Source organism: Chlamydotis macqueenii, chromosome 1 (assembly GCF_036417535.1).
Source record: "Chlamydotis macqueenii isolate bChlMac1 chromosome 1, bChlMac1.mat, whole genome shotgun sequence".
In the NCBI taxonomy this organism is placed as follows: domain Eukaryota; kingdom Metazoa; phylum Chordata; class Aves; order Otidiformes; family Otididae; genus Chlamydotis; species Chlamydotis macqueenii.
This window is the reverse complement of record NC_141556.1, coordinates 141,165,432-141,237,520: the sequence shown is the minus strand read 5'-3', so window position 1 is coordinate 141,237,520 and position 72,089 is coordinate 141,165,432. Positions and strand designations below refer to the sequence as shown.

General features: G+C 37.1%; 1 protein-coding gene across 1 annotated transcript; it reads right to left on the bottom strand.

Moving 5' to 3' along the window:
• Positions 1-13,001: 13,001 nt before the first annotated feature.
• On the bottom strand, positions 13,002-69,879 carry PRKX (protein kinase cAMP-dependent X-linked catalytic subunit). The gene is made up of 8 exons (XM_086740515.1): positions 69,693-69,879; positions 41,235-41,403; positions 36,782-37,045; positions 29,015-29,134; positions 23,132-23,227; positions 18,821-18,878; positions 17,704-17,781; positions 13,002-13,127 (listed from the first exon to the last, which is right to left on the bottom strand). Exons 1-8 carry the CDS (start codon positions 69,877-69,879, stop codon positions 13,002-13,004), a joined length of 1,098 nt encoding a protein of 365 aa, XP_086596641.1.
• Positions 69,880-72,089: the final 2,210 nt, after the last annotated feature.

Genomic DNA, 72,089 nt, shown 5'->3' with positions numbered 1-72,089 from the left:
TACAAGACTTCATTGTTTGCAAGCTTGTCGCATCACCATAGAAAGAACTGGGTGGAAATAAGTTGCTGGTGAAACTTCTCTATCCGATAGAGGCATAATTTGAGCAGCATCCAGTACTCTTTGGATTCAGTGCACATCCAGCAACATGTGAGCACACCAGACTTCGGTCCTTCCCTCAGTTTGCAAGGAGCTGGATCCTACACTGATTCCAACCCTCCTCCACAAGCCAGAGAAAGGCAACACTAGCAGCTTTCTAGACTTGAGAGAAATGAGGTCGAATGGCATAGCTGTTTTAAACACCTCTGAGGTAAATTTTATGAGGTAAAGTTTATGAACTGCTGGAAACTTGGTTCTACACATAGAAGTCTACGAGGTAACATTCTTTCTAACACAAGTTGGTTAACGTACTATATCAGTTATTTTTTTTCCAAATGAAAACCCAAAGTTGTCTATTGAGAGAGCAAATCAGCACCACCATCATAAGGAGAACTTGCTTGTCATGAGCAACAAGCATGCAGCAGTAGACATCAACACATAGTTCATCTTACTACTTTCAGATGTTCATTAAGTCCAGAGAGATTAAACAATCCTTCCACAGCATTTGAGAAGACAAGGAGCTGTATAAATTCCTTAGCTCATTATTTTGAACCCTGCTGAAGTTAAAAGTTGTGAGAATAATTAATTTATTAGTTTGGTGGCTGTTTGGAAAACTTTAAAATGGAAAGAAAAAAAACTATAAATCCTTTATTTTTAAGTGAAATAGAAAAAAAATAGCATAGCATATCTTATTTTCTTAACTTTTGGGGACAGTTCCAACAATGTCATTTGTGATGAATGCAAAACATGGTTTTATTGTTTTGGCTCTAGATGGCCCTGCATGAGCAGGGGGTTGCACCAGATGACCTCTGGAGGTCCCTTCCAACCTCAGCTGTCCTGTGACTCTGTGAAATCATCAAGTGAAAGTCAAAACTTTTCCTCAGTATTTCTTTCCCCCTCTCAAATTTATTTACCTAACTTGATATTTGAATCCCTCTAGTGTAAAATAAGGCACTGAGTATGAGATTCAGAAAGAAAATGTTCAAAACGAGGAAATAACACTTCCTCTTCCATTCTTGAGATGTTACTCTTCTTTAGTTTCAAGTACTCTCACCACCTTAAATCAACTACTTCACAGGTGGTAGGTTTTTTCGTTGGTTTTGATTTTATTCTTACAGAAGCAGAGAAGATACAATATCAGAGGAACAAGGTGTTGAAGATTTTTATTTTGTATAGTCTCTTTTCCAATTTGAAAAAATTATAGCCTCAACCATAGAAAGGAACACTGTCTAAATGTGCTGTAGTGATAGCATGATACAAATGCAACGCAGATATTTTTTCCCCTGTTCTTGCCACAGGTAAACATTTGTTGTGTTAAGATAAATTTGTACAAAATAATTTCTTTCACTTATTCCCTTACCGAGAGACTCTCTTTTTCCAGCCAATTACATAAACCTCTACTTATTGACTTCCCCCTATTCAAAATTTCCAAAATGAGATAGATTAGATCGGGCAGAGGAAACAAGTGACATTAATAGGAGAAATTGTATTTGAGCCATAAGCTTTGTGTCCTAAGATCTTGTTTTAAAGAGTTTTAACTTAATCACATTACTGGAAATGCTTTTAAAGACATTAGCATGACAGGGCTTTTTCTCTTTCTTTTGTTTGGAATGCTTTGGCCTATTTCTCATTCATAGTCTTTGATATGACTCACAATAATTCACTGTTTTAATCTGTAATTTATTACTTCTACCTCCCATAACACCTTGAGAAGAAACAGGATCAGAGATTTTTTCAATAGGATAAACAGAAGTGAACTACACTGAATGTCACCCTCAGGGCAACAGGGACGCAAGCTTGAACATGAAGCAAGCACTTCCAAAACATACAGGAAAATACAGCTGTGGTTGTCCTTACAGGGAACTAGCTAAAAGAAGCCAGTGAACACAACAACTTTTTGGCAATATATGAAACTATACTGTAACTCAAACCTGATTCTTAGGGTGGTTTGTATTTTTCTTTCCAATACATCATATGCTATGGCCCTATGCAGAGAAAAAAAACAAAAAACAAAAAACAAACCACCACCACAGACTTTTGGACAACATATGTTCTAAAAGTCATTGACTGTTTCTATAATCTTTTTGTAGCTTTCCTCTTTTTAGCTGCTTGAAGCTGCTTGAAGCTGCCAATCTAAGATCAACCATAGAGATTTAGGGAGAAAAGAGTTATAGACTGAATTATTTCAAGTAGGATAAAATCTCCACTCAGTGTACAGAATAAACAAGAAGCTTAAAGATATTACAAGGTAAACATCTCCTCATTTGCATTTTTATTGTATTATTATTATTATTGTTGACAGTTTGAAATCAGGAAGAAAAGCTAGAACACAGAGACTCATAACAAAGTTAAGAAAGGAGGATAAATTTCTATACTGTTTAAGATTCTCGCATGATAAGAAAGTAATTTTATTTTTTAATTACAATGACAAATCATCACTCCACTGTTTGATCATTTAATCTTATTTTTTTATACCTGGAAATTTGAAAACTCTTTTGCCACTGTTGTCTATGACCACAAGCCTAACAGAAGTTTGTTTTCCAGGCTGACAGGTTATCATTACTGTGAGGCTATTCTACTCCATGAATCTCATCTTCTGGTAAACTTATTACCTACTAAAAGATATTTACTCTGCAGAAAACCCAGGAGCTGAAAACTTGCTTATATTGGCAAATTAACTCTTCCTTTGACATCTTCCTTGCTTAACACACATACAGGAACAAACACAGTGAAAGAGTTCCGTATTTTAAAGCTGTAATGCCTCCTTTGCTTAAAAAATGTGACATGTCACATGTCAAACTTTAAGTCATTTAATGTTTCAGGTACATAGTTAGTAGTTTTAAATGTAAACTGTAAAAAACAAAACAAAACAAAACACAGTTAACACTATCAGTTGCTCTTTTCCATCCAAATAAACACTGGTTTGGGGGGGTTAATAAGTCAGATTCTACACTGCTATAAAAGACTTACACTTTAAAGTCATACAACGGGCATTTAATGTATGAATAAATGACAACAATGAACAATTTGTTTTCAGCAGGTAAGTGACCCCCACCATATCTCACCTCATCAATTTTTTAATGAAACTACCCTAGTAAAATCTGTCTAATACAAAATAGAGGACAAGCGCTGTGGAGCATTCACCACGACCTGGATTGCAGTTTTGAAAAATGTTTCGGTTTTTGTACAGTCACGTAGAGCTTCAGCATCAAAAAAGTTCTGGTTACACAGTTAGAAAGGGTTTAATGATTTATTCAGAAATGTCCTAGGGCGAGGTTGGAATGGAAAAAGGAAGAGGTAGTTACCTCCCTCCCAAAGTATCCTCTCCACCCTGTAGATATCTCAGCTTCACTCTTAGACATTAGCTAGTGCCATAGCTACATTTTTTTCTACTACATATATTTTGACATGTGGGTGGAAGAGAGGAATGGGTGCCCACCTCCTCTTTTCATTCCTCATTCAATAACTCCCAGTTTTAATCCCCAGCTGAAGAATTGAAATCAGTCCACCTTCCTGACACCTGTTTATTCATACACTATTACTCTATTTCCAATCTTAAAACATTTTACATAAAAAGCTTTGATATTTTTAATAACTTGTTCTTAAATTGAATTCACAGATTTTCTTTATTTGACTGCCAAGTCAGTGTATTAAAGTACTAAAATTTTAGACAAATTAACATATTAATTACAAACCTGTCGTATTTTCCATGTAAATAATCACCAGCTGTATCAATAAAATTTAAAAATAGTTAATTATTGTCAGGATCTAAAGAGTCTCCACACAGACTTCACAGACATTTTCACAATCCAAAAATTCATTATCTCAAAACCAAGGGTCAACGAGAAAACCTGGCTGAAGAGTAATGGCCACTCACATACTGATGGCCTGCCTAGAAAAAATAATTAAAGATCTCCCTTTTCTCAATGTCCAGACAGTGAAATTAAAGAACAGACTCAGTCTCTAACAACGCTTACTTAACTGATCCACCATCACACTTCTTGCATCACCGAGTTTTTGCCGGAGATTACACGAGTCACAGGAGCTTTATGTAAAGATTTTATAAAGTGTTCAGAACGTGCCATTTGGATTTTGTGTAACTTTATGGCATACTGCAATAGTCTTGTTCCCCAGTGGCAAATACCTGCAGGGAGAATAGAGGGACTTCAGCTACACTCAGTTATTGGAAATTCCTTTTCAGACCAACTAAGCAGAAGTAGCGCTTTTGATCCAAAGTTCAGTTCACAGCAGGGGAACATTTCTCATAGATCAGTTGAGTTAATGAGCTCACTTATTGCTGCTACATGGATGACGACAGACTGGCAGGAGGAAGCAAATGTCATGGCACAGGACTGCAGCGCTGCTTTGAGAGAGAGGCCACTAAGAAAAATTCCGAATCTGAATACACTGAAACCATGAACCTATTAATCTAGAATAAACTTTGCTGTTCCTTGATAAAACATTTATATATGTACTCCCAGCTAATCTTTATTAACACAAAGATTAAATAATTTACCTACTTCTACTTACTTACCTGTGCTAATTTTTTTGCAAAACGTGTTACTAGAGTGGGTAAAATAAGAACAGAATGTTGAGTAACTCAGTCAGCATGCCTCAAAGGAAGCGGTTAAGAAGCAGAAATGAAAGAAATGCCACTTGTGAAGGCTTTACTATATTAACAGTCTAGTAGCCCTGCTTCAGTTAAACATTTTCAGAAGCACCTGGATTAGAAAGGAGTCCTAAATTAATTTAGAATTTCTTTTTAATTGAGAAATTAAAATCACGTTAGAGAAAGTACCAGGTATTACATACACAACTTGAAACACTCCATATTTATGGTATTTGTTCAGTAAACTTCAGAAGCACTGAACAGCTGAGAATCTTTTATTTTTGTACCCTAAATAAAAAATTCAGCTAATGCTTAACTTCTGAAGAAAGCTGGACTTAAAAGAAAGCTGCCATGGAAAAGCTCAGACTTTTTCTAAGGCTCAGTATTTGCTAAGCTGCTCAGTTACACTCTCACAAAGCTGCTTAAACAGTTAGCCTTCAAGCTGAGAAGACTTACATTTTGGCTCTGAAGGAAGTCAGACACACCACACACTGGAGCAAGCTGCTGTTTTCTTCATGTGATTCACAACAGTAGCAGTATTCAAAGAACAGCCACCTCCTCTGCACAAACTGCACTTGCGCAGAACAGAAAATCAAGTGGACGATGACTGTAAAGCACTTTTCTCATTCTCCAACCAACGGGTTTGAGTCTCAAGAATTCTCTAAACTAGACTAATTACTGACTGAAGATGAAATAAACTATAGCTCCTACAACTATGTCTTTTTATACAATATTGGGAAGAAGAGCAGTTTATAGCTTAGCAGCCAGCATAAAGCTAGAAGAGGCACAATTTTCTCCACAGCCTTTAGTGACAGAGCAACTACATGTAAAAGCATGTATTGGTCAGGCATACCAAGTTATTTCTTGGACTGAAGTCCAATTCAAGCTTATTTGGCTTCCAAGATAATTTTCCCTCTTCCATTTGTCTTATTAACATAGTCTAGCATATGGATAATATGCTGGAGACAAGGAGGAATGAAAAAAAAAAAAAAGCCAAGTTGGTTAGTTGCTTAAGCTGAAACAGACTACACTTTTCAAGGTATCTGTGATATACTCTGATAAACTAAGTAAAAATCAGTGCAGTAGAGAGGGCACCTGCACAGCACCTTAGAGTTTCACATACTAGAAGATAGGTCTGCATTTTTGTGCTACATATTAGTTTTGGGATTTCCCTCAGAGATTCCAGTGGCCTGTGTCCTAAATTACAGATGCAGTAAGAGATGCTTCACTCTCAACTGCCCCAACAACACATTCTTATTGGCACTGAAACAAATGCAGCAAATCAGATAAAACCATACTATAAGTCAAAGTTGGTATAATAGCCCCACTTACTGCTGAAATTTTCTGTTGTCACGTTGAAAGAAATTCTTACATTTCAGCTTGGTAAAATTTTATAATATTCCTCATTCAAAGGACAAATACAAAGCTTAACATACATTCATGGGTGGCCTTTTTTTTTTTGCAGGGTAGAAAGGAGGAGTGGAAGAGAGAAAGGAAAGCTAGACTCTTCCCCTGTAAAAAGCTGTCTAAATTCTGATGCTGAGAATGTGGCGGCTAGCAGGAGTTCATACAAGGAAGAGCTCGATAAGTGAATTCCACGTCAATTTACAAATTACTGGGCAAGAGTCAGAGCTGCAACACTGCCCACTGCTTTCAACCACTTCTTATAATATCATACTGTTAGCTCTTAACAGTAGATCACAGAGCAGTGTATTCTCACCAAATGCTGTTTAACAGTGTTTTGCAGTATAAAGGGCTAAGGGACTGTGGAAGTGAGACAGATTCAGGAGTAGTGAGTAATGCTATGCGAGTATGGTCCAGACAGATTTACACACCAGCAAAACTTACCTGCCCTGTATGAGTGAAAAAGCATATTTAAAATGGCCTTTGTTAGCTAAGATCCAGAGCTGTATGTGCAGTCAAAAAAGATATAGTTAGGTTAAGGTTAGTACAAACGAACAAAAACTCCACCACATAGCAAAAGGCTGGGATAAGAAGAAGACGCCAAATCACATTCTTTACCAACACCCTGGACACTCACTAACACTCTGTCGTAGTTTAGCCCTGCTCGGGACCAAGCTAGGCAGTCTCTTACTCACTCCTCCCACCATCCGAGAGAATAGGGAGAGATAATATAACAAAAAGGCTCGAGGCTTGAGATAAGGACAGGGAGAGATCCTTAAATTTACCATTATGGGCAAACCAGACTCAACTTGGAGAAAACTATTTATTTCCTATTATTAGTAAAATCAAAGCAGGATAATGAGAAGGAGAACTTCCTCCTCCTGAATCCCTCTTCCTGGGATTCAATTATCTCTACCTCCTTCCCCTCGCCGAGCAGCACAGGGGGAAAGGGGGAATGGTGGTTATGGTCAGTTCATCACTTGTTGCTTTACACTGCTCCTTCCTCCTCGGGGGAAGAACTCCTCATATTCCTCCCCTGCTCCATCGCAGGCTCCCACCCATAGGCTATAGTCCTTCATGAAACTGCTCCAGTGCGGGTCATTTTTCCATGGGGTGCAGTCCCTCCAGAACAGACTGTCCCAGTGTGGGCCCTCCACGGGCCACAGCCTCCTACAGGCATCCACCTGCCCTGGCGTGGGGTCCTCCACAGGCTGCAGGTGGATCTCTGCTCCTCCGTGAGCCCTCCATGGGCTGCAGGGGGACAGCCTGCCTCACCATGGTCATCACCACAGGCTGCAGGGGAATGGCTGCCAGGAGCCGCATTACTCCTCCCCCTCCTTCTTCACCGACCTCGGCGTCTGCAGCAGTTCCTCTCACAAGAAATTCTTCACAATCAGGCTCAGGCAGACGCCTGTCAGGTTCTCTTCACATCTCCTCTCCACTTCTTGCAGCCGGGCTGGGCTGAGTTGGGCCCAGACGGCTGCCCGGCAGGAGGTCAGAGGGTGAGGGCTGCAAGGTCTACAAGGCCTGTCTCCCCCTCTCAGCCTCTCTGCTTCAGCTTCTTCACATTGTCTTCTTGGCTTTTTTTTTTTATTTACTTTTCCCCTTCTTAAATATATTATTCACAGAGGCATTCTGGGAATCAGGGAACATTCCATCACCCATGGGCTCAGCCCTGGCCAGCAGCGGGTCCGCCCTAGACCCAGTAGAGTTCACCAGACAATGGGGAAACTTCTAACAGCTTCTTGCAGAAGCTGCAACTGTAGCCCCCACCCCAAAACAAAACCAGCACACAAAAATTTGGTATGCTTTAACTGAGTAGTTCTTTTGATTCATCTCAAAGACACTGACTAAAAGCTTGCCAGTGCTCATTGCAAAATTCCTTCACTTTCCATTAACAGTTTCTTGAAGCACATGACATAGTGGTTTACAAGAGAAAAACGTCAATGCACAAATTCAGAATTAAGCCAGGCAGAAAGAAAGCAGAGAGTTCTGTGTTCTAAAACCAACCCTTAAGTAGTCCAAACTGTATCCAGTTGGTTCTATGCCTACATAATTATCTCTGCAAGATTAAGCTATCTAGTGGTTACAAATAAAATTCAGTTACTCAGAGAAGTAATTTAACACCAACAGCTAAACAAATTTTGTTTAAAATGGGCTTTTGAAGTTCTTGATGGAAGATGAAATAAAGGTTTAGTTAGGTTTGCCTGACATCATAAGAATATTTTTTGATGCTTAAAGAAACAGCTGAAATGAGTGTTGCAGACAGTGTTCAGGTCATTAAGCCGTGAAAATGCTGAAGCAATTAGGGTCATTTAATCAAAGTTTAACGAGAAGTCTGAGTTAACGCTTTTCATTATCGGTGCGCTACCTGAAATGAATTTGAAAATATTCTTTTTGGTGCTTCTTCACATCAACTGAAGTATGTTCCACCACTTGTGTCTTGCTCTTAAAAGACTTAAAATCCTGAAAAGAAGAAGAGCTGTTTTTCTATTCCTCTTCTGTGCCCTTCATATATTTTTGGATGAAGAACCTTCACCTCCTCCCAACATAAATGAAAGCAGACTAGGTTTAAACATTTAAAAAGATATAAAGGTTTATTAAATGAATCCAGATTTGACAGATATTACATAAATTAAATGGCAATAAAATTTTACTAGCGTTTATGTACAGATCACAGTGATTTTCATTGTGCAATGAGGGCTGACCTTGTAACTTTGAACAGTACTTATACATGTGAGCTACAACAAGCAACCAGCAACATACAACATTAGTTCAAGTTAACCTCGCAAGTCTAGCAGTTCAAACTGGTTATGCAGTACACAAATGCCTGCTACCACTAACACTACTTTACTACACAACAGAGTATTTATAAAGCAGTCAAGGTTTGCCATAGAAAAGTGCAAAACATGGGAAGTCTGTACACAGTACAGTACAAAAAGGAATCATGCTACAGTCATTGAAAGCTGAAAAATAATTCTATAGCATAGGAAGCACTGCGTCACAACTCTTCTGAATGGCAAGCAGATGGGCTGAGGAACAGCCATATCTTAATTGCTTTCAAAACTGCAAAATCCCTGTTCATTCATTTAAACATAGTTTAGTACCTAGATTTTGATCAATCAACAATGACTTTCTACAGTGGAAGATCACAGTAATTAAAGCTCAGTAGCACACATATTCATTGATCAAGCTAATTTACAGAAAAATCTACAGCATGTTCTCCACTGAAATAATGAAGCATTTATATCATTTGGTTACAAAGCAATTGAGTTTACAATGCATGTTTATCACTTAAAACCTCAAATTGGGCAATTAGAAATATATTATATAAAACTCAAAAATAAAGGTTGTTTTTTAATGTCTAACATTCTTGTTCACTGAAGCAGAATACCAAAGTCTTATGGACTTTTGCAAGAAAACAGTCCATATGCAACAGTCTATATGCAAAAACACGTTAACAGAAGCAACCATAATAAAATGAACTTCAGAGAACACCAGACTGGAATAGAAAATAAGTGTTCTAGACTGCTTAAAAAAAACCCATAAATCCAGAGTCCTTAGTGCAGTATATATCTGGAGACATCTACATGAGCACTCAGACAGAACTATGATAGTGGGCCATGAAGTCCCAGCAGAGACTTAAAATAAAACAGACTCACTTGTGCAAATAAATAAAATGGGCAGGTAATAACAGCTCATTAAGTTCAAGACTGTAGAGAAAATAACTGATCATTTAAAATAATGTTTCAAAAATATTTTTTTTTTTTGTTAAGGATTTTAATTAAGAAGAACTGAAAGTATAGTTTTGTACTAGAAAGCATGTTGATGAGGTCAATAGTTAGGTATAGGTACACATGACTCTGGAAACAATGTAAAGTCAATGGATTAGCATTATTAATAAGATCATATTCATTTCTTTAGTCTCTATCATAATGAGTGTCAGTGTATCCACTGCCCGCAATGGATAAGATTAATAAAAAGAAAACTCACTATCTCCTGTTGTTCCAGCATTCAAAATTTCTAACCACCAATGTGGCACATTAGTCAAATGCAACTTCATGTCCTCAGCTTTGAAGACTTTAACACAGTGCAGTTTTTAAATTTAAAAAAAAAAAATTATATATTTAGCACACTTGCTTTTTGCAGTATGAATAATTTTAAATAAGAAACTAGTTTTGTAGTACTCCGATTCCATAAAATACTGTAAGCTTACACCAAAAAAAAAAAACCTGAACTGCGCTTGCTCCCCTTAGAAAAAGTAAGTTGCGTTTTATGTGCTTCAGTTTTTATGATTATTTGGAAGAACTAATTCCACAGATACAAATAAGGTGGATCAGATTCATTTTTAAGAGAATAAGGTATATTTACCAGGTTAAAATGATAATTTTCTGTGAATTTTCCTCTATTTCATTATACATTCCTACACAGTATTTACTGAGTGGCAGTTGAGGCCATCAACTTGTGGCACTTGCATAACATCAAGACGACTTTGTGATATTCCAGAATTATTACTTTGAAGTATCCTGATTTTTTTTTTTTTTTTTTTTTACACATTAAGCATTTTTGCAAAAAGTTGTGCTCTCTCTTAAAGTTAGACTCACTTTATGAAGAAACAGATCTAATACCCTAGAAACTGCAAGTTCTCAACAGTACTTCTGTACTGTTTAGAACTAAACAAAAGAAAATGGATCTCATTTTTCCCCAAAGAGACTCCAGCTGTAGATCTGTCATGAAATTATAAACATGGTAATTTCATTAGCAACTATTAGAGTATCATTCAGGATTTAGTTCAGAGAAAATGAATCTTTAGCCTACATTTCTTATGGCATTTTAGATCAAAAATGCAGAGAGCAGTTTGTGGGAGAAACTGTCTATTATCTACTTAAACAGTTTTATGTAGGGCCATCAGTCATAGCAGTGGAACTCCAGTGAGCTAATGTGCTTTCGAAAAAATATTTTTGGCCTAAATATCATAATTTCCATAAATGCTATCTAAACCCACAACATCTAAAAGAATGTATTTCCTTCTGAAATCGAAGCACTTCAAAATCAATTCCCCACTATTAACACAAGTAATGTGAAAAAAACCTAAAAAAAAATCCTGACTTATATAAAATCTACCTTCATGTTTATGTGTATTCATATACATAGATACATACATATGCGCATACTGATATTTGGCGCTATTTAAAATGAAGCAGTATTGCAAATACTTCCTAAATACGGTGTACTGAAGTTGCTAGAAAGATGCTAGTACAGGATGAAAAACAAAGAGACTCCTTACATCTAAGGTTTGAACTCTGTACATATGGAATTCCTGGCAGCGGAGACTTTAGGACATTTCCAAAATCAGAAGCAGAAAAATCAGGCTCTAATATATTTTCAGTCTTCCCTCTGATACTCTGAAATGTCAAGCATTCAACAACAACTATTTCAATAACGAAAAACGTCTGTTATGGCTCATGCTTTACATTTGGAGAAGACAGCAAGCTTGAGAGAGAACAACTCCTGCAAGAGCCAGCTAGAGCCCTTTTATCAGTTATGCACTGAACTGCATGTTTTCAGAGAACCTTCATGTGAGGAATCTCATTTCAGACAGTGCATAATCACCCAGTGTCCTGGCCTGTAAAGAGACATCACTGTAACAGAACTTCATAAATAAGCCATTAATATGCATCTTAACAGTAAAACATGCCCTTGTCTTTCTGCTTTCAAGTATTATGGTTGCAAGTGTGATGCATTGGAAATTTTAGGTACAAATCTTTCTTAAAACTTAATTATTTTTATTTTTTACAAAGAATTATAAAATGTATATAAGATGATGAAAAACTCATTTATCCTTTTAAGATTTTTATTCCTAGAGAACTTCTTGAAAAACATTATTTGAAAAATAAAAATCATAGACTCTGCAAAGTACAAAAATTTACATCTTTGCACAGTTCCTGTGCTTTAGTTGAACTGTATTCATTATATACATATACACTAATTTGTGCTTTTAATTACACAAGTTTAGTATAAACTTATAAAATTAAGTCTATGAGTTAACTATGCAAAAAGGATCTGGGAATAGCAGGAAACTTAACCATAATTTAAAAAAACAAAAATCCTAAAATATACCACTTTAGTCAGTCTACTTCAGAGCAGACTGTCAATATTACAATTTACTAAACTAATGTCAAATGTTTACAGCAAAAAAATTATTCTTGCCTGCCTCCATCTCTTTATTTACTATACGCTAACACGCATATCTGGATGCAGTATCATTTTTATCCACAAAGAAAGTCTTCATTTACACAGGAACGCCATCTTTCTTCAGACTTGCTCTTAGCACTTCAATTTCCTTCCAGTTTCTAAGACAAAAAAGAAACACAAAGTAAGTACAATGTGAAACATGTGAACTGAATAAAGTATCAATCTATCACAGCTGTAAGACAGAACCCAGAGTACAGAATTAATCTGACAATCTTATTCCTCTAAATGAAGTCTTCATTACTATACAAAAATCTTGCAATCAAGAACAACCACATTCCCTTGTCTGTCAAATCAGTCTAGATATTTTCTTTTAACATATTACTTTAAGAGTTTTAAGAACAGACGGACTTAAATATCTGTATGCGAATAACTCTTCATCACTTTAGAACACCAAAGTCTGTGAGATAAATTACCTTTGTCATGCTGAAAGCCTGCTTTACAATATTTTATTTCAACAGTTTCATTATACTATCTATCACTGTGATTCCTGTTGGTTTTATGAGCTGTAAGGAAGTATTAATCACTGTTATGAATCAGAAGATGTAAATTCTGCATACGGCTCTCAGTCACAGAGCTGCAATGTTTTGAAGAGGACTCCTGATATTTGGACATACCTCATCCAGTGCAGATATTGCATTCAGAAGTTTTTGAAAATTTCTAGATCTTTAGGGGGTACTGGAGGCGTCTTGTTCCAGTCATCTTCAGGATAAGCTTCAAAATTGGAAGTATCCCCATCATTGGATACTTTTGGTACTATGGGAGGCTAGTCAGAACAAGCACAACAAAAATGTTAGTACGGTTTCCCCAATGACCTCTCCTCCATCATAGTCAAGCAGAAGTTCTGTAAAAGACTGATTAAACAAAAGGGGCACATTTATATATAAATGTTCTCTTTTATCACCAGAGAGAGAGAAGCTTGCAGCGACACAGATATGTTCCAATGCTTTGTTTATAGCGCAGTAAATATTGTGGTTAAAAGACACTTTCAATACAGATATTTATTTTACCTAGCACTCACGTTCTAGCTGCTGTGCCGACTGAAGGTAACTATTGCAAAAGATTACCACAACTAATCTTCCAGGTACGTGCCATTACAGCATAATCTGCCACTCTCCTTCCTCACTGCTCCCCTCTTCTGCAGCCTATGAGCAAAAAGATGTCTGTAAAAGCATCTGAATTCAAATGGATCTTTTTAAGGAAACTTGGAGATGCCAAGAAGTATGTTTTCCATTTCTTTCCTCAGAGGACCCTTTCGATTTCCAGTACTGCCCACCAGCTTCACAGTCCCTGCAAGTTTTTTTCTTGTCTTGTATCTAGCATTGAGATTAAACTGCCCTTCTGGTCATAGGTCATGAGATAAAGCTCATTTCCAGAACATTTCATTAATTGCAGGGGTTAACGTAGAGCAAAACTTGTTTCTTCTCTCAAAGCGCATTCATGTCTCTATTCCCTTCTCAGTAACAGGGAGCTTAACTATCATCATGAGTCCAACAAAACACTTCAGGATGAGAAAATCTTAGAGGTGATCACCAAACTGGCTAAGAAAAGTCATACCATGGTCAGCACTATAAAGTACAGCAAAATGTTATGCTGCATCTTGTCAAAATGATAAAAGTCTGGCTTCCGCTAGCTCTGGGCTTCTCTGTTTGAAACAATGTCATCAGCAGGTTTTCAATAGGAAAGAAAGGATCCTAAGGGATCGTACTTCTAGGCTTCAGCCAAAAGCAAAGTCCTGCTTTTGCAATGTGGCAATCACAGCACAATGCCCAGATGCTGAAGAAAACTTGCACAATCTGCTCTGCTCCAGAGGACTATCCACTCCACTGTGCGCAATGCCTGGTACCCCCACTTCCCTTGTAAGCATTTTGGCAGAAAACCAGTTTTGTGCAGTGATACACAAGAGAAAAAACAAACAAACAACAAAACCAACCTCAGCAAACCCCAAAACAAAACAAGACAGAAAAGAGAATCTTCTATTGTAAATTTTCTCTCTTCCAGCCATTACTTTTATTTATATAATACTGATATTTAAGATCTTAACAGGACCATCAATCAATGCTTCATTTGTACAACAGGCAAACCTACAAGTTTCACAGGGAAAACGGAGCACTGTATCCACTATTTTGTATTTTCAGTCTCTTAATCAGTATGAAAGAGTGAGACTGCGAAAATATTCTGAAGAATGTAGCTGTCTCTAGAAATAATGAGCTAAATTTCTGACTCAATTCACATACTTGCTCGAAGTATAATTAAGCAGCATGTCATCTTCCAAGAGCTTACTATAACCATCACAAAGATTAACAAACATGGGACTAAAAAAAAAAAAAAAAAAAAAACCAAACAAATAAAGTGTCACCTACAGTTTTGTATTAGGATGATATATACAGGAATGCATCATGAACATTTTCACATCTTATCTATTTTGCAAGAACTCAATTTAAGATATCTCACTAGAAATTCATTGTAAGAAAATAATGCAAAGAGAAGGCAAACCCAACATTTAATTGGTACTTGATTGACTGCATAAGGCAACCTATGTTACTAAAAATCACTGCTGTAAGAAATGTTATGAGTTAGAACTTTGAGGAAGGAAAGAAAGAAGGCAGTTTTACTTCCAAAGGACTTTAAAAACATTTTGCAGTGTTGATCGCTTTTACACACATCTGCCCTCGTATAATACTAGAATTCAGCGCTGTTAAAAAGTGTGTTAGAATTACATTCATAAATCCTCCTCTCTCACCTTCCCTATTCCTCCTACTCCCATATGCTTTACATTTTATTAAAGCATTTACCTGAATTGAACTTGGCACAGAAATTTAAAGCCCAGAGTAAAATTCCTCCACTGTTATAGTGTCTTGGGGAGGGGGAGGATGAGCGAGAAACTGTGTGGTGATTTGGGCTAAACCATCACATATAGGCAAGGGGGCGGCGGGGGCGAAGAGGGGATAGAGGGAAAAAAACCAACCAAACAAACAAACAAAAAAAACCCACCACAAACCAACAAATCACCAATCCCCCCAGTCCCCCAAACAAAAAAAAAACCTACAACAAGTAATTGCTTACAAAACCCTAAAACTGAAAATTAAATGTTGTATTAACTAATCAACTTCAGGGAAAACAAAGCAGAGATTTTTTTTTTTTTTTTAAGACATTTCATATATAGCCAGCAAGTCAGCTTTGTTGGCGGCCCAGCTGAAGTGTCTCTGTACCAATGCACGCAGCATGGGAAATAAACAGGAAGAGCTGGAGATGCGTGCACACGAGCAGGGCTACAACCTCGTTGGCATCACGGAGACGTGGTGGGACAACTCGTTCGATTGGAGCACCAACATGGAAGGGTATAGGCTTTTTAGAAAGGACAGGAAGGGGAGACGAGGAGGGGGTGTCGCTATCTATGTCAGCAACTGGCTGGAGTGCATGGAACTCCGTCTGGGGATGGAGAAGGAGCTGACAGAGAGCTTATGGGTCAAGATTAGAGGACGGGGAGGGACAGGGGACATTATGGTGGGGGTCTGTTACAGGCCGCCTGGCCAGGAGGACAAAGCAGACAAGGTGCTCTATAGGCAGATAGGAGCAGCCTCACAGTCACAAGCCCTGGTCCTTGTGGGGGACTTCAACCACTCCGACATCTGTTGGAGAGATAACACGGCAGGACACAGGCAGTCCAGGAGGTTCCTGGAACCTCCTGGAAACTCCTACAGGTGATAGAGGAGCCGACAAGCAGGGGTGCCATGCTTGACCTTGTGCTCTCCAACAGGGAGGGGATGATGGGGGATTTGAAACTGAAGGACAGCCTTGGCTGCAGCAACCATGACATGGTGGAGTTCAAGATCCACAGAGCAGCGAGGAAACTACACGGCAAGCTCTCAGCCCTAGACTTCAGGAAGGCGGACTTCGGCCTCTTCAGGGACCTGATGGGCCAAGTGCCACGTGAGGCGGCCCTGGAGGGAAAAGGGGCCCAGGAAAGCTGGTCCACATTCAAGGAGCACCCCTGCAAGCTCAGCAGAGGTGCATCCTGATGAAGAACAAGTTGGGCAAAAAGGCCAGGAGGCCTGTGTGGATGAGCAAGGAGCTCCTGGACCAACTGAAAGTGAAGAAGAAAGCCTGTACAGGGCGGAAGCAGAGACAGGTAGCCTGGGAGGACTACAAAGAGGCTGTGTGAGTGGCCAGGGATCAGGCGAGGAAGGCTAAAGCCCTGGCAGAACTGAATCTGGCCAGGGATATAAAAAGCAACAAGAAAAATTTCTATAGGTATGTAGGGGACAAAAGAAAGTCCAAGGAGAATGTAGGCCCCCTCCGGAAGGGAAGTGGTGTCCTGGTTACTCAGGAAATAGAGAAGGCTGAAGTACTCAATGACTTTTTTGCCTCAGTCTTCACCGAAAAGGGCTCTTGTCTCACCACCCAAGCTGTGGAAGGCACAAGCAGGGACTGCGAGGATGAAGAACTGCCCACTGTACTCGAAGAGCAGGTTTGGGAACATCTGAGGAACTTAAAGGTGCCCTTGCAGCCCAGAAGGCCAACCGCATCCTGGGCTGCGTCAAGAGGAGCGTGGCCAGCAGGTCGAGGGAGGTGATTCTCCCCCTCTACTCTGCCCTGGTGAGACCCCACCTGGAGTACTGTGTCCAGTTCTGGAGCCCACAACATAAGAAGGACATGGATCAGTTAGAAAAGGTCCAGAGGAGGGCCACAAAGGTGATAAGAAGGCTGGCAGCACCTTTCCTATGAGGTCAGGCTGAGAGAGTTGGGGCTGTTCAGCCTGGAGAAGAGGAGGCTCCGGGGAGACCTGATAGCGGTCTTCCAGTACCTCAAGGGAGCCTACAAGAAAGACGGGGAAAGGCTGTTCAGTAGGGCCTGTTGTGATAGGATGAGGGGTAATGGTTTTAAAATAGAGGGGGGTAGATTTATATTGGATATTAGGAAAAAATTTTTTACAGTGTGAGTTGTAGAACATTGGAACAGGTTGCCCAGAGAGGTGGTGGATGTCCCATCCCTGGAAACATTCAAGGCCAGGCTGGATGAGGCTCTGAGCAACCTGATCTAGTCCAGGATGTCCCTGCTACTTGCGGGGGGGTTAGGCTAGATGACCTTTGAAGGTCCCTTCCAACTCTAACCATTCTATGATTCTATGACAGACAAAAATGCAAGTAGACATTCTTACAATTAATTCTGCAGTGTAAAAGGGCAAAAATGCATCATCTTATTGATGTGTGCATACACACACATGCTCATACACACATATGAACAGACAGTCAAAACAGTTAATAAAACCTCAACAGATTAGCTTAAATGAACAATGAGTTCTTCTTGCAATGTCCTGTATAGTATTTTACAGAATATACCTTCAGTCTCCTTTGAGGTACAGTGTCCCAATCTATAGACCTGAACCATCGATGTCTCTTCACATCATCTGCTCCATTCTTTAAAGAAAAAAATCAAAATAAATATTTAGTAAGATATATGTATGCCAAACCATGTATTTCATCATAAGAACTGTGGTATAAAGGCAGACTAATGGTCTGTCTAACCTTTTTTCTCAGGTGATAATCATTAAAGGATTCTACAGAGTAAATTAATAGTGTGTTATTTCCTGAGAAGATCCTGAGTTCCAGCAGTAAGATCCAAATTTTTATTTTTTTTTTTGTTTAGCAGCATTCTGACAAAAGTGACATCAAGAATAGGCTTTAAAGTACGCACAAAATCATTCACTGCAGTTCTGTTCGCTACTGTTTTCTCCAGCATTTTAGAGGATCTCTCTTACTCAGATGTACTTTCTAATTTTTACACTAATTAATTAAAAAAAAAAAAATTGATGGTTGATGATGCCTTAAATGAAAATCATGCCTGTGAAGCACATAGTTTTATCAAATATTACAGACATTTAGTGCCAACAAGAGGGTTCTCAGTACAGTTACAAAAGTATTTATATAAAAATCATTTGCTTTTATTTCAGATACATGGCTAGAGGCATACTTGTCTTGTAATGATAACTGTCTCTTAGTTGATTGCTTTGATCACGTACATAAAGAACGAAAATGTCTTTTTTTTTTCCTTTTCCCCATGATAAAGCTTGGTTCAAGTACAGACTCATTCTCAAGGCACTGAGAACCAGTTAGTTCTCTGTCTCAGGCCTGAGACAAAGTTTTAATGCACAGCACTCAAGGTCATACCACATGCAGCTTCATGGAATGAAACATACCACATAGTTGTTTTTTTTTTTTTCAGATTTATATGGACTGGGACTATCCATGCTCATATCCAAATAGGCAGCAAGGAGAGTAATTTTTCATGTAGTTTCTTCAAAAGCAGATCTGATTGAATGCTTCACCAGAAAATGCCCAATGGGATTTAAATCTTTTTAAACCAACTATGACTACAGAAAATGATCAGACCTACTGCGCCCAACCCAAAATCCCACTTCCAATTAGAACTAACTAGCACTTAACATTTTATACTGACCTTCATGTTTCCTAATCGTCTTGTCCTGTCAACCACAAGCAGCTTCTTAATAAGGTCTCTGCAGTAAAGAAAATGTGTTCTCTGTTAAACAACAGTTAAGTTATATTTGACTGTCATACAAATATTACAGAATACTTCCCCCTTTGACTAGCTAATACTGTACCCATTCCTTCATATCTTAGGACACTTAAGAATGAATGATAAAAAGGAATAACCTGTTCTAAAAGGAACTTGAATTATTGCAAGCTCCTTTTAGACTCTTTCAAAACTGCCTCAAACTTTCTCTCTGTCCTCCTCTGGCATCTCCAGTAGTACCACATCTTTCTTTGTATTTTTGTATTTGGCTAGATATTCCAAATCTCAAAATGCATCTCAAACTTATTTGACAGGACACAACTCTAATATATATTAAAAAAATACAGATAAAGCCACACCCTCAACTTTATAGATTGACATTTAAATTCTGCAGCAGCTAAATATTCAGAAAAACTACTGTGGAAGAGCTAGTCATCTGTCTAAAACTAGTAACCATCTATAAACTTTAATTTCATTGAAAATTGAAAGCCTCCCCTGAGATTCTAGTTCATTGAACAGTTCTGCATAAAGCTAAATCAACATTTTAAAAGATGAATGTAAGTTTAGAGACATAAAGGACTTCCATTTTAATAGCAAAGTACTTTTAATATTAAACACCAAAAAAGTCTAACATAAATCAAAATGAGTATTGTAATTTATTGAGTTAGCTTCATGACTTATGAGTTGACAGAAAAATCTGGCTTCACATTTCTATAAGCTGTTACTTTTTATCTCAAAGATTATTTTGCTATTTATTTTTAGAATAACAGCATTCTGGTCTCATTGTATAAAGTACCAATGACAGGAAAGAAGTTTAGCCATCCTTCTTGTTTCTAGAGCATCAAATGCATCTGAGAGACGCAATACTGCATGAAATGCTGGGGATCTACAGAGTATGGCTAATTCAAATTTTTAACTTTGCAGATGGTCCAAAAGAACATCTGCAAAGTTAAAAATTTGCGTTCCTTTACAGAAAGGAGTGCAAATATATCCATCACACACCTGTCTCTCTCCATCCTTAACTGTAACACTTAGTAATCCCAAACAAAAGCAGTATTCTGTCACCTATCCTTGAAATCACAAAAGTGTATGCACGAATAATACATGAACTGAGAGTGAACGCGCTAGACTGTTTGAAAAGCTAGTGTATTTAGAAGGAATATAGTTCTAAAATTCAACTGGAAAAATATTCAATTGCCAGATAAAAGGAGAATAAAAAAGTCAAAGCAGAAAGCCATTTTTAAAACTCTCATGACCATTCCAGTCAATGTCTGGATTAAATTAAATCATGTGACTGACGAGTCCTAGTTCTTCACAGAGAAGACTACTCCATATGGAGACAGGTACAAGAATGGCTGTAACCACACTTTAAAACAGAAGTAGGACTGAAAAGAAATCCAGAAACCCAGAATTAGATTCACAGGCTATATGTCTAAAGACAAATCATGGAGTTTCCTACTCCTGTATAACCAGAAAACATTCAATCCTTCATTCTTGGCTTGCTTCAAAAATTTATCTGAGAAAGCACAGTTAAGAGATGAGCTTGCTCAGTGATACTGTGTTGTCACTAAAGATGAAGACACTTGCCACATTCAGTAGAACAAATATCCATTACATTGAAATGAGTAGTAGACAGTTTATTGCTTCTTTATTACATAGTTTCTAAAGAATAATTTAGAAATGATCATGTTAAAGTCAATCCAATAGATATGTTGCTGTATGTATTTGGGGAATGAAATTCTACATCAAGGTCTTTCCAGACCAAAAATCATTAAACTGCTGTAGCACTGTTGCTTCTTTTGGTGTTTTCCATAACTGTTTTTGCAAAGAAAAGTTTACAAAAGAAAAAAAAATGTAGTAACTTGTAAAATCATTAATGATCAAAGAAATAGGTTGAGTATAATTAATACTTAGATTTTATCAGAAATGAAGTAACAAAACTCTGGTGACAATCTTATTTTGGAATTTATAGCTGGTTAATTTGTTATCAGAGTCAAAGCAGAAGCTGCTTTTCAGAAGATATCTGAACTAATGTTCAAATGTGCCAAGGATTTAATGTATACAGGACAAAGGACTTGGAGAAAACACCTGATGAAATCGCAAGGCAGCTAACAAAAGAGACACAGTAGAGAGCAATGTGAAGAGATAACTTATACAAGACACGCAGTAGTTATACTGCACAGTAAGAGACAGTGTACATCATGCAGCAGAAGGGAAAGCAAAAGTGGTACAAATTCAAAGGTAAAAAGTACAGGAGGGTGATGAGGGTACGCAGGTAGAAAAATGGCAACCAGTAAGCTTATGTAGTACATTTAGGTAGAAAAGTTTTCTCAGAGTACAAAAAGGAAAATAGTTTTGCTGCCTAAGAGCAGAGAGTTGAAGTTCAATTGTTATAAACACCATAATAACACTAATACTTCAGACATAGCCTGGATATGACATAATCCAAGATAGTCTTCATCCTTGCTGAGATACCAACTGATAGGAAGAAGAGACAGAAAGCAAATGGGACACAAGTAAGGCAAAAAGCAGACTGTCTTCTTTGGACAAAATAATCTTGCACTCGCTTTAAGCTAATGGAGCAGAGATGTCAAAGACTATCCAGTTCTGCATATTGCGGTTTAAAAAAAGGAAGAGGGGTTGACGGAACAGAAGAAATACATTATGCTAACAACTCACTGGATAAAGCAGGTGAAGCCACAGAAATGAGTGAGATCACCCAAAACTACAGTATGAAAGGAAGAAAGCCCAAGGTAGAAGCCCATGAGACCCCTTGAAGTCAGGAATGTAACGGGAATGAGCTGCCAAGCACACACTGAAAGATCATCTGGATAAGAAAAGCCAGGAAACGGGTGTATCAACAACTATGTTGATTAATGTATCGTACAATTCACGGGCAGCCACATCTAGACTGAAGAGCAAAGCCTGCATATGGATGCTTACTACATAAGTAGGAAACTTCTTAGCATCAGGTGTTTTCTGGATAGCAGAAATCGGTGTTGGTCTGTGAATGTTGATCATAAACAGAAGCTAAGAGCATCTCTACTTTTAAATGCTTTCACCATAGTAAGATGGAACAGGTTGCTGGTGCCTAGTAACCTAATTTGAGCTGTTCATCTGCTCACACTCTTAATGCTTTGGTGCACACAATACCATGTGAGATACTCAGTTTTCTTCCTAGAGACAGACTGGGTTAGGAAGATTAGACAATGAGACTACACTAAATTGAAAACAGCATTGAGATAGTAAGGAAAAACTCTGTTAAGAACAGACTCAAATATGAGACACTACTCAGCCTAAGCTAATGTAGACGTGTAATTCAGTGCACCTGATGATCCAACACTGATGATCCAACAGAGGCTTAAAAAAATTCTCCCCAAATTCTTATTTTTGCAAGACAATTCATGAAAGTTCAGAGAAAGTTTGACAGATTTAATTAGATTTGACATACACTGTTTTATCTGTTTACCTAGTGGTGATAGTAAGCAAGTGCCATCTCTAAAGTAACTTCTTCAAAACACCTTGCATTATTAACCTGGAAATGTAAGAATAACTTCCTGTCCTCATTCATTCAATCACCTCTGCTTCTGAGGAGGAACTTCATGTTTAAAATGACACTTACTCTGTTCTAATGTTTACTAACAATTATTTCAATTAAGGATTTTTTTAAATATGGAAAAAAAAAATTAATTTGCAATACACCTGCAATGATTACAAAATACTATAAATATGTATACATAAGACTACATATTGAACCAAGGCCCTGCTATCAGAAGTGGAAGTTGATTTCACATTGGAACTTCTGAAGTATCAGAAAGTTCATTCAAGCAGTTACGTTGACAGCAATTTAACTGGTACGTATGCATACAAAGGAATAGTTTAGTGTTTGGTTCCCGCTCTCCTGATTTTTACTCATATTAAATTATCACCTCATATTTCTTCTCTTTTCTTCCATCCATGCACCAATCTGGTACCAACGAGCTTTACACAAGGTGGAAATGCATTTAATATTCCAAAGTATGCAGAAAAGTAAGAGAGTCAGATACTATCTTTCAACTGTATCTCCAGCTTGAGGTCTACCAAACACATAATTTTACTTGGACTACAAAAGTAAATATAATCTAAAATATTTTCCAACATAGTGTTTTAGAAAAATCAGAATTTGGTATCTGGTCTTCTTCAGTGCTCAGAAGGTGTTTAGAATATAAAAGACAGTGTTGGGAGTCACGGACTTACTTTACATATAAATCCAAATGCCTCGGGAAATCTATTTTGCCAGCAAGAATCTTCTGATATATACCAAACGGATTGTCATCAAAAAATGGAGGAAACCTATTTTAATACAGCAAATTTTTACAGGTTAGAAAAAGAATTTCTAAAAATCTTATAAACAATATTATGTTATAGTAATTCCCCTTAGAAATCATTGATTATATAGTTCTTTTTGGTAGGGTATCATCAACCAAATATTAACTTGAAGAATAACTTAACTTAAGGTTGCTACTGTAAAAAAGAAAACATTTTTGTATGCAACACATTGAATATAGAATTAAACTTGAAGTATTAAGAGAGAGATTTTTTGTTACATTAATACAGTAAAAATATCAATGATTAGACATTTTCAGTGTTAATAAAACCCAAGGGTATACTTTCCAAAACAGTGTTACCATTTTTGACCCTGTCTTGTAACTGCATGCATACGCTTATTCACTAGTTTCTACCTAAAATGTCAAAGGACCCACATATGAATAGATTGTTCAGTTCAGTTATTTATTGCACTTCTTGAATTCAAGTATATATTTTGTTAGAGAAGGTTTGAAAGAGACAGGCTGTTCAGAACCTGAAATTCTCCCGAAGTGCAGCTACCTTTCTATGCTGGACAAATAAAGTGCTTATTTCATAATCTTTCCAAGATGATCAGTAAATGCAATCAAAATTCTACACTCACCATTTTCTAAAAAGTTCCTCCTGAAGTTATGAGCTAACAAAGAGACTAGTTCTTGTCTTACAGCTATAGTAAGAACTGAGACAGTTTTTTGTTATGCTTCCCTTATAGTATAATTCATACTCTGATTACTGCAAGAGGCTCAGAGTATGGGTTCATCAGTACAGTCGGTATAAACAGCTTAGCCCAAGTGCCAACAGGGTTTCAGAGTGACAGACATCTTTTTAGAAGTTACCACAGGAAACCTTTTAGGGGAATGGAATAACTAACCAATCACTAATCTCAGTCCCGCCTTGACTTCCGTAACATGACCAAAGCATCCCTCTTACTATGCTTCTATATCAAAATCCCTACAGAATAGAAAAAGGGATTTTGAACATCAACCATGTTAAGAGGATCCACTCACTATTACAGTCCAACATTTGAAGTATTTTCACATCTCCCTAATGTTGTATAATTACTTTCCAAGAGAACTGCGTGCGTACACACACAAATATAGTGCTGGTAGCTTTGAAAATCATTGGTAGCACAAACAAGGGTGAAAACAATGTTTCTTCATTTCACATTCTTTCCTTAATTTTATGCTACTCAAACTAGCTTTCTCCTCAACAAATACTACAAATTATTCGCACTACATAAGTGTTTTCAGAAGTACTAATGTCTTCGTTGTTCAGCTGATGGTCAAGTGGATTAGCATTTCCTTTTATATACTGTAAAACTCAGCCAGAGACAAAACCAAATTCCATCAGAATAGTTAGATAAAGCTGTCTGTATGCACAAGATAAAAAAGTAATATTTCAAAGCACAGAAAAGTATGACAAAACTATCTGGTTAAGGAAAGACTGAAAAACATTTGTTGGTGTTGTTTAGAAAGCCAGAAAAGTTTTATTATGAAAAAGTGAACAGTCTCAGCTAGAAAGAAACTGGAAAATTTAAGAGTATAATGAAAAAAAGATTTGTGTTTTTTTAAATTCCTGCTTTGACACTAAAGAATAAGAAAAACTTGAGAAATATTTAGCATGCATAAGATTTTCCCACACCAGACAGACTACCATATAAAGTTTGTATTTTAGTCAAGCAACATTACATCCTTCACATTCTCCAAAGCAAGTTGACTGACAGTATGTTCAATTTCCAGTGTTGTATGTTATTAAATATTAGAATCTATGAATTCATAAAGCAATTAGAATGAGACTTTGTAACTATGTATTACAAAGGTGCCAGTTGCAGTAAGCAGACTGATACGAAATGCTGGGTTTTTTCCTCCACCTCCAAACATTTTGTACACTATTGAGGTGTGAAATCAAGAGTAAGAACTATGTAAATGTTTTTACACATTGTTTTACACAATGTTTAATTTGCTCTTTGCTTTCCCACTTTGAAAATCCAAAACTATGTCTAGAAATCTTTAGAGAAATTTAAATGACACTTGGCTAGATAATAATTTAATAGCAATACTGCTTAAAGTGCATTTGAACTGCACATGAAATAACAATAGCTTTGAAAGAACACATAGTTTTCTTATGGACAAACCAAGTAACTTGAGTTTGATACTACTTACAAATGTCAATCTGCAACACAGCACAGAGTTTAGACAAAACAACGCACGTACTGTGCTGGAAGCTACCTAAACCCCCTTGAGTTTCAGACTGTCTTCACAGCATAACACAAACAGCTGCCTTTTTTCCACTAAGTGAAAAGAAGCTGGAAAAAAAAAAAAAAAAATCTCTGTATGAGATAGCAGCTGCAAGCCATTCCTTTTGCTAACTGATGCATAACAATGGCACTGATGTTGGTCTCAAAGAGAACAGATAGCTTTAGCAGTGAAGAACAGAAGTTGTAAAATCTCAAGGGAAAACACACAGGTCTGAAAATATGAAACCATAGACAGGAACCATTAGCTACGTAAAATGACAGACCAGCACATCACATATGACCACCAAACAAAAATGAAAAACACAAAGACCTCATTAAATGAGAAAATACAGTTAGCTACATGTCTGATGACTGCACAATTATGAACCAACGTAATTAACATTAAAAAACAAATATATTCACCCTTACAGTAGATTGTAATAGAACACATTCACTCAAAATAAATAGATCTTCCAACTCTTTCTATTGACTGTTTAGCTTGTTTAGATTAACTTGATGGAGTTGACACTACTTATCTGTTCTGTAAAGATTTTGTTTCACTCCCTGTTCTTTCCTCGTCCTATATTTTACTATCTTAAACCTAAATGGGACCTTGCCTGAAATGTAGCATGTGCAGAAGTAGAATTCCATAGGACTCTAGAGATTAAGTTAGAGAAATAAGACACTGCAGAACAGGAAAGTGTGGTTTTGTTTGTTTATTTTTAGAGCGACCATTTCCTTACACACACATCTACCAATTCTTCTCAATTGCTTTTGGGGTTCAGAGACAGTAACTTCAGGAAATATCTACCAAATGTCTTAAGTAATTTACTTGCAGACAATAACAGCCTTGAAGTCAGGTTTTGTTCACCTCCAGATTTTTTTTTTTTCATATTTCTTAAATCTTCTTTGACTTTCAAGAGATAAAGTTACCTAGTACTGTTTTTTCATTAATAGTTTTGATAGCAAGTATCAAGCCACATCTTGAGTTAGTAAGGAAAAGCATTTAAAAACACTAGTGTCAAGAGCAGTGAAAAGCTAATAAAATGCTAAAAGCATATGCCCTATGTGACAGCCTCCCCCAACCCTCTAAACCCCAGAATCTTAAAAATCCTAAGCAAGTGCTATCAATCTACCTCCCTCCTCTTCCCCCCCAAAAAAACCAAAACCCACATCAAAATCAAACCTCCAAACAAAAAAAAAAAAACCCCAAGCAAACAAATTTGGAAAGAGTCCTCACGCCAGCTTTGAAGAGAGACTCCACCCAAACACTAAAAAATAAAAAGAAGCCTCCAATCATTATGAAGAGCATGTCTACACAAATACTGCAGTAAGAACAGTTAGAAAATCACTTGCAGCAGACAACTAGTCTGTCAGTTAGCCTATATAAGATCTCCAAAATGTGTGCTTTATCTCTATTGGTTAAGAGTATCTATAGCCAAGTGTTTATATTAAGGCTTGGGGGAATCCAGGTCTCACCACTTGAGCGAGATAATGTCAGAACACAGAAGATTCTACCTAGAAATGACTGCAGCTGCTCCCTCTTTTTTTAAAAAAAAAAAAAAAAAACCAAACAAGAAACCATATACTGGTTATAGTTCAGTAGAATATACAGTAGTCATACTTCAGTGCCCTGGAGTCTTGAGGTCTCACTAATTCTAGAGATGAGATCTTGCTTAACTATCACAACTACCAGTGTGTTAACTTTGGAAATCAAGTTTCTAATATTGCTCCAGTAAAGAGAGTTCTATCAACATTTCTGTAAGGGACAGGAAGGAAAAATGCCCAATATCTACTTACACTGAGACCACGCAGACCAAACAGAGAGTGGTCCCACCGAAACCTGTGGCAGGAAGATAAATCACTCAGACTACAGCACCAGACACTTATCTACACTCTTCATGCTATCTAACACTACGATGAGGGGCAACAAGGCTGCAGTGAATCTCTTGCTCCTTTCATCACTCCAAGAAGGATTCCCTTGACCAGCTTGGCCTGCTCACCCTTACAGGGAGTGGTGGAAGAAAGGTGAAGCCTGACCCCTGCACAGATTAGCCTGGACAAATAATGACTTTTTATTAGACCAGTCAGCCAAGGCTGTCTTGGTCAGCAGGAAACTATTAGTACATTTTATTTTTTTTTTCTCTCCAGAAATTGCCTTGAGAGTCAAAGCAAGTGCATATGCAAGCCTTCAGGACATTAAGGAAGCAAGCAGTGGGCAGCAATGCTGTCCTGGAATAAAATTTTGATGCTATTGGGTGAACTTTTTACACAGAAAACACACAAAAAGGAGTGGAGCTCTGAAGTCATCACCAAGGTAACCATCTGCTCAGGCAATCGGATGAGCTTGTCCAAACACCAGAAGAGTTACCAAAGTTACCCTGAGCGGATAGTACTGCATACAGAAAACGAGGAATAAATCCATGCAAGGATGTTTTTGTTCCAACTTCACTCTATGAGGCTGCAGATCCAGAACAAAAGGATGTAGAGGCAACCCAACACACACTCAGGGAGCAAGGAGGCACTCAGCGCACTGAGCCTGGTACTGAAAATAAGTTCTAAGGACTATGAAACCAAAACTGATGAAATACACGGTTTCTTCTGAAGCAATCAAAGTCTTGCTTTCACCTGCATCTGTTTTCCTGGACTGACTACAGGAAAACTGGTTTCTTTCAAAATTCCCACTCTTCTTTTTTTTTTTCTTTTTATTAAGCAAGTATCTTCAAAAGAGAAGGCCAAGAGAAAAAGCAAGGAAAAATACATGGATGCCTTGCTCAATACAGAAGCAGAATTTTTGAAATCAGAGCAAATTAAAACAGTTAATTATATTAATGCCAGAAAGTCTCTCTCCAGTTTGAATATGTATCTTTTCAAAATATTGCTTATCCAGCAAATTCCAAAATATCCAAGCAAATCCAAAGCAAATTCCAAAACATCATTTGCTCAGTGTTTGAGCTAACTGATTTCTGAATAGACCTTTTTAAGATTTTTTTCCCTGTTCTTTTTCCTTTGGTTTAAAGAAAATGAGTGCTCAGTAGTAATACAAGCTGTACTAATAAAACTCTTCCTACTTGCCACTATGAATTTTAAAGACTAAAGCTCCCACTGCAAATATTATTTCACTATACTAGAAATTAATTGCAGAAGTTTTGAAGGAAATAGCAGTCCTCTTCTTCACCCTTTAAATATAAAGGATTTTATGTATAAAAATCTGAACTTCAACGAAATCTGAATTTCGAAAATAGGTAAGAAAAAGAGCAGTTCTTAAAAGAGTCTTACTAAAATAAAAGCCAACAACCAAACAAAACCAACAAATTTAAACTGAAGAAAAAAAAAAAAAAATCACAGTGACAACAGTGAGGTACGTTCTTTTATACAGCTTCCCAATTCCTTTCTTCAGAGGCAGAAATGAAACTGGTACATCAATAACAAATTTAGGTCAAACTTGCCATTCTGAATACCATAAAGAGAACTAGTAAATAATCCTGTATTATTGCATTACATAATATTGCTATGATATAGTAATCATTATCACTTACCCTGACAACATCTCAAATATAAGAATTCCCAGGGCCCACCAATCCACAGCTCTCCCATGGCCTTTGCTTTGTATAACTTCTGGTGCAAGGTACTCAGGAGTGCCACAGAGCGTCCATGTCCTGGGAGGAAAAGAAAAAAAAAAAACAAACAAAACCAAACACTCAAAACAAACAACAAAATCAGACTAAAGTGCTAAAGTGAAACTGAAGTAACAGAAATAGGGAAAAAAAAAAACCCCACACAGATAGGAAGTACCCAACATATGGCTATATATATTTATATAAGATGAGAAAAAAGAAAGACCTCTACAAGACCTAAAAAGACTACTTTGATGATGCTTTCCAATTCTCCTGTAATAGAGATATATGGAAATTAAGAAGCTTCTTGGCTGCAGGAAACATCCATGCACTGAGTTTCCCCACTGCTGGTGGGGCTGTACGTTGCTTCGAAACTATTAACAGTGGTTTTCACACTGTAAGCTGCATGGACTACTTACTGGCCTTTTCCAGTAAAAGGAAAAAATTTTGTTTAGGGAAAAAAAAAAAAAAGATAAGATAAGAGCGGGAGATAAAAAAGTAGCAGTTTAAATCAGTAAATAAGTGCAGCTATCACCAAGATTCCTTTTACACTCTAAATAATGTTTTTCAAAATGTATTGAAATGTAACCTGCCACCACTCCCACAACATTCATTAAAAGGAAAACATTTTGTGTTTTAATTATTCGAAATACTTATAAGGTGTAACAAAGCAAGTGTGAGATATGTAAGTAATACTATTTTTGATATATTTTCATGTCATTTTTAGTCATATTTTTCTTAATATGAGCTCAGGATATAAAACTGTAGTATTGCGACCTAAATGAAACATATATTTCAGGTTCAATAAATTAATTAAATAAATTGAAGCTAAGCAGTTAATGTTTACAAAGACTAAATGACAATTTGAAACTCAGAATATTCTGAAAAAAAAACTATTTTGAAGTGTGAAATCTTCTTTGTAAAAACACACAGAATTTGCTTTGCTTCACTACCTTGACTTTGGTTTAAATACATGCTAGAGAAAAAAAAAAAACCAAACAAACAAAAACCCCCACAAACATACCTTCATTCTGAATAAGTTACACTTCCCTGCTAGCATGTCAGAAGATAAAACTTTTTAAAAGTGCTCATAAATTCAAGAATGGATGATGAAATAACAGTAGAGAAAAAGAAAAAAAAAGTGTACTGCATTTTAAGAAGAGTTCTACTAAGAAATGACAAAGAATATAGTCACAAAATTAATGATTACTGCACATGATTTGTAACTTGCAGCAAAAGAAACTAATTGTTTTATTTGTGAGTGCAGTAAGAATCTTCTCCAAGGCATGAATCAAACTGGTAACACGGTCCTGAACAAATGCATTAAGATGAATAGCAATCACCTTTAGAAGTAATACATACTCCTTTCAACTTCTAGTTTTTCCTACTTAGTTCTGCTAAGCTTAATAAACCTTCTTTCTCACAAACGTTCTTCTTCCTAGCCATGAATGGATACTGAAGATATACCTTAAGGAATCTCAGACTTACAATTTTTTATTTTTATTTTTTTTTTAAAAAAAAAGATTAAATAATACACTTTTCTGAGATTGCAGAATTATTTTAAACAGAGCTTTTGGGTGGTGGGGGTTCTTTTTTTTTGTTTTTGTTTTTTTTTTTTTTTGTTTAAGCTTTAGCCTCGATTCATAAAAAACATTTAAGATTAAAGAAGAGGAGTTGTACCGTAAGTCAAGACTTTAAATAGAGATTTATGATACACAGAATTTAATTTCTTTAGGCCTGATTTTAATATGACAAAAACTAAATTACTCCAGCTAAGTTGTTAGAATGCCTTAGACACACGATGCACTTTAGTACTCCATGGTTCTTGAGACTACGTTGGTTAGTATAAAGAATACATATTTAATTTTTATCATAAAAGGATGGTATATTTTACCTTGCTAGAAAACATAAAAATTTCATTTTCTAAATCAAGCATACTCAAGAAAATGCCTACGCACAGTGCTGTTTTACACACGACTGCCATCTAGCAGTTGCCTAGACTGGGATTAGGCAATCAAGAAAGACAACAAAACTTTGTCGTCTTTTAAAACAAAATAGTCCTCCCTTCCCCCAAATTTGAAAAGCTGTATTACAATCCATCACATGTATTTTTATTCATATTGATTTAGTCAGTCCTGCAAATGAAGCAGCTGCCAGTCGTGCTGTATTTGGAAAGAAGGGCAGTACAAATAAAGCAGACAGGGCAGGCACATTCGTTTTAACGGAGAAGTCAAACAGTTCACAGGACAATGCTCCAAAACGGTGGAGCAAAAATTGCCAACACTATGCATGCACTAATTCAGCAAATATGCAGACTTTGGTGGCTTTTATCCCTTACTCAAGTCATTTAGGATACAAGAGAGAAAAAAAAAAAAATCAGTTGAGCGCTTCACCTTGACTTCTAGGACCCACATAATTTGCTGGTGACAATATAACTAAAACGGTAACTAGAGGTTAATTACAAGATCTTTTTTATTCAAGCAAAAGAAAAAACACAAATTAAGGAAAGCCCAACATAACTTGAAGTCCTCTAGTTGCACTAAGAAATAAAATTTGTTACTACTAGCAGGTCATCTACTTCTCTTTATTTCAATCAAGAAATTTATGTTTACTAACTACATAAAAACTAGGAAGAATCTCAAACTCTTTGTCAAGCTGTGTATTTGTGCCTTGTATTACCTTGTGTACGACCATGCCTTGTATTTCCTCCTTTGTTGGTCATGAAACAAACTATTTAGTATTTTGCAAAATACATCAATTAAATTCTATAAAAAGATAAAATTGTCTTAAGTATTTTTTTATCATTACTATTTCATGACTATTGCATATTCATCTGAACTCCAGATTACCCTTTTGAAGATAAGTTACAAAGCAGAAAAATAAGAACAGACTGTTTCCTTCAAACTGCTACAAAATTTCCACTGCTCTGCGTTTTCAAGATAAAAGCTGAAGTACAGGTAAGCAATAGTTTATATGGTTGAAATTATAATTTTAAAACATGAAAATGAAACAAAAAATCTACTCTGGTCACAAAGATAAGATAGAAAGCAACATTTGTGGGACTTGTTAACAGTATTATTTGAAGAAGTTAAGTGGTGATGGTTAACGTATTTCAGCGTTCTACACCATTCAGCATCCACCTCTGCATTCCCTGACAAGCTTCTTACATACAAGCCAGAGATTAACAGCAATGTCCTTTTTGGTGTTCTCTTCTGGAAGTTTCTCCATAATTATACTCAATGGAGAGTGCTTTATTTCCAACCCACAAAAGCTTGTTCTGCAAGACATTCTTGTTTCTACACTGACACAAACAAGATTCACAAACAAGATTTGCTAGGTCTTGTTTTGTTTTGGTTTTTTTTTTTCCTTCTCTTCAAGTCCACTCTGCAGAACAGTCATGAAAGCACATCCAGTTGTAGCAACAGCGGAGAAGTATCCCCAAAATATTAAAGGTGATTTTTAAATATTTTTTTTTAGAAATTAAAACTGAACAAACTAAAATTACCAGTGAATAACATTCCTCTTAAAAAAAAATCCCATATTTACTTAAAACTTTCATAAAATTGAATTAAATCTGTGCATTAGAAATATAAAATTCTATTAATTTCTGTTTCAGTTTCTCTGAAAGAACAAGAGGGAAAAAAAACCAAAATAACAACAAAACAGTAGGAAAGATGAGAAACATGTTTAATAGATATATTACACCTGAAAGGTAGTAATTTTCCAGAAAAAGAAAGGTCTAAAAATGTAATACCTATAAAATTCAAAGGAAATCCTTTCTATATCCTTCAAGTAACAATCATTTATTCCAGTCCCCTTGTCTCTCCTTTTTTCCTGACACTGCTGCTTTTTTAAAGTAGTGGCACATCTATTTTATGTGAATGTACTTACAAGAAACTGAAAAGGTTGTTAAGTCTTCAGTTAAAGAATACCAACGTGGAAAAGAGAAGAAATAAGCAGCAGCTGAGGCAAAACTATACTGTTTTGGAGAAAAATTTACAAGTTTTAAAAAGTACACTATGACCAAAAAGGAACAAAGATAAACAGAAGGACATGTCAATAAGGAACAGGAGGAGACAAGAAAATCTCCTCTCCTTCGTCTTTCTCTAGGAAAAAAAAAAAAAAAAAAAAAAAAAAGTCTAGCCCTTTAGAAAATTTACTAATAAAAAGCTAAATGTGCAGGCTGCTTATGAGCTACAAGCCAGCCACTCTCTAAAGAGCAGCTTAATTGTAGCTACACACATGATAGTGGGAAGAAAGGAAAATGTGTACAGAAAAATCTCTCAGGAAATAACATGTACCAAGAAATGTGTAATTGTATTGAAGGTATTCTGCAGGCCATGTTTTATTTTCATGTCACATTTCTCTAGGAAAACATCTGTTGGACCTAAGTGGCAGGCTTCCTCACAGCTGTTTGAAAAACATATATACTTTGTGTTTTATTTTCACAATTAATATGCACTATTTAAATGTATATATAAAAAACCATACACACGTACATACATCTAAGGTTCATGTGTACAGACATTTGCTATGCATAAAAAGGACAAAGACATCTCCTATACTTTAGATCAAATAGTCTAGGAAACAAAATAACCTACTGGACTGTGTAAGTGGATAAATTGCTGACAATTCTGTATTTTTACAGTGACAAAAACAGGGTTGTGAAAATGACGACAACTAGTAGGGTGAATACTATACAGTCAGGGGGAAAAAAAACCAAAACTAACTTGCATAGGTAACTACTGGGCTCTAACTGACAAAGTCCTCGCTCCTTCCAACTTCTGCAGTTTATATTACCTGCTGTACACTTATTGATAAAGCAGGTATGAATGTAAAACTACTACAGTTTTCTATGACTCAGTTCAAAACAAACTGATCAACTTCACCTCCCCTCTGTATCTCCCCTGTCACTCCCCAGGGAAGAAGAGATGCAAAAAACCCAATTAAAACAGCAGTGATAACTTGTTTTGATGTCTTACAATGTATTTGAACAAATTTACTCTTACAGATTAATCTTCCACATTGAAAAATATACTTTTATGTGAACTATCACCTTATTTAATGAAGGATTACTTCTGTTGCGCCTTAAACCCACAGAAGTCCAATTTAAGAACAACCACTAAGTGGCAGTATCTACATAAGGAAATTTTAAGAATTTGTATGAAAATGTCTTATAAAGAGATCATCCTTCTTTCTTACATGAAAGTAGTCTTACTTCTTCCTGCAAAAAGTTATTTGGATTTAAAAACAATGTATTAAAAAAAAAAACAAAAAAAACCTTGCCAACATCTGTAGACCTATCTGCTTACCCAGTGGAAATTTAATTCAATCAAACATGCTAATATTAAAAAACCATGGTTTTAAAACTAACTTTTAGACTTTTAAGGGTCATAGAACCAGCATACTTACTAGTTGCCTACCATTCTTCTGTCTCAAGGCAACCCAGCACTGTGAGCATATAACCCACAGGGAAGGAACCTTTATGGCCTCCATAACACAACTCTCATCTGACTTTATTTTACTTCATAAGAGATCCATTAAGAGTAGCGCCCTCAGATTCACCTTCATTTCAAAATCACCTTGTAGAATTCCATCGTTTCCCCACCCTGCACTGAACTGTTGCAAAAGCAGCATCAAAGAGGTAAAACACATGAGTGAAGAGGATGAGCAGCTATGTAACGCCTAACCTGCTTACTAGGTTGCCACAACTAGAACAACCAGATATGCTCTCCCTCAAGAGGTGGCCCCAGGGCACAATACCAAGCTTTGTACCACCGCTTTTCTAATACGACAGACTAGTTTTCTTCTCCCTTATTTTCAATCCCAGCAATGGCTCTTGCTTCCTTTTAAGAACATGCATTATAATCCTGGAAGAGGAGTTCAACTGGAGAGAACAGAGAAATCACTAGGGAAAAACACTTCTGCATTATCACAAAGTTTACATATGCTCGTAAAACAGACGTAAGGCTGACAGTATTGTACAGGTTTGTCGTGGTTTTGTTTAGTAGGGGGGGGGGCTAAGGTGGTAGCTTCTGTAGGAAACTGCTAGAAGTCGCTCCCCTTTGTTCATTGGACTCGGCCGGGCCTAGGGCGGACCTGCTGCTGGCCAAGGCCGAGCTGATTGGTAGCAGAGCGTTCTGTGATAACGCCTCTGCAATAACGTATTTAAGAAGGGGAAAACAGAAAAAAAAAAAAAAAAAAAGAGAGAAGAGAAGATGTGAAGAAGCTGAGCGGGGGCAGAGGCGCAGAGGGGGAGGCGCAGGCCTCATGGGCCTTGCAGGCCTCACCCTCTGGCCTCTCGCCAGGCAGCCAACTGGGCCCAACTTGGTCCAGCCCGGCTGCAAGAAGTGGAGAGGAGATGAGAAGTGAATAAGATGTAAAAAAAGATCCTGAGAGACATCTGCCAGCCTGTTGTGAGGAACGGCTGCAGACACCAAGGTCAGTTCAGAAGGAGGGGGAGGAGTAATGCAGCTCCTGGCCAAGATTCCCCTGCAGCCTGTGGTGACGACCATGGTGGAGCAGGTTGTCCCCCTGCAGCCCATGGAGGTCCACGGAGGAGCTGAGATCCACTTGGAGCCCATGAAGGACCCCGTACTGGGGGAGGTGGATGCCTGAAGGCGGCTGTGGCCCGTGGAGGGCCCGCTGGGACAGCTGTTCTAGAGGGACTGAACTCCGTGGAAGAGATGACCCACACCAGAGCAGTTTCAGGAAGGACTGTGGCGTAGGGGTGGGACCCCACGACGGAGCAGGGGAGGAACGTGAGGAGTTCTTCCCCCAACCATGAAGCAGCGGCGTGAAACAACATGTGATGAACTGACCGCAACCCCCATTCCCTCTTCCCCCCTGTGCCGCTCAGGGAGGGGAAGGTAGTAGGAGATAATGTTAAGCTCAGGAAGAGGGAGGGGTGGGGGGAGGTTATCTTGTTCTCTGTCTCATTATCCTGCTGTTTGTAGTAATAAATGAATAGTTTTCCCCAAGTCAAGTCTGTTTTGCCTGTGACAGTAACTTTAAGGATTTCTCCCTGTCCTTATCTCAAACCTCGAGCCGTTTTTCCTTATATTTTCTCTCCCTGTTTTCTCAGAAGGTGGGGGGAGTGAGAGAGAGACTGCATAGTCTGGTCCGATCGGGGCTGAACTATGACAAGGCTACAGTTAAATACTTCTGCTGAAATTGGCCTTACTGTTTCTCTCCAGATTTTGCAGTTTCATTTTATTAACAGGCTAGTAAAAACACAATATCCAGTTTTAAAATGTAATTCCCACATTTAAAAGAAATCTCTCTAACAGCAAAGTAGAAGGAAACAAGAGTTACAAAACATTTAGCAATTTAACTTGTATGGAAGATTAATGTCCTTTTTAACATATTGATGTACTCATCTCATTTGCTCATTTTACTTCATTAAACTCACTTTTTACAAGATGACTGCTGAAAACCAGTCCACAAACCTACTCATATAAAAATATTTTTCTATAGTAGCTTATGTGATAATGCTCCTAGTATATTATACCTAAGGCGTAATGCTGGTTTCCATACAGACATTTTAAGACAACAATTTCCTTCCTATTAAGGGATTTGGTATGTGTGAACTACACAGGTTATTAGGTGAAATGCAGAGTTCTGAAATCAAACTTTTTTCCCAACTGTAATTATATTTTGCTTTTTAAACCGTAACATAAACCCACTTACCTATCCACCAGTTTTTTAGCAAATCCAAAATCTGTAAGCTTGATATGTCCTTCTTTGTCTAGTAAGATGTTTTCAGGTTTCAAGTCTCTGTAAACTATTTCTTTGGAGTGCAGGTATTCTATTGCACAAATAATTTCCGCAGAGTAAAACAGTCCTGTGCTGTTGTTGAAACGCCCCATATTGCGCAGGTAACTAAAAAGTTCTCCTCCTGGCACATATTCCATTAACATGTATAAAAAACGTTCATCATGGTTGGTCCAAAATCTGTAATAAAAATATTATTTTATTGAGTAAACTTATTAACTCTTTGATTTGCTTTAGAAGTATATTTCTGTAAAGTGATCTCTGTTGCCCCAACTACATACATAATTAAATTTATGGCTCCTATTCTGCAAATGTTAAAATTCAAAAGAATCTAGCAGGATTATGTCACAGATGTCCAAGAAGCTGACTTAACCTGAAAAGTAAAACAAAGAGTTCAAGATGTGCATAGCACAAGCTAAGAGAGAAAATCTAACTGACAGACTCTATTGCACTGTACAAAACAGGTCTCTGCTAAGCACCTAGAAAGTGACTTAGTATACTGCTATTCTGCTAAGACCAGACAATTCTTACACATTTTACTTAACCATATACTGCCAAAGTGACAGGGAGCGAGGAGAATCCACTTTTGTAAAGACATATATAACAACATGTTCAAAAACAGGGCACCAGAGAGTTCTCCTTCCCCTCTCCTATCCCTTCTTCCCTGGAAATATACAACCTCAACTAAAGGGACTTTTTACTGGATAAGCATCAGATCACAATGCTTGCTCTTCCACAGTATCTTTAGCAAAGGCAACAGAAAAGCAAAAATGACAGCAAAACAAGAGTAATTTCTGTACCTTAGAATTAACCTAATGATGATAAGTAACTCCCATTACTCAGACTGTTGCCTTTAAATTAAAAACTATTATTGTGGTACTTTCATTAGTAAAGCACAGTACAGAGCAGCTAAGGAAGAAAGAAAATCATTCCATGTGGCTTTCAAACGCTTCATTACAGAACACAGTAATCTTCACTCCTACATTCCCCAAAACTAAGTTGTTTTTCCTTCTACCCACATTAAACAACTCCTATAGCACACACCCAAATGCAACTCAACAGTTAAGAAGAAAATAAGTACCTGGTAATATGTTGAAGAATATTCTACCATTTTAAAACAAACAACTAGCCCTATTACTATGATAACAGATAAAGAACACTGTATCCCTACCTACTTTATTGACAGAAGAACAGAAGTTACTTTAGCTTCTAGTAACTCCTTCTGCTGTATCACAAGAATGGAAAGATAATTTTTTTTTTCCCCTCTTTATCTTCATTAGCTGGTTCCTAATCAAGCCATAGAGTCTCAAGAAAGATAAGCAAAGCAAACTGAGCTCCCAAACCTATGACTGACTTTTACTAAGATTTTCTTTCTTTGTTGATATCGGCACTGAGGCAATGAGACAGAACATGAGACATCAGCAACAGCTTCTCCATTCCTTCACGGCGATGAAGAAAGTAGAGCCCAGGCTTGCCTTTTGTTTTTATGGCTCTACTTCCCTATCACAAAGTCATCATTACTTGGCTATTGATGATGTTCACACTATCTTTACTGACTATGTAAGAACACTCTTGAGATGTATTTTAAGTAATTAAGCAAAGTTGCACCTAAAAAAAGAAAGAGGAACAGAAATGGGCAAAATAAAACAAACCACGTATTTAAAAAAAAAAGGTATAAGGGAAAGGAAAGGCAAAATCAGACAGAGAATACAGAGGAAAAAAATGGAAGACGTAGACCATTAAACAACAATATTTCTACTGGAACTAATTTCTTCAAGAATGGACTCTTAAAGGTTTTCCTATTCACAGAAAAATGGATCCATTATTTGGTATGCATGAAAAATAGCAAAATAAATAAGTTTAATATTTGTAATACAGATTGCTTTAATTGTGTTTTAATACAAAAAAAGGAAAATAACATAGAAGCTGTGATTAGAATAACACATATGGTGTCATGTAATTTTACAGTTTAGCTTCACTACATGAATTTTGGATGCTATTGTGAACTCTTACTGAAAAATAACCTATTCTAGCTTATAGGACTATAAGACATAGTTGATTTCATTAATTCTTGTTCTCCTGGAAAAAAACGCTAAGATATATGTCCAAATTACAGCATAATATGACCTCCTACATCCACAGAGGTATGATACATCACTCAAACATTTCCAAAAAAACAGATTAAAAAATATATAGATGAATTGCTTCACTATCTACAGAAAAACAGTATCTCCCTACATGTAGGAAAGGTATTTTTCAAAAGTAATAGGAAAAGGAAAAATATGAAGATATAGGAAGGATAAACACCAGAAATAAATGATGTGCAGCATTACTTTAAAATTCTCCATCATAAAGTGCTAAAAAAAAAAAAAAAAAACAATATTATGCAGCACTGACGTGTTCCTTGTTTTGCAGCCAGAGGAAGATACTATCCATGCTTAAGATGGTGACACTAACTGAAAATATAAAAACCAGACCATGTAGATATCACAGTTCAAAGGCAGAACTACATATAATTTTTTCCCCTCTTTTTGTTAATCAATTATCAAAGAATTCATGGAAAAAATAATGTATTGGGCAGAGGAGAAGGTGGCTGAAAAAAATCTGTTAGGCATATAAAAAGCTGCAAAAAGTTTTATTTGTCATATAACCAGTGATAACAATCCATGAATGCTTGCTTAACCTAAAGCACACAAACATTAACATGACTTAAATTTTAACTACCTCGTTTCAGCTATGTTGCTTTGAGTCTCTTTTGCCAAGTGACAAAGGCATCATATAGACCATTACATGAGCATAGCTGATGCAGCATCTCACTGAGCGTGTGTACAGAAAAGGCAGAGAGCTAGAAGACATGAAGAATGTGTTTGCCGTGCACACAAGTAAACTTCCATTTGAATTGTGTCCCCCCTTTGGAGATTTTAACAATACTGACATTTTGGAAATAAGGCATGAAAGAAAACCAAGAACACTTATCAGTTTGGATTTTTGATCACTTCTGTATGGACACGAACCCTCACGTCCCTATCTCTGACTTCTCACTCAGGTTTCTCTATTCCCACACTTGCTGCACTGTTCCAGATCCACAGATGTACTGGGTTGTTCTATTTGGCTAGTTGTCTTTGCTAGTTTTTTTTGTTTGTTTGGGGATTTTTTTTGGTTTGGGTTTTTGTTTTGTTTTGTTTTTTAAAAAAAAAATTATGTATGATGTACATATAAAATACTGTTCCATCTGTATTTTAACCAGTCTAACCAGATCTACTCACACCTCTCCATCCTTCTTTCCTGAACGTACCTCAAACTCTGCATACCCTAGAGCTCATCTTACTGGTACTATGCCACACACAGAATTTTTTAATATTGGCTGGAAACTAATAGCATCACGATACTGGAGAAAGCAACAGCACATCAGGGAAACAGCCTCCTCCTGCAGTGCTCTTTCCATCTTTCAGATGACTACCATGCTTTTGCTGCTTTTTTTCCCCTCTGATACTATCTTAGCCCGCAGAGGAGACTGCGCTCTCTGCAGCTAGTAACTAAGACTATTTTTGTCTAATTTTATGTAAAATTGATTACGGCAGGTAATGCAAAACAAAACTAATCTTGGTCAATGGTCCTGTATCCATGTATGAGAAAATATAAATAGAAATTAGCTATGCAATTACTGAGAAATTTAGTTATCCCATTAATAAATATTGAGTCAGATACACAAAAGGCGTTGTGGTGCTGTGAACAGAAAAGTAGGATGTCTTCTCTCCTTAAAAAAAAAGGGATCATTAGAATCATTGCAATTCCACTTAAGAAAGTGTTCTTCATGAACTGTGTTTAAATGATGTTTCTCAACAGGTTCTATCACTTAACCTCAAATATGAGAATAATACAGCCCAAGAAGCACTGCAGTCATTTAAAACTCTTCAAAGTTCGCAAAAGCAAAGGTTACAAAAGTATTCAAAAAGCAGACACTGAAATCTAATTATATCTTTATCCAGATATCTCCAGGAAATACATATGTAGAAATATTTGTTTTCTTGCCATTCTAACATCAAGAATCATTCTAGAAGTCATTGTGATGAGCCAATTATAACATTTCTTCATTAGTATTTTCCCAACACTTAAGAAAATTTCTCTTTTACAGTAGGAAAATAAGAGCTAGAGTAAAGCTGCAGCCCAAAAGTAAAGCTTATAATAAATTATTGCTTAAATGTTTAAACTATGCCTCTTGACTTTAAATTCCTGATTCTTCTATAATAAATATTTTAGTCTAAAGTCTATTTTAGTCTAGATTACATAATAGAAATTAAATGCTTGATGTTGGTTAAGTACATAAGAACTTGCAATGAGTTAAATGAAGTCAAAATATACAACTTACAATCTGATCAAAAAAGGGTGGTTGACCTCTTTCAAGACTGATTTTTCATTATGCACGTGTTGCTCTTGCTTCAGTCGAATGACATCAGGAATGCTCATTACTTTAAGTGCAAAGTAACGTTTGGCCATTTTCTCCTTCACCAGATGAACACGTCCGAAGGTACCTGTGCCTGAAAAGGTGAAGAAAAAACATCAACTTATTGTAAAAAAAGAAAAAAGCAAACATAATTTACTAAACTAAAACCTATAAGAAGTCAATTCCTGTTCAGCGCTTTTTTTTGTTATCTGTTTGTTTGGGTTTTTTCCCCTCCTCATCAATAGATCAGTATTACATTTTTTACCTGTTTTCACACAATTTTTTCCTCGGGATTTCTCAATTTTTAGTGATAATGATTTAATAAAAATAGCAGTTTCATGATAGTGCCACTCTTTGGATAGATACTGGAAGTACTTCTTGAAAAGAAGAGAAGTGGTTCTGAGAAAAGGTAAGGGAGATGTATTTTAAAAAGTAGGTAATATATAAAATTCAAATATAACCAATACAAATAAAACAAGCAAAACTGTTCTCAAGTGCACAAGAAAGGCCAGGAAACACTGTCTTAAATTTCAGAGATCAGTTTTAATTTAGATTGGACACGGAGGGGCAGGATAAACTCAGAAGTAGCATTCAGCTTATTATATTCAGAATGTGTGGCATGAAAGAAAAAGGTATCATCACTGACCAATAATGTACTGTTTAATTATAATGGATTTAATAATTCCCCAACAGAAAAAAAAAAACAAACTACTTAACTTTCCATATGTTATTTATTAAAAAAGATAGAAAAAAAAAGTCTATCAGGGTTTAAAATGTAGGAACTTGTAACACAAAGAGTACAGAAGATATAAAAATGATTACAACAACAAAAAAGTTTCTAAATATTCATCTACCAAGGTTCCATGACTGAAAACAGCTGTCTGCAATTATTCAGGTGAGGAGATTATTCCCTTAAATGTGCACAGAGAGGTGACTCAGCAGGAGATAGGAGTGATGGGAAAAAACTAATTAAAAGTTGCTGACCCTTTTAAAAAAAAAAAAAACAAACAAAAAACAAACAAAAAACCCCACCACCAACAACAAAAATCTGCTTGTAGTGTTGCATTGTTATATTACATGGAAACAGAAGATTTCAGGCACCTTTGCTTTGTAGTTAATGTATTCCTTTTTCAGTTCACTCTTAAAAATATAAAAGGAAAATAAAAACATACTGACTTTTAAATAATGTATTATGTATTCCTCATTAAAGTTCCTTTTAAGTGCACTGCACTCAAGACAATTATACATAACTGAACTGAGTATTTCTTTTAGTTTGAAATGAAGTTAAAAGTAGCACATTTAGCCACACTTCTATTTGAACTGCAGCACAGTGTTACACATTCGAAGATGAACACACATTTCAGCTCCCTGGGTGGCTGCTCATTGTTTTTTCAGTCATTAAACAATGCCATCTAAGTTCCATTAGAACAGTACACCAGATATTTTTAATCCTATTCTCTGACAGAAAAATGTACCACTATAAAGGATACTTGGCAGTCGAACTAATTGCCTAACTTGTAAAAGGTCACATTCTTGCTTAGAACTGCCTTCCAAAAAAAAAAAAAAAACCAAACAAACAAAAAAAAAAACCCCACAAACTTAAGCTCACAATCACCTTCTCCTTTGCATGTACCCTAGGAAGGTAGCCCATAGACCTGTTTCAGTAGTAATAGCTGGTATGTCAGCTGATTTCAGATTGTGCTGACTGGTTACGATCAAACCGTACTGCAAGGCAGTTTTCCAAGATGTGTAGTGGGTGCAGGGAGATGAGTATGTATGTGAAAGGAAAGATTTTTGGGAGAGAGGTAGAGGTGAGAGATCTAAAAATGAACATCCAAAACTGCATTACTTGGGGAGGGAAGAAAAAACAAGATAATTTTTACCTCTAGTAGGTTCAAGAAACTTGAGAATTTTTTTTGTTTTTAAAGTTTGTTTTCTGTATGCATATTCTCACTTAAAATATTTACATTTTATTTAACAGTTATTCTTTCCAGTCACTTGTAATACTGTTTAAAACATGGCATTTACTAAAAAAAAAAAAACCAAAAAAACCCAAAAAAACCCACAAAAACCAAAACCAACCAAACAAACAAAAAAACCCCCACAAAAACCAAAAATACTCATATCACAAACTAGAAACTAACAACTTCAGCAATCCAGTTTTATGGAACTTGCAGCTCCATTATCAACACAACTTTCAAAACCAGCTTTCGAGATAAGACTTCTCACTACACAAATCCACCAAGGATTACAGTTGTCCAAGCACAAAAGATTCTATCAAAGCAATTTTACGTTCCCACCTGTCCTGAGTTACAGTTCTTTAACCATGAAAACTGTAAACAGGTCTCAGATAAAGCTTGCTTTTATAGTGAAGGCACCCTGGAAAATTTATCATGCAATTAAATCCTTTACCAATGCAGTCACATTACATGACTATACCTGTAAACAACCTTATTTTCACGGTTCTAGGCTTCTGCAGTAAAAAAACCAAACCAAAACAAAACAAAAACCAAAACTATACAGAAAGAAGGCCCGAAAGCTTCCAAGCAGAGCTATTTGTTCAAGGTACTTAAAACACTTTTTCTTTAAATCTTTATTGAATATGTAGACAAAAAGCTAACAAGTTATTTCAGACTTAGGAGTTGAAAGTTGAGTTCAGAGTGAAAACATTGTCAAGAATTACTATAGTCATATCGCACACCAAAACGAAAATAAACTTTTCAGACTTCCAAACGTGGACTCAAGGAAATTAATAGTACCAATCCCATAAGTAAATGCTAGTTTTATATGCATTTTGATACTTGCAGGAATAAAGCGCTTCCACAGACATACTCAATAGGGAAGTCAGAAGTGAAGACATACGTAAGGTGTTCCTAGGTCTCTTGTGATCTCATGTTTCGTAACTTGTTCTACTTATCCTAGAAATTTTTATTTTAGCATGCTTTAATTTTTCATCATGCTGTTTGACTAACTTTATAAATGGCACTGCTTAGAAATAATAACAGTAATAACAAAAGCAATCACAAGTTCCATCCATTTTCAAATCAGGACTTGTAGGGGATTTCTTTAGCAATAGTTCTAACTGTGGAAACACAGCCTCTTTAAAAATGTCTCCGCCAGAGTGGCAAAGCCTAGCAAGCTATTCCAGAATAGTGACAACCACCTAGAGAGCCTCCAGGAACACCAGAAGACCACACAGACAGGCAAGAACATCCAACCTCCCTAACCAGTTTTATTGTAGAACTGATTGCCAGGCAGTCTTTTTTCAAAGGTCTTTTGCCTCATTTCAAGCAACTATGGAAATTAAGATGACAATACAGACCAAGAAGCCATTTAACATTGGTTTTCTGACGTCTCTTCTCATAATATGAATTTTCTCCCATTCAAGTCTTCTTAGAAAATCCATTTAGGCCATCAGTTGCTAGTGACAGTACGCAGACCCACAACCATCACCCTTCCAGCACTTTTGACAAACAATGTGTGCTCTTAAAGCTCTACAGAAAAATTAATAGTGATGTTCTGGAATTTACTTACACCACTTAAGCTGTTCAGTCAAGCTCCTCTCACTGCAAGAGAAGCAAAGAGCAGATGTGGCGAGTAGTACATCATTTTTCAATCAAGGGAAAAAAAAAAAAAGGAGAAAAAAAGAAAGACTTTGACTACATGGGGCTATTAACAAGAAGGAGCAGGGCAACTTGCTGAAACTCAATAGCAGTTGTATAAAGTATGCAAATGAAGTTTAATTTATGACTTTGCACAGCCACATACAGGACTAATTGTTGAGGGGTTTGCTTTTTTTTTTTTTTTTTAAGCTTAGTCAAGTCTTCAGACAATCAGGTTAAACTTTGCACGCAAAGATGACTACAATTCAATATCTCAGTTCAGATTTTTGGTCTGATCTCCGGCTTGTGCTTTGAGCCATTTCTGCAAAGACTTTCAAAAATTATCTTCCTTGCAATTTGGGGAAAGGGAGGAGGAACAGGACGGTCAAGGTAGGAAGCTGCAAGAAGGTGTTATTCCGGTAGTTTAGCAAAGTCAAGAAAATCTAGGTGTTTTGTAAAAACAGGTTTTATTGTTGTGACTAAATGGAAATTCTGCCCCTCACATTCACGGAAAGAAAACTAAAAAATTGAAGTAGCAGAGTGACAGCATGTAAGATGGAGGTCCAGCTCCACAAACTTGAGGGAAGTTTTTCAGAAGCAGAAGAAGGCAGAGTTGCTAGTCTTTTATTAAAGCCCCGCCACCTTCTGCCCTCCAGGAAGGAGACACTGAGCTCATGGAACAGTTTCTGTTAATCCCTGTGAAAGAACTGTTTGATTTTTCGCTCTGATCACCTCAGAGCTCAGCTGTATGAAACACCTAAATTTGACCTTCTCTGACAAATAAGTAAACATTCCTTAGGATTTCCTTAAAATAGAAACATTCTGTACTTGCCCATCTTGCACATAATAATGAAAGGAAATACAGTGTTTACAGATTGCACAATATTCTGCTGACATTTGTTTAATGTTTAGTTCAAACCAGAACTCCAGGGACTGTGTACCATTCTGGACAAGTCCTGGGATCTAGCAAATACTATCCTGCTGAAGGCAGAGCAATGGCTACGCACACGTGCACATCCCTACCTGTCTCTCTTTATCATAGCAGGTAACGCTGCAGTTTTAAAGCAAAAATGTGCAAGGGTCTGAAGGAGGATTTATAGTTTATTTGTACACTTCCCTGCTAAGGCATACAGCAAACGAAGGTTTTCAGGCAGCAGTAACAAAAGCAAGTCAAGAGTGCCTGTGCTATTTGCAACAGGCAAAACAATTCAAGATTTTCAGGACTAAATGGGCAAACAAAATAAAACATGCAAAATGTTAACTGATAATCCAGCATAATCTGTTTACAACAGAAATAATACAATTTTTGGATCCCATTGCAAATTTAATGTGGTTGCAGAACTTGAAGGAATGCCAGCAGTCTTCTGAATTAGGTAACCTTCTCATGTTGAACACACATGAATGGAGTAGGCCAAAAACTGCAGAGGACCAGCTTGGCCTAGGTACCAAACACAAGAAGGGCATTCTCAGGCTTACAAAGCAAGCTGGATTCCCTAACGCCATGCCAAAATACCATAGCCAGCTTCCAGGATTTTACTCTCTTTGAAGCCTAGTAGAAAAGAATAAAGAATGTGGGAATATTTCTGACATAATTTTCAATACTTTTGATGCTAGAAAAACCTATCCTGCCACTTTTGATCAGCTAAAACAACTGAGTGAGTAGTCATGTAGTGACTGTTTTGCTATTGATGTAGGTGACTAATTTAATGCTCAGTTTACCTCTTTATTTGCTCCCATTAATTAGGCCCAGCTGTTCCAGCTTCCCATCCTTTTAATCCCCAGCTCTTTCTTAAAACCAGGTTTGCCTTGCTCAGATAGATGCCATCTGTTTTAATGAAGAATAAACTAGGTCATGTGAGATCCATGACCCTGAGGGCTGCTTTCTGAGTCCCAACGGGGTTGGTCCTGACTTCCACAGATGCCTACAAAAACATCAGATATATTTACTTTCATTTACAGTTAGAAGAAACATTTCCTACTGTGTCACATACTAGTCTTTATCGGTAGCCACAAGCACAACAGACTTAATTCTGTTGAATTCTGTTTCATTCTGGAGAAGAGGAGGCTGGGGGAAGGCCTTATTGCTCTCTACAGCTACCTGAAAGGAGGTTGTAGTGACGTGGGAGTTGGTCTCCTCTCCCAAATAATGAGTGACAGAACAAAAGGAAATGGTCTCAAGTTATGCCACAGGAGGTTTAGATTTGACAACAGAAAAAGTTTCTTTACTGAAAGAGTGGTCAAGCAGTGGAACAGGCTGCCCAGGAAGTGGTGGAGTCACCATCCCTGGAGGTGTTCAAAGAATGTGTAGATGTGGCACTTCAGGATATGGTTTAGTAGGCGTCATGGTGTTGCACTGACGGTTGGACTTGATGATCTTAGAGGTCTTTTCCAATTATAATGATTCTATGAATATCAGAGATAAACTGTGTGAATTGTATCAGATTACAAACTCACTACTGAACGTCAAATTTGTCTATCATTTAATCTCTGTCCCATCTTGGGATGGAACTTGAACAGCCCAGCAATATATGTCTTAAAAGGGGGAGTGGTAGTTGTCAATAATTCTTGACAAAGGAGGGGAAGAAGTGGTACAGCAAAGGAAACCAGCCTGCCCAAATAGACTGGTAATCAGAATATTAACGCTTGAGAAAAAGATACGGGGAAACCACACATGAGCAACTGTGGGCTTCTATAACAGAAGATGCGGCTGGCACATGAACAGGACAACACAGAACAAGGATGACTATTTTGGACATCATAGTAGCCAAGTTCACTATTTTTCCCCAACCAGTGCCAACGGCAAATGCCTTGCAGATGACCACTCAAACCTTCTCAAATTCAGTGTCTTTACACTGTTCTACAAACCAACTGTGGATTGCTCACCGAAACTCTTTGACCACTGCTTCTACACTTCTGAACCAGCTGAAGTTGAAAACAAAGTAGCAATGCACGTTCAAAGCACAGGCCAGCTTTTGACTCAAAGATGCTCCTGTAAAATAACTTCTACCTCTTTGTTGCTTCCAGATTCCAAAGACCTGATGTATTTTCAGGTTCTTTCTTACTTAGTATACAAGAAGCCTATAACAACACACCACTAAAACTACGCTTAACAATCTGGAATTTGGTATAGTCTCTTTTCAACTTTGCACAAGATTTGATATGACAAAGAGTACCGAGCAATTGTATCCATAACTCTCGTTGTTGACTCATCCATTTACATCTTTCTGAATTATAATCCTTAAGAATTAAGAACACAGGAATAACCAGGCTAATTAATACTCATCAGTCAAAGTTCCTGTTTTTCACATAGTTCAGAGACAGGTTCTTGATTTCCAAAAAGTGCCATTAACAGAACGCCCATGATGGGAGTTCCTTTCTAATTCCAGGTTGGGTTTTTTGTTTTTTTTTTTTTTTCTGGCTCACAACTTATTTGGTCCCTATAAAAATACTGTAAATATCAGGATGTCTTTAAATAAAATAAGCAGAATCCTTGGAAGTTTCTCCTCTCTCTTTATTCTTTATTTATTTTGAAATACAAGCGACCAATAAGTAAATGAGACCAGAAAGTCATCAGCCTGCTGGTGATAAGATAACCCTTAATCTTTTCTGTCTCTAAAAAGCTCTTAGAACATTGAATTTAAGTGCATGTCCATGTCCCTCCACAAAACTTTAACATCTACAACCTTCAGAACAATTCTCCTAACATTGGTATTTCCTGACTTGATTGTTCAATGGTATTTTTGTAACTCTTCCCATGCCTCCCACTACCTGTGATTTGTGACACGCTGGTATTAAGAATATGAACAGATGAGCAGATGAAAAGTTTTTCCTCTGTATTGAAAACAGGACATTTCAAAGTCATTATTACTCCTACTTTTACCTATTTAAATATTGCATATGAAGTGACGAGAAGCCTCAACTGCAAAACAGTAAAGATGTAAACATTTTATAAAAACAGCTCAAATAGAAGCCTTTAAAGATGTACTCCTTTTCAAACCAGAAACCAGGCTCTATACTACTTTTGGTGAACTAAATTTAGGAGGCTTGTTGAAAAAGAGTATTTTAAATGACACCAAACCTCTAATAAAAGTAAAGTGTATCAATCTGTATTGATCTAATTTAAAAAAAAAAAAAAAAAAAAAACAAAAACTTGGTCTATCATGTTTTAAAAGAAAAGCACAGTTCAGCCAAGAATTGGGCACCTGACTGGCTAGCAACACATTCCAAATTAAAAGACTAGGAAGTATTAAATTATATATTTAATTTTATAAGAATTTCAGGTAATTAAAGTATTATCAAAAAGTGTCACTTTTTAACAGTTGGAAAAGAATCTGTAAATTAGAAGGCCGACTTTGGACTTTTTAAAGTTATAAAATGTCATTCAAGTCCTGTTCAGAGAATTGCTTCTTTCAGGTAGGGAGAGATTAGAATAGGCATGTTAACTGAGAGCTTCTTGGAATGCAAATATTAAAGAGAACGATTTTATTGTGAGGGGTCCCTCCCACCAAAAAAAAAAAAAAAACAAAAAAACAAAACAAAACAAAAACAACCTCTCTCAAACAACGAAAGTGAGACATACAAAATCAAACATCTAGCCACTTCCTGTCCATTAACTGGTGCTAAAAATTCCCATCAAGTTTAGATTAATTCAAGATTCTTTCTAAATGAATTTGTGCTCAAAGTTGATCTTTTGCTTTAATTATTTTTTTTTTCTTTAAGTGTTTAAAAATACTATGAAGCAGCTTCCTTAAAATGAAACCTAAAACAAATTGATGGCAATTTAGGCTAAAAGTTACTCTTTTAAATAAGGTCTGTTACACTTTCGCTTACCACAATAATACATGAACGCATCACAAAGTAACCAGATTCAGGCAGAGAAGGAAATCAAGAGATGAGTCTAGTATTATTCTAGGTATCATTAAATCCCTGATTTTAGGCTACAAAATTCCTTTTGATGGTTTAAAAAAAAAAAAAATTCAAGTACTATGACAGAAACATTTCATATTACAACTCAAAATGATGAATCCTGATTTCTCTTCAGATACTGTTTAATTTTGGGTCTGCTATTGTGAATACATGGCTCCTACTTCTTGAGCTGGGATTAGTACTACATTCAAAATTTTGAACTGGATGTCCCAGAAACAGTGTAAGCCAAAAGGGATTGAACTCTAATCTTCTATGAAGATCAACAACTTGCAGTTTATCCCAGGTAGCACATACAGGATGAATTCCAGTAAATCATTAATACATTATTTTTCACTTATTCTATTCTGATGAGGAGCTAGAAGTGCTCTCCAGTTATTTTTTTTTCCCCTTCCTCCCAACGAAGTTAAGAAGAAAGATAGTAAGTAAAACCTATGCAGGGATATACTAAATTGGAAAAATCAGCTCTGTTGCAAAGTTTAATTCCCACAAGCAAATCTTTACCCAAGAGACCAGTAAAGCTTTCTCTCTCATCATCTATCAGTACTTCTGTCTTCACCTTCAGTTTCCCTGTTTACAGTAAGCACTTACAAAATTATTTGGCTAGTTGCTTTACTCAAACTCAGCACAGAGATACTTAGTTCGGTTTTCCACAAAAAGGCTGTGTCACGCAGTCAAGGACAGTCTTAAAACATTTTCAAGTAACTAACTAAAGGAAACAGTCATTAAGGTCTTAAAAGTTTAAAACAGCACCTCTGTAGAAGATACACCACAGTTCAGGTACTTAATATATTGTTCCAGTAGCTTTTGCTCTGTCAATTGCTACAGTTAGAACATATTAGTTCCTATATGCTGCTGCAAAAACACTGTGTGGACAAAGTTTATAATTATACCCAAAGAAAACAGAAAATCTTAAAATAAAGTTGACCAAACAACCACAAAACATGGCTGTGCCGAAAACTCATGTTCTCCTCTAAGAAAAATAAATAAAAATAATGTTTTGATGACTAAGAAACAAACACTTACAAATGCAATAATCCGTGACGGATTTAAAGAGTCACTTTGTTCCACAGAAGTTAAAGTTACATGAAGCCTGATAAAGATCAGAGATATATGCAGCAGCATGGGTCAAAACTTGAACAGCAGCCCCCTCTGAACTATGTGAAGCTAAACAGAAGTACTTACTAGGTATCTAACACTCAATTAGGCACTTTGGTTTTCAACCCAGAAATACCTGCCTCTACACACTTCTAGGATTTTTACATATTCAGCATATTTTTGTCTGTCCTGAAACTCAGCTCTTGTAGATTTCTTTCTGTGTTTTCTCAGGAAGAACCACTTGATGCAAGTCGTTCTCACATTAATGCAAAGAAAGTATCAGGCTTAATAGCCTTGACTGTGTCCTTTTAAAAAGTAAACAGAAAAAACTTGTTAAAGTACAAAGGTTTATTATTGCTGAACGAATGTAATAAAAGACACATTGTACTTGACCAATTTCCTCCTTCACCAGTGCTGGACAGAAGCCTTTGAGGGACCAGTACCTCTTATAATACATGCCTTTCAACTACATTTCACTTCCATGTTCATCTGAAGTAGTACTAAAGAAGAACCAAATCGAGGAGATACTTTGCATAGTGCAGAAAAAATTATTTTAAAATACTTCTGAAACAGATTATCTTTTCGTTACTTAATAAGGTATTTTCACAACGCTTTTAAAGTATAAGATTGAAGAGTACATTATGTGGAAGAGGTCTTGGATGAAGACAGATCAAATATTTTGACTTAATGTAAATACACGCAGCACATTTTAGTTCTCTCGTATGTTTGATGAAATAGCTGAAGAGGCAACTAATAAAAAACAGTTCAAGATTGCCTATTCCCTGCTATTTTGTGTGTTACTGCAGAACCTAGCACAGAAGGCCCTAGTCTGGAAACACAATTGCATGCACTGAAATTAAAGTTCAGTAGTGGCCAAAATCTACTTTTCCAGATTTTTTCAAATTTGACCTTTCACTCAAAGTTTTGACTTTCATTTTTAATATTTCACTGACCTAGAGATAACTCAGGATAACAAAAGGAAAAAAAAAAAAAACCAAACCAAACCTCTGGATATTAACATTGTTGACAAAGCTTGTCCACTGAGTAGTAGTAAAAGGCCTCAAAGCATCAGAAAGTTAATGCTTCACATTCTACCTTTAAATCTTAAGACTGATATTTTTAAAAAATGAAAACTGGAGTTCTTTCTTCTTTCAAAGACTGAAGATACCCACAGAGGACCACGTAGCCTCATACAGTCTCTTTATGGTTGGACACTTAAGATATACAATATTTTATTGCATGTCCTGAATATATGTCCTGAAAAGCTGCCATTGTTCTTAGCCTGTTGAAATTTATGGTGGGAACTTACAAAACAAAACAAAAAAAAAAATGGAAGTCATAAAGTCACAGGCTAACAGAGTACAAGCAGTAACTGACCAGCTCGTTTGTACCCAAAACACAAGCTGAGAGACGTATCTCCAACTTTTAGGCAAACAACCAATAGCCTCTCCAGACACCCTGAGTTGGAACTTCCTCACTTACTACAGTGCTTACCTTTGGATGAGACAAATGGAATCCTTTCCAAATCAGAGAGAAATAAAGGCACTTCTATATTCAATTGCGCAGTTTTACACATTCAGTTTATGAACTCAGAAGTACCTATTTCCCTCTGCTGACTATAAAGTGATTCTACATGTGGATGTTTGATAGTCATTTACACTACATAGGTCTATACTCAGACAGAATAAATTAACCTCAAAGTTACATGGTCTGACAAGTGCATGTGAGATTTCATGACACGGAAATTATTGACACAGAATATGCTAATTTGTATAAGGAATTACACATTTATAAGGTTTAAAAAAGAATTGTTAGCAACTCACAAAGTTCTTCATACATGTTACCAATTCTATGCCAAATGATACCTATACAACTTTGTAATCCTCAGCACTGTGACTCAAATAAAACTTACTGGCACAGTATCACAAGTGTGTTATTAATAAAGTCAGCTCATACATCTAGCAACTCTTTAAAAATATTGATATATTTAATAAGCAGATATTACACACAAGAAGAAGAGATACAGTTTTTACAAATAATCACAGCTTAAAACACATCCAACTTGCAAGCTTGCATTTATCCATATAATCTGTAATTTTACATATGCTATTCAAGTTTATACAGAACAAGAGAGTCTTCGAAGGTACTTAAAACTACCGTTGTAAGCACCTTACACTTGAGCTGTTACACAGACAAAACCAGGAAAATATTTCTGATACAACTAAGCCCTTTTCTGAAAATTTTACTTAGTTTGATCTTTGTTTTGAATGGGTTGTACTGAGTACTAGAGATTTTATTATAATATGCACATAAGACTCAGTGTTGTAACTATTGCAAAATACCTTCCCAAACTACTTCAATAATTTCCTTGCATCTATAAATTATGAACAGTGTGCTGGCCCACTGAGACCCTGTATTCTATCTTCCATAAATTAAGTTCTACAAAATAAAATCAAGCTACAAGTCAGTAAAAATCTTCTCCTAAAACACCATTTCAATCTAGGACAAGCACTGAAAATGGATTTATTTTTGGTTAAGGGTTAACACACTGAGAATTCACAAGTGGAACAAAGTATTCCTCAAAGGCAAGGCTTTGTTTATACTTACAAGGCAGTATCAATTGATATTCCTGGGAGACTACAGAGTAAAGATGTATTATGTATCTAGAATTTACTTCATGTGTTCATTACCTTTTCAAGTTCTCTCATATTTTACTATTTAAAAAAAAAAAAAAAAGTGTAACACTGTCCAAGAGAAGGTGATGAAATCACTATTGTCTGGCAATAGAATGGATATAATGATATTCTCCACATAAAGAGCTCTTATGTGAGAAAGTAAATCTAGAATATTCAAATAAAGCTATATCTGATATGGAACAAATACGCTAACATAAGTGTTAATTTTCAGATCTCAGTCTCCACATTCCAGTCTCGAATATCAATTAAACATTTCTGAGGAAAATCTCTACAGTGCCCAGGAATTACATTACTGATAGAAGTAAAGACTGAAAATATTCTTTTTAATTAATAGCTAATGTTAATGAAGACATGCCAGTGTTAATTAACAGTTACATTTAATGTAAATACTTAAATACTCTAGCAGAAAAGGACTGTGGTCTTCAAATTTTTCATGCTATTTAGGATTGTAAGGACTACTACACTGTTTTTTCCCTATAATGTGGAAAAAATAAGTCTAAACTAAAGTAAAATTTTACTGTTTTCTAACTTCAGTTCAGCCTACTAAGCGACTGAAACACAGAATGGATAGATAAGTTTTTCCTATTTTTGCTATGTAGCTTAACAGGAAAGAAAAGTCCTTTTACCAAGTTTACACAGTTACAAGCCAACTGTTGTTGTTAGTTGTTTTATACACACACTTTCCTTTCCCTCTCGTCTCCAAACTGGGATCCAGTCTGTCTCCAGTATTATACCTCTGAATATCATACCCAAGAAACCATCCAAGCCAACAAATAAGACTTCAGATAGAAGGTTGTACATAATTGACAATTATTTAAATGGACGAAGATGAACCAGGGTGAGAACATTTGAGAATTTATGGAAACAAATATCCAAACAACCTACAAATAAATTCCTTTCATGAAACAGTCTGGATTTTTGAAATGACTATCAAGAAACAAACTGTACAAGAAAACAAAATCAAGTGGAGAATGAGTTGCTACAGTCAATACTAAAGTAAGTTTCAGAGGCTATGGCATGTATCATAATAATCATAACAATAGGATTCATTTTTCAACACTAAGGATATATTTTTTGGCTGATATGAGATGGTCGTTTTTGTGGAGACATTACTTCTGTAGAATTTTTCTTTTTAAGCATAAAATCTTCTAAAGGTACAATATTTATTTTAACACTATTTACATTAAATGTAGCTTGCTAATTTCATACATCTGAAAACACAGGTGGGAAGACGCAGTATGTCATACACCGGTAAGGATATAGGTGAACTCCCTAAACAATAAATTTTTTCCATCCAAAAGCAAGATTCCCATACAAGATTATGGAAAGAAATCTCACTTGCAATTATTATTAGCTGCTCATGAACAAAAATATTTCAAGAGTAAATATGTATGTATAATAATTGATCAGATTTGAAATGATTTGTGAGTCAGAATATGAAACTGAGAATTCTTCATACAGTCATATGAAGAGCAAAGAGAAAGATAAGCTTCAAAACTAAACACCAGTGACATATGGGAATAAAATATCATACAGTACACATGCTTCAGTCACACATAGGCCAAGGCTTTTAAGATTCCCAAAAGGATGCTCTGTTTGGATAGGTGATCACAAATTAGTTTACCTTAATTTACACTTATCAAGCTGCAATATTGACTCCTAAATTTCCAAGCTAATATAAACACTAGAGAAGAGCTAAGCTCGTTACTTTTTGGAATATTTATATTAAATTGCAGGTAAGGGATTTCAAACCAACTTATACTCTTTGATAGCTAGTTCTACAGAATGAGCAACTCACTCAATAAAAACCAGTATGTGTAGTGTGAAAAGGCTTAAATGTAAGAAAATCAAAATCTGTATTGTAGAATACTACCAAGTCTCATTAATGGCACAGTATATGCTCTTTTAAATTGTACATAATCTTTCAAAATACAGATTGCAAGTGTAATATCTGATTGAAATTGTGTTCAAATTTATGATTTCTAAATTGTTTATGAGTAGGCCTTTCTTAAATATTATCTGTCAAATCAAAGACTGGCTCCATTAAAATAATAAGAAGAAAGTCACCATATACAATATAGTGTAGTGTATTTAGAATACTGCATGGAGACCAAGTCTCAGCATTAAAGATTTATCAATCACTCTGTTCCACAGGCCATGAGGAGTTATTCCCCAGATCTTAACTTACAATGCTCTGCATGGTCATAAAGAATATCAAGTATATAATACAGCAGTAATAATAGTGAAGACTAGTAGATAGACCTTACTAATAGAAACAAAATTTTCACCCTGTCATATCACAGTTACAGTTATGAGCTAGTCATCCATACAGAAACCTTTTGATAACCTGTGTTCTCTCCAGTCACTGAAAGCAGTCAGCCATTAATACTCACATCTTGAAAATAAAACCAACTTCTGTTTTTTCATAAGAATCAATATTTTCTTTTAGATTTTCAGTTATTTCACTCTGCTGTCCTATGTATATCTTCATCATACATCAAATTTCTTTACAAAACATACCATATATGTAGACATATAATATCTATATACACACATACACCCATTTATCTAACCACAGGTTAATTTGTTTACAGCCATAGTTGCTTCTCACTTCTACTCTCTCCCATTCTTTCACCCCATAAAATCTGAATTAATTATCCAAACCTAGTCTGATCTATTTAAAAACAGGATGACAGTCTGCAATAAAGAGAGCAATGAATAGCAAATCCAACACCATTTTGATAGGAAAGATTAAATTACAGCTAATTGAATTAACAAGCTGTAGTTCACACACCAAAAGTACTTGACATGACCTTGTAGAATCTGATTCTCCAAAATTATAGCAGCATTGCTTACTAAGAAGTTGACTCGCTATTGTAGTTGACACAGTACACCTTTCAACAGAAATGTATTTTAAATTACTCATTTCAAAGAATAAGCATGTCAATATAATTTATAATTCAGGACTTACTTTTAAAGAAATAGTGCACAAGTACAAATGTGCTAAAATTCGAAGGCAGGGACAGATATAAGGATCAGAAATGAACATAAAACCAATCTACTGGGCAGGCTCATCAGTTCATATATAACACAAATCACTTGTAACTGAAGGTTACTGGTATCTGATGGTTATTAGTTTATCATCCTTTAGCACTTTTTACAGAAGCTGTAGCATGTTAAGTTTTCAGCAGGAAACACAAAAGGCATACTTCTGCCCTGAAGAAAGATTGAATATGTCAAACAAGAAAAATTATTAGGCATATTAGATATTTACTCTTCTATGAAGTGAAGTTTGTTTCAGATGCTTGCATGCTTCCTAGGAACAAGTAACAGTCTCAGAAGACAGGACAGAGACTGATGAAATTATTTCATATATAAGAGGTCCTCCTACATCACTGATGGAAGAGGAAACTAGAATTGCATTATCCAAAACATACCTCCTTAGGACGTACCAGAAGAAAGTTGTGCCAATGACTAACACAAATATCTTACCTCTTGACATAAAAATTAAGTGTTATCCTTAATAGGATTTGCCAATACACAAGTTAAGTACCATAAACGTTTAAAGTGTCCCTAAGCACCTGGCTTCACTGTACTTTCCTTTTTAGTCAGGTTTACAGAGTTCCTTAGTCTTTTAACCGAGATCTTTGTATGGCATGCAAAACTCTTCAGAAGTGACTGTACTTTATGGTAAATTATTCAATAGTTTGCACCAAAAAAAAAGAGGATTTGTCTTGCTTATAAAACTAAACCAACTACGCTATGGAAGGATCTCCATAGCAAAGTGATCAAACAGTACAGCTTTTTTTTTTTTTTTTCTTTCTCTCTGCTCTCCCTCTCCTTCCAGTGTCCTAGCATTTCTAGGTTGGGTTTTGGTTTGGTTTGGTTTTTTTCCCTCCTTTTACTACAATCACTGTTTAATTTTATTTCAAGAATCATATTTCAGAGAACTAAGGGAGGCCAAGCAACAAAGTTGTGTTTGCTCTCCAACAATACAGCTTCTAACACCTCTATCAAAAATGAAAGCCAGTTAGGCTAGAACTCACAATTAGTCTGGGAGTATTTGAAGTTCTCCTACAAATATTTTAAATGCTAAAACACATGAAGATTAGAGACAGGTTTATCAATCCATTTTATTACAGGAGACAAACTGGCAATATTTCATGCAAAAGTGCCCAACTTTAGAATATCAGAGAATCCATAGCTGGCTTATTTCTAGATGAAGCAATAACATAAAGATGCTGATATCACACACTCAGTATTATCTAGCAACAACTACAAGTTCAGATACACCTACCAAATCAAGCACTAGTAACATTTGTTTTTTTTTTAATATACAATCATTTAGAATACCCAACTGTGCTTCTAGCCAGACTTTCATTCTGTTCTACTTGTTTTGCTCTGAAAAGAAAATACAAACCTAACTAAACGAAATGTAAGAGTGGACTCTCTTTTTCCAAAATCATTTTTAAGTAGGAATTCCAGCACTCTGAACCAAAGGTATAGCCTCACTTATGCGCTCATCTCGGTTACTGCCTGTTAGCCTTTTCTGACTATTCATTCACTTCAGCAGTCCCCATTTCACTAAGAATCCCTTTATTAAAATATAAACAGCAACCATGCAAAAAAGTCAGCAAAATTTAAAAACAGCACTTAAAATTAACACAGTGGTGTGAACCCTTGTCTTCAAATACATAGTGTCAAAGCACTTCACTTGCAACTAAACATCTAAGATCAGGATTCAAAGACAAAATTATGCAAGCGTTTATCATCAAGGTATACGCATAGGAAACTCTTAAAAGCAATGTGACACAGGCACACTATAAGCTATGACATCAGCAACTACACAACCAACTCCTGCTGTAGTTTTAAGTTAGATGGGTTTGCCTGCAGATCTCTTAAGAAAAAAAAATAAAGACTGCTGAGGGACTGGCTAATTAGCCACAAAGTCAACTGTCTTCCAGATTTCCTGTTTGACAATGCTGCTTCTACGTATTGCGACCTCTTCTCAGGAGAGAAAGATTTCACTGATAAGTAACATCACCTGCAGTATACTAGAATTCATACATATTTCATGTTAAAAGAATATTAAAAATCTTTGCTAAATAGGATTTTAAAATTCAATTTCTCAGTATGCCTCTGATGTCAGCCATATTGAATATTTATGGAATTACACCTTAGCCACATCTTATGCTCAACTTCTGCTCACAAAATTAAATCCTGTTAACACTTCTTTTGGGGGGTTGGGGAGGGAAGGGCACAACTCCAAAATACTCTTCAGATTTCAGATGTCAAATACTGTTATTTCACAAAATGCACATGATCCACTCAAATCGTCATATCACAGATTCTAGAGCATTATTTTCCCAGAATTATCCCACATCAAGCCAATAAAGCTGTACTGTGCCTAACCTACATCTGACAGTACAGTAGGAGTATTGAAAAATTTAGGTCTACCTAACAACAAAGGCAGCAAAAAAAAAAAAAAAAAAATTATCACCAAAACAAATCTTTCAGCTTACAGTAAAGTCAAGTGCTGCAAGTAAAAAGAGCTGAGATAATTCTAGAAACTGTCTTCACTTAGACTGTTAAAACAAAGGATATAGTTTATTTTATTAGATATGTAAAAGGATAGCTTTCATAGGCTTTACAGCATCAGGAATGGATGTTCCCCAATTTGTTTCTACTTTTCAACTGATGAGGAAATGTATACAACTGAAATTTTAAAAATTGACTTAAAAAAAAACCCTTTTTTTTTTTCCCCTAGAAGAAATGTATCTCCATGTCTTTTAAAATATTTTGCATTAACTTTGGTGTTAGTTCTTGTTTTCAGAGTCTTTCCAAATCTCTTCTCAGTTACTTTGTTTTCCTTCTAATGGTTCTGTCTTGTAGGACACATTGTCTTTCTCACAGCTTCTTCCCAGCTGCCTTTTCTGGGGGGGGTGGGGGGGGAAGGAACAAAATGAACTTTAATGAAGGAAAATTCTCCATACAAGATACAAGGAATCACTGCAACTCACTGTGAAATTACTAGAAGTTATGCAGAAAGCTTTTAAACAGAATAATTTGAAATAAGTTGCAATACTAGAAAACTTTAAAAAATATTTTAAAATTTATTATATCCCAAATGATGCCTCTTTCAAAATTATTAATGAATAATTTCTACATATACGGTTGCTAACGTGGATTTACTTTAAGTAGATTGAACTATGTCGGTCACTAAAAAAGGAGGAAGAATAACACTGTTGAATCAGTATAACTTCTGTATCTACCACTTCTGACTGTAGTGTACTGGGTGGGTTAAATAAAGACATACTGCAGAAGTCTTCACAGACCTTTGAAAGTCACAGAAGTCACTGACAGTTTAGTGGCCTCAGAACACGAATTCAGCATACTGACACACAATCTGGAACATTTTGACGAAAGAGGGGACAAGAATCCCAGTTTAGAAACAGACTGACCAGCAGCTGTCCTCATTGTTCGTTCTCCAGGGACAGACAAAGAGTTACCCACTAATCTTCCTGAAAACAAACTAAAATTTTACAGTGCATACTCTGAAGTTATTTTTGGCAGACCATGCAAATTAAAACTCTACAGGCTATCACCTCCTACGCCCAAGGAGCTGCAAGAAGCCAATACCATGCTGGGAGGATGAGGTCTGAGGCTAGAAGTCTGTCATCAGTTTTGGGGCAGGTGGCTAGAGAAGTCTGCTATTACAGCACCCGGAAGTTTTACATAAACACAGTCAGCTGCCAGACCCTTGGTTTTTATATTCACCATCCACATAGCTATTACAGTGCATTCTAATTAGTAGATCAGCAAAGTAAAAATCTTACACCCAGTTTAGCCTGTTTCTGAAGAGTCTACGGAGGGACAGCTCTCTTAACATCTACCTAAACAATATTGGAGCATTTAATTTTCTGACTGGAGCACTACCAGAGAGGCACAAAAAGCAATACTAACTAGACATTTTGCTTTAATCCAGAGAGCTCCTTGCACTTCAACAATAATGGCAGTGTCATTACTGTAAACATTTCAGATTGCTCAGAGTCTGCATATTCCCCAATACAAACAGAACAACACTGAAGCGAATGCCATGAATGCTGTGTCAGAAGCTACGTTTTAATGAAGAATCATACCAAAACTCAAATACTTCATAGTGGGCACTCTAAATGCTTACTTTATATAATTTTGGTAACAAATCATTATCTCCTATGTAGGAATCATGTATAAAAAAAAAAAAAAAAAAAAAAACACACCACAACACCAAAACAACCAAACCTTGACAGGTCCACATGCTTTCTTCTTGTATTAGACAATGTAAGAGATTACATTGTCTTACTGGAAAAAGTGACCATGTCAAGTGTACACAAGAAAAAGAAATGCACCTTTAAGTCACAAGTTACAACTGCTAATAATAGTTTATATTATATAGCTCTTCTACATTGAGTTGCCTTTCCCAAGTACTCCAATAAACACAAAATATACATCAGTATACCTGAATTCTTGCAAATTGCATGGTAGAATCAAATTAACAAATACCAGATGTGACCTTTCATGAAAAATTAGATCAGAATCAATCCTTTAAGGAAGTAAAAAACATCCTAGTTTGTTTTTTTCTAAAAAAAAAATGCTACATGCTGTAGATACTGTATGAATAGTTTGCACGAAGAACTAAGTGCAATAGATAGCCAATTAAGAAGTCCTATATATGCTGAGAACGAGCAGAAAGCGCTTCCATAATCCCACTCTTTCGACATCAAGCTGTGGAACTTATGAGTTTATACAAATTTAAATATATATGCATATACATACACTCACAAAATTTATAATCCAGTAGAGAAAGCTGTAGGTGATATTCAAACTGAATATCCAGAGAAGAAACAGGAGCAAAGAAGATTTTACACAAAAATTAGTCTGGTTTAGATATCATAACCTCTTAGTGTAAGGGCTACGAAATATATTGCAGACCAAATAAAACCATATAACCAATCTACTTTTACTTGGTATTGAACAAATGCTCCCCAAGAAATAAAAAGTCACAAGACTAGAAATCTAGATACTTCACAAAGAATTCAAATTGCCTGTGGGGTACAGTTCAGATTTGCTCACCTGTAACGTAAGTTAAATTGAGCTGGACTTCTCTGCTCCCTCAGTAGACTAAAAGAGTTGATGGTCAAAGTAAGACTTCAGGAATGGTTCCACTGACCAGATCAACCCAACAGACAAATCTAACTTTCCACCATCACTGGTATTATACAGAGATATGTTATACTGTGAAGTTTAGTCACATGGAAACGATGCTTCCTTCATTAATTTTAATGTATTTCAATTACAAATAAATAAATCACACACACTAGCAATTTGTCCAAGGTGAAGCATATTGAAGAAGATGAATTGATTCCCTAGAGAAAACTGACAAAACATTTACACAAAAGTTAGTGTCAATCACTTAACAGACCAGCTACCAACTGCTCCAAGCCGGGATAGGAGTGAAGAAAGAGGGCAACCAAGTGGAAAGATTCCATGAACAAATGCCACAGATCACCACAATTTAAGACAGGATAGGGCAACTCTCAGAATTCATCAAAATAAAATTTGAGTGCTCACACATTTGAAGAGCAAGTTTGCAATGATGTGATAAACATCACTAATTGCTTCAGAGGTAATATCTTTTCAAACACCATCTTCTGAAACCCCTCAAGAAAGGTAAGCTTAATTTTCCAACTTACAGTCTCACCATCACAACTAAAATTATTTCAATATACTTCAAATATATTATTTACCCAAAATAAAGTGGTAAACAATACTAAGGACAAAAATTTGAGCATCTCTTTATTAAAATTAACAAAGCAAGACTACACAGGAATCTAATAAAGAGACGGACATAACTGTTGAATATTTTCTCATTCCATAAGATTCCACTTACTTTCCAAATACAATGTGTTTTGTTAACTACTTTCACAATTTACTCACCTGTCTCCCAAGTGAATTTCCCTAGCACTCTACATTTACAGCCTCCATAGCAAAGAAGAGGCTACTAAGGAAAAATCTCTGACCTACTTTCAGTATTAAAAAATAATAATAATGATAAAGCAATAAGTATTTCAAATAAAAAATGAACCACAGCTCTAATGTGAAGTGCAGTGGTTAAAAAGACTGTTGTATAACGTACCTTCCCCTCTCTTTTTTTTTTTTTAAAAGGACATATTTGTTCATTCACTTGAGTCTTCCAGTGAGAAAACAGAAATAGTTTAATTTTGAGAATTGTTTCTCCCTATCACCTGAATATCCCACAACATCACACTAGGTACTCCACAAAATTTTACTCCCCAACATCCCTGAAGCTGCTAAAAAAAAAAAAAAAAAAAACAAAATCCAAAAAAACCCCTAAAGCTGTGTAGGAATAGAAGGATGCTTTCTCAAGTAAAGACATAGTGTTAAACTACTCTGAGTAGTACAAGCTAATGCTGAAGACATTTTATACTGGTAAGTATCAACAGTAAGGGAATTGTATTGTTTAATGTAAACTAATTTGGTTAAGAACAGCTTACGCCCAGACAAGCCCTTGCAAGATAAACACAAAGTTCTCATCTTTTACCTCACAAAAATTCACTCTTTGTTGCTGTATACATGTCTATGCCTCTGACAACAAATGGAAGTAGTACATAAACTCCACTACCCTTTTCTTTCTTCTAATATTTACAAATTGCATATCACCCTTGAAGTGGACCAAAACAGAATCAAATGCACTTCAGCTTGGGATTTGTTTCTCTGAAGTTTTATGATGTAAAAGCCAAAAATATCAAGACATCCACCTCCAAAAGTCTGCTCTCCCTGTCCACTACAAATAGTCCAGACATGCAAACTCAGAAACCCAAACACAGAAAAGGTGAGTCAAGCCCTAAGAGCCTACACACTGTCAACTACCAGTGTTTCAAGTTCGTATTTCCTCCCTTTGAAGAAGTGGAAAGAAGAAAAAAAAAAAAAAGTCAAGTCTCTCTTTCTCTTCTATCTTTTCCAGTTTGGGCTGACACACAACACTTCTGATGGAGGAAATTTTCAACAGTATTTTTACTTGAAACATTAGTTTTATTTAAGCATAAACTTGGCAGGGGGAAGGTGCGGTGTTAGATGCTTTTGATTTTGTGGGAGAGGAGTTTTGCATGCTTCTTATTTCTGAAATATCAGCAGTAGTTGGGTTCCAGATTATTTGATCATTTGCATTGCAATAGGCACTTGTGGGCATCTCTGGGCTATTTATAGGACTTAAATTATTTATCTTCAGGAAGTATGTTCGAATGTCAAAGCTCATTCTGTAACACAGCATCAAGTTCACAACATCAGAGAAAGAATTTCGGATTTCTTTCCGCAATCAGTTAGATATCTAAATAAGACTAAGGCAAAAGAGACAGGTGACAGGCAAACACTAGCCGTTTACCTCAATACTGATTTTAAACACTGCAGACAGAAAAGCAGAAATGTGAACTTTCAGTTTTCACATGCTCAGACTTCTTCCATATACTTTCACTTTTCTTACCTTTCTGAAAGATAAAAGAGAATGTTTGTTTCAATCCATTTTTTCCAGCCTAATGAGAACAAGAACCTTATGGGAAAGGACCTGTTGCTGCCTACTCCAACAATAAACATTATGCTACTGAAATTCACCTCAGCAGTGGGTAACAGGAAAAGCAAGAGAAGAAAGCTGAGTCACACCTGGTCATTTTCTCTCTAGAACATCAGCTATAACAATACTAAGGATTTATTTTTGGACAAGTATGATCTTGTGGGATGGAAAAATGAAGCAAGAAAGACATTCCACAGGCAGAGAGTGAAAACAAAATCCAAGTCATTTAGCTTTATGACTAAAGTCTCAAAGATGTACAAATGTAATGCTGAATTCAGGTCACCATTACAGACACAACATCCAGACCATGTTTTCTTTGAAAACTTGTGGTACTTAAGGCCATTGCCAAGTAAAATCACGGATCATTATTCATCATTTAAGTATCAAGAAAAGGTGACAAACAGGAAAAAAATGCTCATGCTCACACATCCCTTAGAATTTTATAGTTTTAAACAGGTGAGGACCTCAGTAGGGAAACCAAAAATAACACTTGGTAAGAAATAGAACTAATTTGAGCCCCTTTGAAAAAAAAGAAAATAAAAATAAAAAATAATTTCAAAAAAAAAGAGCCACCAGCGTTCTTCGCTAGTAAAGAACTTACCTATTCTGGTGCAGAATTTTTTACTTAGAATATACACAAGGAAAATAGCACTGTAATGTCCTATACAGGAGTAGATTCCTTCTTACAGCATTAGCCTACAGTTCTATACCTATCATCCTGCTGATATAATGCCATTTGAAATAGAGAATCATAGAATGGTTTGGGTTGGAAGGGATCTTTAAAGGTCATCTAGTTCAACCCCCCTGCAAGGAGCAGGGACATCTCCAACCAGATCAGGTTGCTCAGAGCCCTGCCAACCTGGCCTTGAATGTTTCCAGGGATGGGGATGTATTTGGCTAGCATATTTTCTGCGTGAACACGGTGAAATTAAGTATTTAAAAATATGTTGTGCCTCACTTTTCCCATGTACTTTTAAAAATTTTCCCATGCTCATGAAAATTAAAATACTGGTTTGCCCAATCTTTTATTCTGCATTTGTTTAGTGTAAAGCATTTCATGGGAACAGCTGTTTAAAAGAGTCTTCGCATGAAAGTACTATTAGTAAAATATTTCAATCAATTGAATAGATTTACAAAACTCAATTTACATTTACAAAGCTTGCTATGGAATTCATTGCACTTTGAAAAATGGGCAGGAAACAGATCACACAGGTGAGAGAGTAAGAATAAGTTTGTCATCTTCCTCCTCCTAGAGTTCTCTTCCTCTCCCTTCCCTATTACCATACTTTTCATTGAGAAACATAACATTTATCTTCCCAGTTTCACCTAGCCAAAAGTGAAGAAACATACTCTAGTTTTCTAATATTTATTATTCTTGTTTATCTGAATTACTTCTTCATTATAGCATAATTAAAAATTTAATATCGCCATTTCAGGACGTATGCCAGGTGTCCAACCACAGCCCCTCTGGTACTGGAATAGATAGGAAGGTTGGTCTTGTTCAACGCTCATCAAAAACAAGGATTATTCAGAAACTATGTCACCAGTGTTCATAGCCTCTCTCTTCCACTGATCAGACCTACAAAAAGTTTGAAATGGGTTCAGATAAGCATGGGTGGGTCATGAAGTTCCAGCAGCTCAGTTTCAATGAGCATAGTGGTCACGGCATATATATTTTTGCTTCTGTGCAGCACAGAACTGCCTCAGTCTTGGCACAGCTGAGTACATAAACTCAACTGAGATTCACAGAATATTTCAGCCTGGTCCGAACAGCAGGTTCCGAGTGTGCTAAGCAAACGCTTGTATTTCAATCTGCCTTGAAATGAAAATTAACTAAAAATGAGAAGTGGACAACCAGGCATCTTCAATAGCTCCAGAGCAAAAGCACTAACCTTTCATATAAGGCGATTCATTAAAAAAAAAAACAAAAACCCAAAAAAAACCAACAATCAAACATACACCTCAAAAGGTTCAAAGCCACATCTTCAACCACTCAGGAAGCAGTCTCAAAGAAATACTCTTCCTGTTCAACCTCTCTTAAGTGTCAGAAACCAGTATGCACCCCACTCCTGTGCTCTCCCCAAACCCATAACTTCACTTTATCGACTAAATATTAGCACACTTCCCTCAGAAGCGTACTTGTGCTCTAGTCTCTGCTCCCAATCCCTTTTACCAAAGGGCCTACAAACACTAAAACACAAGTTGAGTCCTGGGATGTTTGTGGGAGATAAAATGTCCTCCCAATCACTACACTAAACTGTTCTACTCTTTTGCTCTTTCTTCCCTCACAGTAAGTTCTTCGCTAAACAAAGCATGACGCCCAACAGAAATCACAGATAACATATCCGATCCAGCCTGCATTACAGTGTTCAAGTTAACAGAGAGATTTTAATCCTCTTAGACTATGAAAGATATTTAAACAGTAGCTATTATGTTCGAAGCAGGTACTGCTTACTTTTTTTTTTTTTCTATTTTTACATGAACTTTACTCCATCATTCAAGAGAAGCCACCTAAAGTCGGAGATGACCACAATCTCACAGACAGCAACATCATTTTGTTACCTTAAATATTACTCATAAACAGCTGTAAGAGCATGGAGCTCACCTCCCTATTTCGCCACTTTCTCAAGCTGATAGTTTTCAAGGCCATACCGTTTCTAAGGCTGGGTATGTCTATAAGCAACAACAATTCTAGTAGAGAAGACATCAGAACTTTCCATCCTGTAATTTCTGAGTATCCTCCTCCCCTCCACAAACATCTCCAAACATCTCTCAGCTTTCCACAATACCAGCAGGAAGAAAATGGCTACTCTTATCACAGCAACCAAACTACAGATGACTCTAAATTGCTGTAGTGAAACTGATGACAATACATTCATCTCATCTATTTGTGCAGGGAGATCAAAACAGAAGATAGGGTAACATTGACTTAAACCACTGCTAAAAAAGAAACTACAGATATACTCTTTCAGTACATGTGATATAAGCATAAACTTACATGATATAAGCATAACTAACTTAACTTTAAAAGGTTTAAGCCAAGCAAAAATGAGCTTTTCAAGCTAAACTACACATCTACGTAGCACTTTGTAGTATTCTGCACTGATTTAACTTGCAGCCCATTTAACTCAGGAATGCAATGTAGCATGTTAGTATGTGCGTACAGAGCCGCCTAACCTCATGCAGAGTTACCAGCTCAGATCTCAGATGGACTACAGACACACGAGCAGTGCACTGCATCTTTCACAAACTGTCACTCAAGAGGCAGGTATAAAAGTGTTCAGTTTCAGTATCACTTCAAGGCTCCTGCATTGCTTCCTGGTCAGGAGCCAGATCCCTTCTCTCCTCACAGCTTTCTACTGAGGCGCACATGTCATAAACTAATTTTAAAACCAACTTACAATAAGCCAGCTCAGTTTCTTTGATAAGGTAAGGCCTTACGTATTTATCTGTGCACAATTTTTACACCCTTCCAGTTTTGCATTTTCTCTTCCTTCTCCCTAGAGAACAACCAATGCCACAGTTCATAAGAGATGCAAAGAATGGTCATCTTCTCAGATAGAGCTAGCTGAGAAAAGAAAAAAGAAAAAAGAAAAAAAAGTCAAGCTGGGAAGGACAAAGACGGGAGACCATTTTTTAAGTATTCTGTCAGTGCCCTGATAGGTGGCTATCTGCCCGTTTTACATTTTATTCCCTTCTCTGTGTCTTCCTATCAAGTAGTCTCACTTTTTTTAAAGTTTCTTTTTATACCTGTGGAATCACAGCTTTCCTCTTCCTTAACCTTTCAGGAGCACCTTAAAGAAAATCCTAAAAAGATAGGCTGTTTACAATTGACACCAGCATTATTTCCGCATTTCTTCATCAGCCTCAGAAACATTTCCATTACTATTACGCCTTCTTTAAAAATTACTATTTTTCTGCAGCCTATGCTTCACTTAAAGTCATAATCATCTGTGATGACAATTGTATCCAGTAGCAATTATCAACTACTCATGATGTAACAAACAAGATCAACCACTTCTGGTGAAAAAAAAACAAACCAAAACAAAACAGCATCACAAACCTTTCAAGCAGTCTCTTAATAATCTCAATTAATTTACCCATAAAATGCCTGTTCACATTTCGAATTGGAAAAATTATCTCAAAAAACAGTGCTCTTCAAGAGAAGATAACGTGGTCTTCACCCACCACAACATTCTCAGTCCTTTACAACTTCATTTTTAAAGACCTATTAAAAGCACCAACTTCACTAAGGAAGGGTTTAAATGGCACCTTCTTGGCTGAAGAGAGCTATGGGGAAATTAAGATTTACAGCACTTACTGGAATAAATCTATCCAAAATTATTTCACAGTCCCGTAAAGGAAAACAGAATAACATTTCCATATAGCTGAACATACAAGCCTTTAAATCAGGTGCCAAAACATATGTAACTATCCATACATTAGTTCAAATACAATGTACAGACACAGTGGATACGAATACAATAAACATCATCACTGATGCCTGAAGCGGCAATTTATTAAACACATGCATTTACTCCGCAACGCCACTGACAGTTTTCAGTAAGTGTGGTAGATACGAGATGCAACCTTGCCTTCTCCCAAAATTCTAGACACGCAAAGCATCTTTGCATCAATATTCAGCGCAATGGCGTGTGAGGGTTTTGAAATATGCTTAGGCGTAGTCAGTTGACCTGTTTGATCTCTTCACTGGCCCGACAACTACATTTAAATGATGAATTTTTTATCACGATGTAGGTAAATGAAGTTAAATCAGATCAATCAGGTTTTACCCCAGAAGGTCTTTAGGCTTCAGCAGTGACCATCCCCATCTCACAGAGAGGCCAAACCCGGTTACAGGCTCGTTCAGCCGCTGACCAAAACCCACCATCTCGCAGGCAGAGACGGTGACAGCAGCAAAGCAGGAGGGGGGACGGGGACGACGGACCTCGTCGGTGCCCCCGCACAACCTTGCCGGGGACAGACAACGCCCCCCGTCCGCTCCCAAACTACACGCAGGCTGTACGGAGCCTCTCCCCGAGCGCCGCCCAGCCACCGCAGGCAGCCAGCCCTGTGGCGCCCAGCAGCCTTCACCCCGGCCGGCGGCCCCCTCCCCAGAGACGCGGTTCTGTGTGTATGTGTGTGTGTGGCGAAGGAAACGGGGGGGAGGGGAAGGGGGGGGGCCCCCAACGGCACCTGCCAGCCGTTAAACGGCCGCCGGTTCAACCGCACCGCCTCAGAACGGGCCCACAATGCCCAGCGACCGCGGCTCCGCGGGGGAAAGAAAAGAGCAGGGGGGCCGCCCCAAAAAGATGACGGCGCCCAGGAAGGAGGCAGCCAGCCGTTGGGAGTATCTCCGGGCACGGTCGCAGGCAGGCACCTGGGCAGCTCCTTTGTTCCTCCCCGGTCCCGCCGCCTCCTCCCTTCCCGCACTCACCCACGGTGGCCAGGGTCTCCAGGTCCTCCAGCTTGTAGGCGGCGGGCTCGGGCGCGGCAGGCGAGCCGGAGCCGGCGGGGCTGGGGGCCGGCGCGGCGGGCTGAGACGCGGCCAGCCCCGCCGCCGCCGCCGCCTCGCCGCCGCTCTTCGCCCCCATTTTGGCTTTGGCGGCGCTGAAGGCGTCCATGGGGCCGGGTGGGCGCCCCGCGGCCGCTCAGCGCATGGAGAAGGGCGAGCCGGGCCGGCGAGGGGAAGGGGGAGGAGAGGGAGCGGCAGGGACGCAAAGTTTCAGTCCTCAGCAGGCGGGCTGGCTGCTCCGCGGGGCCCAAGCCCGTTCCCGCTGCCGCCTCTGAGGGAGCGCGGAGCCCTCCAGCATCGCGGCCAGCCGCCACTGGCCGCAGAGACCGCCGCGCAGGCAGACAATGGCGAGGGTGAGCCCGCCCGGGCCAAGCTGTGCCGTTCCGAGCCGCGCCGCGCCACACGCGGGGCGGAGGGGCGGGGTTTGCCTTCCTGCCGCTGCGGCACGGTCCCGCAGAGGGCTGGCGGGGCGGGGAAGATGGGGAGTGGGCGCGGCCCCGCCGCACGGAGGGAGCGCGGAGCTCGCAATACTACCCCCCCCCGCCCCCGCCTCGCTGCGGGCACAGCCCTGGGGGGCGTCTGGTAACGGCAGTGGCCTTTGCTCGTCCTTCCGCGTCCCGCCGAAGAGGCGGAGCGCGGCGGTGCTCGGGCGGGGGGAGCCGTGGCGGGAGGTGGGAAGGCTCCGTCCGCTCCCCACGGAAAGTTGGAAATGATGGATGGGGCCCTTGCAAAGCGGCTTCCTGGCCCTCCTGTTTTCACATTGACAGCTCTGGGAAGAGTCGGTCGTGCCCCACGCGTGGGAGCGCGTGTGGGAGCGACTCGGCTGCTCCAGGCTTAGCGAGCATCCCTCACCCGCGCATCTCGAAGGGTTTCTCAGGCGTTGTTTTGCTCCCTGTTTTCGAGTAGGTGTGGGTATTCCAGCGGCCACAGCCCCTCCGCGTTCCCAGCTCCTGCCTGCGGAATATCTGGGTGAGCGGGGGTGGCCGGCGGGTGCGCTGAGCTGCGCCGAGCTCAGCTGAGAAGGCACCTGGTGGAGCAGGCGTCCAGTACCCAGTGTAGCTCTTTCCACAGTGGCCAAGAAACCGTTGACGATTATGCTGAAAGACAAGGAAAGTTGGTGCGTGAGCCAAGTCACCGAGTAGCGTTTGTGTCGAAACTGGGAAGGAAATCCTAATTTTTTCCATGGCCTTGTTTTACATTGTCACAGCTCCTACCCTGTGCTCCAATAGGCAGGATATCTGTAAAGCTAATGTGTAAACTGAGTTACACAGGTGGCATTTTGCATCTCCTTTTCATTAAATGTGAAAGCATGGGAATATAAGGCCTACTAGTTTCTGTGTGGAGTGGGCTCAATAAAAATAAGAAATAATTATGTGTGTGTATACAAAAAGTAAATATAAATATATAAATTACATATAAGAATTATAAATTTATGGACATCTCCCCTGAATTTTTAGGGTTCCTTACAGTCTTGTTTATAGTCACGATACTCAGAAGATATATATCTTTTAGCTTGTTGATATGAAGGGTTATGACTAATTCAGAAAAATGCTAGGTCATCTCTACTTCCTGTCAGGCTGTGAAAAGAATCACCAAGCAAGGAGGATGATGTCACTTTTGCTCCAAACTTTCAAATTTAATTTGTGTACTCTTTGGAATGAAAGTTTTGCACTTCTGTTTTGCTTTATTATACTTAATTTCCTTTTGTATTATGTTTTGTACATTATACAAAAGTTATCATGAGCCATGCCTCAAATTGAGTATTTTAAAGATTCCTTAAATTGTGAATTGTAAATGTTCTGGCAGGCTGTAAATTTAGTTGCTGTATGGTCAAAAGATGAATAAGCCAACAAACCTCTGAACAGTAACAGGAAATTTTGTTTAAGATAACATTTTGAAAAATAAATATTCACACATTGAAAAAAAAACTTAGTGTATATAAAAATGTAACTTTGTTTTTTAGCCAAACAATTGCAAATTGAGGTTATTTTTAGTAAAAGGTACAGGCTAATTGTGATAATCATTTTCAAGAGAATACCTTAACTTCATTCTATCTGAGAAGATCCATATGTAATCTTCCAATCTTCCTGAAACTTTTTTTTTTTTTTCATAAAAACTAAGAAAGTATTCATTGCTGGGATGTTAAAAAGGACATAAAGTATTTTGCAGAAGGTAGTGAATACTTTCAACTAGTATTTCTATTTATGCTACAAACTTCACTTAATGGTTAAATTACTTTCATTCAGGGACTTAAAACTTTATTTAAAGAGCCTCCTACGGCTGTGTTTCGACAGCTGGTGGCCTGTATGACAGCACACG

What these genes read in the sequence shown, in the direction of transcription:
- PRKX (XM_086740515.1), bottom strand. Translation starts at nt 69,879, where the DNA reads ATGGACGCCTTCAGCGCCGCCAAAGCCAAAATGGGGGCGAAGAGCGGC. An exon ending in GCTAAAAAACTGGTGGATAG is followed by an intron (nt 29,135 to 36,781) that starts GTAAGTGGGTTT and finishes TTTTCCTCCCAG; the next exon opens with GACATGGACGCTCTGTGGCA. An exon ending in ATATTTGAGATGTTGTCAGG is followed by an intron (nt 23,228 to 29,014) that starts GTAAGTGATAAT and finishes GTATTAAAATAG; the next exon opens with GTTTCCTCCATTTTTTGATG.